We start from the raw sequence: 68,767 nt of genomic DNA on the forward strand, positions 1-68,767 counted from the left end.
GCAAAAGCAAAGGAATGTCTTAATGAGTAGGTTGTTAGACAAAAAGTTAACTAATGCAAAAATTAAGATTGCCTGTGAAAGCTAATTTGGTATCTCATGTATAATACTGGCGGCAGCCAGTCCCCAAAGCCTTTGTGTTCCCTTCTTGCAATTTTATCCCATTCAGTAAACAAAGGAACAAATATGCTTTAATTAAAGTTTAATTCCTGCAGAAACCCATATCCAGAAAGAGAACTTGGGAGCATTACTGGGCAATGGCAACAGAGTCAGTGCATCTATCTCTGATTTAACTACTCTCACTCTAGAATCTCATCTCAAAAATTCCTGGTTTTCACTATCTGTGACCCTATTTCCTAAATTTCTCACCATCACTTAGCTTCTCATCATCTCCTAATTTTCCCTCTCATTCCTGCTGCTTTTCAGAGCAGAATTCAGCTGGTTTCTCAATTTGCTATTTGTTTTTACTCTTTTCAGGAAGCCATTCCTGCAGTATCACTATAATTAAATCTCTCCTTTGATCAAATGTATCTTTACCCCTCTCATAACGCTGGACAGTGCTGACTCCAAACACATCAGCAGCTGCTGTGATTTTCAACATACCTAAAGGAAAGCCAGAGCAATCTCTGTGTGGGGAAGCTGGAGAGCTGTGTGGTGATGTAAGGAAAGGGATGAATCAGGTTTTGTCCAGTGAACAAAAGCATCACAGTTCCTTCCCAAGATCCCTTGCCAGTGGGGCATAATCTAGAATACAAAGAATTGAAGTAAATAAAATAAAAATCATTGGGCTGAATAGTGGCAGAAGAATAACAGTTGCATTCAGGAGGTGGAAAATCATATGGTACAAAGAAACAAGCCTCTGGTATTTATATCATCTCGCAGTGCCAGCATTCACTAAATAATCCTGAAAAACCTCCTGTAAGGAAACTACATAAATAATATTCTAACTTCCCCTTTAATGATAAAGCAGCTGAGACAGAGACTGTATTAGTAATAACCAGAAAATGTGCTTCACTTCAAACTGGAGACATTTCTGAGTCTCCTGGCAGCTCCTGAAGCATCCCTGAACTCTGGCAATGCAGCACTCAGAGTTGTGCCCGGGGTGGCAGTGACTCAAAATCACAGGGAGCCCTCAAATGCTGCATTTCTGGGGCACAGGGATGGCAGTGCCCAGCACAGCCCCCTGCCTGCTCTGCTGCAGGCACTGGTGATCAGCAGGGCAGGAGGCTGCAAACACTTGGATGGTATCAGACTTGCAGAGTTTGACATTCTCAGACATCACTGCCTTTATCACCTGCTCAGAACAAAGTTTAAACCAGAGAAAGGGCACTGAGAAAAAGCAATAAAGTACCATAGGATATCATAAAAGGAGGCATTAGGGGAAAAGCAAAAAGCATAAAACAGACTGAGAATAAAATACACTGGTATCAAAAATGTATTTTAAGGATTATTCTATTCTTAGTGGAGAATATGGACTCTGCTTTAAATTTTTTCCAAACATGGGTACAGTTTAGAAGTGGTATAGAAAGGCTGGTGCATATTCAAGTGAGTTTTCTGAACCAAAAAGAAAATAAAACTTTTAAGATCTTGAAATCTGTGCTGTTGGCCCCTTCACAGTCTGCAGCACATTAACATCTGCACTGACTCGCCCCCATTAAAGTCACTGAATAAACAAATATTTAGCACCTCTCAGCCCTGGAATGTCATCACCCTTTGCTTTCCAACACCTTCTTATCAGAGAGATGTGATCTAATCTCTTAATTCTCAAAGCAACCTTTTGAGGTTTCCACAGTTTTCAGCTTTAAATGACAATTTATTTCAAAGGACTCTTACCCAGCATCTGCCAGAGCTGCTAGTGGGAATTTTGCTCTCTTTTATGCAGCACGAACAGCAATTTAGGAGTGAGCTCCTGGGCTTCAGTACTTATTGCACAAAAGGATCAGAAATGCGTGATGTGAACACGAGGCACGGGAAGGGAGCCAGCAGGCATCAATCTGACACGCAGCCACTTCTTTTATTTCACCCTGGAGCATCCCAGGATGTAGCAGTGCACATCAAGGTGAAAGGGAACGTGCATTTGCTTTCAAATTTTCCCACTGCTCTTCTTTCCTCCTTGCCCTGCTAATTTACCACAGTGCAAACCCAGAGAGCCCCACCATGAAACACTTTCCTCAGTATAGAGATTGTGCTGTTTGGTCTTTGAATTGTAATTACATGGTTTTAGTCAAATTACCACTTTGCATTTAGCAACATTAGGATTGAGCACCACCATGTGTTTCACAGCTAAATAAAATGATGTATTTATCTGCACCACGTGAATCTTGTCAGGATCAGAGCATCTTTTGAGGATACCAAAACACCAGCATCAGACCAGAAATTAAATATGCATTCTTATACTTTTTTCATATCACTCCTCAAACAAAAAACAAAACCAAACCCAAAATCCTACTGCATCATTTTCAAGAGAGCTTCCTAAAGGGCAACCAGAAAAGAACAAAATATGTTTTTAACAAAATTGAAAATACAGAGATGATCACACTGGATGTCATTTTTGCAACCTAAATTTTAAGCAGGCCCGGAGGGTGCATATTTTCATGACAGGGTGTGACTTTAATTACCAGTTGCAGCTTTGGAAGCTTTCCAGCACTATTGTAACATGCTGCCTCTGTGCAGAGGACAACTGTGTGTCATTCAAGCAAAAAGCAAACCCTTGGTGACTGGGTTATGAGCAGAGTGACTGGTTTTATGTGAATTTAGGTGCAGTCAGAAACAAAACTTGACAAGAACAGTCATTACAATGGTTTCCCATTTGTACCACTCTTCTAGAAACCAAAGTGGTGCTCTTACACTAAAACTTGAATATAGAACAAACTGAAAGTACATATGCAAGCAAGAAATACATTAAATTAATGTCCTCTCAGGAAAGAGATCAGGCTTCTACACAGTTTTTGCTTATACTGCCCTTCTCCACTGAGATTCCCTGACAGCAGGAATGGCTCTTGCAAGCTCCAGCAGCCACTCTGAAGAAACTTCTACTCAGTGTATAGTTGTTTACCTCTGCTCTTCTGTTCCTTTCCCTACTTATTAGCAAGTTAAACAGGAAAAAATATCTAACCTCTCAACACTGCAAGACATAAGGTAACTGAAGGCTGAAAGCTTCACTTCCTTCCTCAAATTTAACACCACCTCTACTGACACTAAGCTAAACCAGTCTCTGTCACCTCCACGTGATTTCACATAAGAAACCACACTTTACCACACTTAATGTTCTTCCCTTTAAACTATTTCTGCAAAGCAGAACCGCTGAGTGAAAAAGGTCACTTTGGGGCAAAGCCTCTTTTTTTCTTCTACATCTGTTGCCTAAGCACAGAACCACTGCAGCTGAAGGCAATTCCAAAGAACCCCAACAGGAGTCAAGAAGTGTCAACAGACACCAAATGTGCCTGTAAAGAATCAGCTTTAGTAGCAAAGAGAGCTTTGAGTCACAGAATGGTTTGGCTTGGAAGGGACCTTAAGAGTCATTTCCTTCCAAACCCCCAGATGTGGGAAGACACCTTTGTCTGGACCAGGCTGCTCAGAGCTCCATCCAGCCTGGCCCTGGACACTCCCAGGGATGGGACAGACACAGCTTCTCTGGAAAACCTGTTCCAGGGCCTCACCACCTTCACAGGAAAGAACTTCTTGCTAGTATCCAATCTAAACCCAGTCTCTTTCAGTCTGAAACCAATTCCCCCTTGTCCTATCACTCCAGGACACCATAGAGTCTCTCTCCAGTTCTCCTGTCATCTCCCTTCAGGTACTGGAAGGCTGCAATCAGGTGTCCCTGAAACCTTCCCTTTTCTAGGCTGAACAATCCCAACTCTCCTCCCAGCAGAGCTGCTCTTGAGCCATCCCTGTTATCATCCTGGTGCCTTCTCTGCACTCGCTCCAGCAGCTCAGAACTGGAGGCAGCTCTGCAGGGTCTCACATCCCAGGGCACAGAACAATATGAATAAACAAAAGGAAACAGACAATAAACTCCTTCACAGCTGGCACTCACGCCAGCAGCTGCCCGTGCTAGCCGCCTCTCCAGCCTCCCCGGAGACAGGAGGCGCTGAGGGGGCGAGGGCTCTGCGGTGCCGCGGCGTTCCCCGCCGGTCTGCTGCGTGTCCCGGCCGGAGCAGCCCCGCGGAGCTCCTGTTCCCCTGCCCGGGCCCCGGAGCACGGCCTGCCCTCGCCCGGGGCCCGACCCGCAGCGCCCCCGCCCTCGGCCGGCGCTGCCCGGACCCGCTCGGGGCCGGCGGTTCCCCCGGGCGGGCCCCGCGCACATCCGGGCTCCTCCCGCTTCCGCCGCGCGCCAGTTCCGCTTCCTGCGCGGCGGAGCCGGGACGGAGCCGGGACGGAGCCGGTCCCGCAGCCGGGGTGAGCGCCCGCTCCGCGCTGCCAGGGCGGGGGCGGATCGGCGGCCCCGCACAGCCCGGTGGGTGCGCCGGGGGCCGGGGGGAGGCCGGGCCGGGCCGGGGGGCCGGGGGCGGACGGGTGTCGCGGCCGGGCCGGTGCCCCCGCGGGGCGGGAGCGGCTCCGCAGCCCCGCGGCTGCCGCAGCCCCGAGCGGGCGCTCCCGGCCGGGCCGCGCCGCTGCCGGGGCAGCCTCGGCGGGGCAGGGGAGCCCCGCTGGCACCGAGCGGCTGCCGGCCCCGATCCCCGTCCCGCACCTGTCACGGTGCTGTGGGAAGAGCGGCCCGAGCGCTCGGCGGGCACCCGAGGTGGTTTAGGGAGTTCGGGTTCGTGGTGCTTAGCGGAACTCCGAGATGGGGGTGTCTGTGTTCGGAATAGTCCCAGGAAAGGGCTGTAGTGCTGCAATTTAACAGCAGAACTCCAATGCTTTCTCTGACCCGTGGCTTTCCAGCCCATTGGGTCTTGGTGGCCCAAGGGTCTTGTAAAGGCTTTGAAGATGAAATTAACCACAGGAAGCAAAATTAGCTTCAATTCTAAACATTCAGTTCAACACAGCACCCAGCCCCGATGGTGGAACCCTTGGAAATCCCTGTCTTTTTCTGCTCCCAAGCCATTTTCCCATTTTCCTTGATTCGGATCCCTGAGTGTTTTTGGCAGGGAATAAAAGTGTCTTGTTTCCTATAGCATTTGTGTGACAGAGCTGTAGATCTGTAAGGATTGAGGGTTGGTCAGGTGCTCAGCTTTGCAGGGATGATCTTTTCAATTTAGCGCTGGACAGAGACTGCAGAAGTTTTCTGACAGTTCTTGCCCTGTGCATGTCCTTGCAGAATGATTTGAGCTGCATGGTACAGGTAAGGAAAGACAGAATAAACTCTCCTTTCTGACACAGTGTAAGGTTTATGGACAGGAATAATTCATGATAATAACACTGTGTACCAACACCATACAGCCTTAGCCTCAGTAGAATTTCTTAGTGCTTCCAGGACCCCTTTTTCATGAGTCTTTTTCACTGTGTCATGCCAGGTCCCAGTCTGATTTGACAATTTTGGGGAAAAAAATAAATTCCTTTTCCAATGATACAAGTTTTTCTCTTCAATTTGTTTTCAGGACTCTTAGAGGCAATAGAATGGAGGTGAGGTTTGTAGTGTCCTTAGCAAGGAGGTTATACCTAGACTAATTCTCATCTGCTCTGAGCTTGGTGGCTATGCCTGAGCACTTACAGGTTTGTCCCCTACAGCCTTTCCTGTGTAAAAGAGAAAGATTTTTTTCTGAATTTGGGTAATCTCTGAGAATACAAAGCCAGAGAGGAAGAAGGATCAGAGTTTTGGCTTGTGAGATTTTTTAGAATTGCCAGACCTGCATTTCTTGAAGGTTGACAACCCAAGATTTTTTACAGATCTGCTCTCTTTTTAAATATCAGTCATTTGAGGACAGTTTCACCATCAGTGGTGCAGAGGCCTTCTCTGCATCTCCTGACTGTCTGTAGCAGCCTCTTCATACCTTTCTAGCTCCTTGATTCTATTTCTAAGCCCTAACAGAGAAAAACATGTTTTTCCTTTTGCATTAAGCTAAAAAATCTTGTTTTTCTGCTGTGTTTAATGTAGGGATAAACTGTTAAATACAATTTGTATAAACGATGCTGTGTAAATTAAAGATAGTATAATTATGGTTATTTTGTCAGCACTGCAATGAAAGTGCAGTTCTCTGGTTGTAATTGCATTGTGTGGGTGTGTGTTTTGGCTTTGTTTTCAAATTCCTGCTTTGATATTGCTACAGTGAGATGTAACCTGGGGTGTGCATTACTGCAGGTATTGCACAGTGGAAGGGATTAGAGAAATCCAGTGCCAAAAATGGACTGTTGGGCTCAGAACTATTTTTATGGGCTTATATATGCTAGGGATTTCATATTTGCTGTGGTGTTATTACATCTGGAAAGGCACCCATGGCTGGTTTGGTTGCATAAGTGTTGCAGAGGACATTTCTGAGCTTTGCAATGGCTTTTGTGGTGCTGCAGTGCTGTGCTCGAGTGTGCAGTGCACAGGCTGTACCTGCACAGAGCACCCAGCAGATGTGAATGTGACATTGCTAAAAACATCAAAGTGGAACTCAGAGCCCCAGTTTTAACACTGTTCTTTCTCCCTTTGTTTCAGCACTTTCTCAACACATTTATCATCAAACAGCTCTTTGATGTCCAATATAATAAAGAATCAAGAATGCTTTGAGTAGATGTTGTGGTTTGTCTTGTGGAAAGAGTGGTTCTCCTCTTTCTTCCTTACATGATCTTTGTGTTTCCCTCCTGCAGCAGATTTTTCAGGCAGTAACACTGAACATATGCTTCAAGGATGTCTCTCTCTCTCATAATAAAATGGGGTGGACAGGAGTACACAATAACCTCTCTGTCAGAAGAAGACACAGTGTTGGACCTGAAACAGTCCCTGAAGGGCCTCACTGGAGTGTTACCAGAGCGTCAGAAACTGCTGGGGCTTAAAATGAAGGGTAACTCTCCTTATTTTCTGCTCTTGGGGATGTGCCTGAGGTGTTTAAGGACAAACATCCCCTAATGCTAGGCAGGATCTGTGCACTAACAGAGCATCCACTTCCCAGTTGTAGCTCTGGAATGAACATGAATACAGACACTTCCTACATCACTGGATGTTGTTTATTATTAATACATCTATCTGGTCATTTTTTAGTGGTTCACACTGCCCTGTCTTAGGGGGGAGGAGAATTGGGGGGAAAAAAGTAAACCTCATGGGTTGAGATAAGAAGAGTTCAGTGATTGAAAGATAATAAAATATTATATAATACTAATTATTATAATAATAGTAATGAAAAGAGGAGAAAGAGGCATAAAACCCAAGAGAAACCAGTGCCACAATGCAGCTGCTCACCACCCACTGACCAATGCCTATCCAGTCCCTCATTATTCTCAAATCAAACCCAAAACACAGCACTGCAGCAGTTACCAAGAAGAAAATCCACTCAATCCCAGCCAAAACCAAGACACTGCAAGTGGAAGATTATGATAACACAGCTTGGCATAGCTGGTATTTCACAGGGAGCTTATTTCAATTACACGTGGAATATATTGACATTTTTCTGAAATCTTTCCCTCAATTAAAAAAAAATCTGCATTACAGGCAAACCTGCAGATGATGATGTTAAGCTTGGAGCCCTCAAGTTGAAACCAAATACTAAGATAATGATGATGGGCACTCGTGAAGAGAGTTTGGTAAATAATTTGCTTGTTTATTAGCTTAAACAGGAAAAAATGCTTCGTGTCTCCTAATTGTGATTTTAAATTTTGACTATTCTAGTCATCATTTTAAAAAAGATAGTACAATAGATTTCTGTTGGCATTTTTTTATGTAAAGTAAACTTTGCTGCAGAACTCTCAGAGCAGTGTACTCATGAAACTCCTGTGGTGTTCTGCACTTGAAGTACAAACCTATAGTTGTGATACTCACTGACTTTTTAAATCTACCATCAATATACTTTAGTAATTTTTTCCACTAGTAAAATGAAACCACTTTGGTTAAATGGTATTCCTGCCCTGCAATGTGCAGTAACAGAAACTTGATACCCATTGTTATTTTCCCTCTCTGATCCTTGTTATCTTTTATTATTTTTATTCCTCTAGGAAGATGTTCTTGGGCCGCCTCCAGATAACGATGATGTGGTCAATGACTTTGATATTGAAGAGGAAGTTGTGGAAGTAGAAAATAGGTTAGGAGTTCAAGCTGTTAAAACAGTTTGTTATTGACTGTAGAGTGTACATTTTAATTAACTGTAACTCTTTGCACTGTTACATCAGGGAAGAAAATCTACTAAAAATCTCCCGTAGAGTTAAAGAATACAAAGTGGAAATTCTGAATCCTCCTAGAGAAGGAAAAAAGCTGCTGGTGCTAGATGTTGATTATACACTGTTTGGTGAGTTTTTATGCAATTTGTGTGTTTTGTTTGTTTAAGAGCTTGATTTATTTGCCAGATCAGGTTTCTTGATTTTTGCTTTGCTGTGTTATACAATGTAACTTCTGCTTTGTATGATTTTGTGGTCTTTTGTTCACATTTTTAAAAGTATTTTAAAACGTTGCATGTTGTTGATTTTAGTGCAGCAGCTATTTAATTGCTGCAAAAAGACATAAAAAAGCAGCAATTTAGTTTTCTGTCCTGATAGTCTTTCCCTTGATAACTTGTATCTTGACCATCACAGTAACTTGGCAAGATACTGTAAAATAATGATCTCATTCTGTACGTGATTGATTCTACTTCTAGGGGGTGTGGGAGAACAGCTTCAAATTTTATTTACATATCATTACTAAACATTCACAAAAACACGCTTTTCTTGAAAATTCTGCCAAGCTGGTTCTTTTTTTTTTGAAAGCCAGAATTTTCCTTCTGGCTTAACTTTCTGGTTTCTAGGTGTGCCATGGCAGCATGACTGTGAGCAATAAATAATACCTTCCCTTTTCCTTAGCTTTCCTTTTTGATGACATTTGTTTCCAATCTGACATCAAAATTCAGCCTATTTCTAAGTTTAAAATTTTTATTGAGCGGTCTTCTGCTGGCAGATTTTGCAGCAGTTTTGGAACTGAAGCAGGAACGTTTGCATCTCTGAAATGAGCTTGATATATGTTCACACAATCAACTGGACTAGGTTTGAAGGAATCTGTTTCATATCTGGCCAGTTACTAATTTGTTAAGAGCACAGATGATTTACCCTGACTCTTCAAAGAGATTCATACTCAGAGATCTCTTGATTTAATTATTGCTAAGCCCTCAAGTCGCTGTGAGACCAACAGATAAATATTCCCTCTGCTTTGTCCTTCCACCTTTAAAATGGGAATGGGAGTTTGATACCAAATCATTCATGACCTTAAAATGCTTCAATGCTCCCCTCATGAAACTCTTGGAGTCTCTGGATAGAAAGGAAAATCAGACTGGACTTTAATAACTAATACTTTAATAACTAATACTTTAATATTGAATTGCTTATCTCTTATATTCTGTTTAGACCACAGGTCATGTGCTGAAACTGGGGTAGAGCTGATGAGGCCGTACCTTCATGAATTCCTGACTTCTGCATATGAGGACTATGATATTGTAATTTGGTGTAAGTATTATACTCTATGCCTAAGAATTTATTGTAAATTGTCATCCAGAGCAGAGACTCCAGGTGGGAGGTTTTTATATTGCTTTTTAGTGTGAGTCACAAGATCTGAAATGATACAGAAACATTTGGCTGTAATTTGCACAACTTTTAGAGATACTTTAGAAAAATACCAATTCTTATGTGAAAAAGCCCCACATACTGCTCACAAGAATGGGTTTAGTCACAGAGTAAAGCTCAGCATCACTTTACTGACTGTTACTTTGTACAAAGAAACAGAACTGTAGAATCAACATTAGAATACTGATAGTGATTTTACAAATAATCTCAACTCTCCTGTCTGCAGGGATGGTTGATTGATCCTTTGCCTTTGCATTCTAGTTCAATTCCTGTCCAACAGCTGGAGAGCAGACTTTAGCCAGTGCAGGGTTCAAACCATATTAAAATTGTGTTACAAAATTCCATTTTCATAGTCTTGAACAATGTTTCTCCATATTCTTAGATCAGCAGGCAGTTTGATACTTTGTTCTTTCCAGATTTTATGTATTCCTGACATTGCTTCCAGGAGGAAATCCTGCACAGGCAGTGAGGTTCCTCAAACCAGGTCTATCCCTGGTCTTACAGGCTGTGGTTCAGTCACAGCTGATCTAGAAAATGGTTTAAATATTTGCAGTGCTTCATGTAGTTGTTCATTTGAAAAGTAAGCTTTTCCAAACAAAAATAGACTTCCCTGATAAAAGACTTTCTTTAAGACTTTAAAAGCTGCAACAAAAGTGGATCTTTCTAAAATTAAATTTTGTGTAAAACTTTGACAAGTGAACAAGTTCTTAGCTTATTTCTTTTTTTGGCCTGCCAATGACTTATTTTGATAAAACATTATTTCTGTTTTCTCCCTTTTATTTCAGCTGCTACTAATATGAAGTGGATTGAAGCCAAAATGAAAGTAAGTTGCTCTGAAAACATCTGATTTGTTTCTGGTCTGGGTAACCCTTCACCCTTGAGTTGTGCTCATTCTCAGCATTGTAGAGCAGGTTAGAAACAGAGAAGGTTGTATGAATCATAACCTAAGTTGTTTCAATTTCCATAGTCACTTGAAATTATCTTTATCACAAAACTAGATTGAATCTAATTTTAGAATTCCACACAAACTATCAGCAGTAGGTGTTAAATTTAGCAGAACTAAACAGAAGTCAGTACCAGCTGAAACTTGGATTTGTCACGCAGCCCTGCACAGTTGCTTTCATCTTACCTCTAATTATAGAGCTCCAGTCTTTAAATGTGATTTTTTTTAAAGGAACAGACAGATGTGACATGCTGGAGTAGGTTATCAAGAGGAAACTCTTCTCATATTTATCTTTACCTCTTACAGCTGAGGGTTCTGTTGCTTCCTCTGCCTTATTAAACATCCCATAAGAGCTCCTTCACTTTCTGGTTTCTTCCCTTCTGGAATCAGGCAGGAAGCCAGTTTTGAACAGCTGACCTCATGGTAAACATATTTACAGTCAGGCTTAGCTGTAAATCTAATGAGCTTACTAAGAATTGCTGTGTGTTTGGTTGGTGGGTTAGGGGTTTTTTATGTTTATAAATCAAAAGTTATTTCCATTCCAGGAAAAACCTTTCCAAATTTAAGCTTTTACTACAAACTATTTTTTCAGGTTTTCACAGAGCAAAACACATTTTTCCAGCGTTCTCTTCCTCAAAATAATTAATTGCCACTATCTTTTCTAATAAAAAATGCCTCTTAGAAATGAGACTCTTTAGTCAGAACTGTGGAGTTGGTGCAAGTAAAATCAGTGCTCAGCCTTGCAAGCATTGCATTCTTGTGTCACATATTTGTACTGTGTTGTCACAGTAGTGCTAGGACTCAATCTTGTGGAAAACCATTGTTCAAAACTGGGTTCTTTCCCCAGCACTGGTCACCTTTCTGCATTTCCAGGTTGCTTTTCCAACCTCCTCCTGGACCCTGATCCATTGAGATTCCTGCCACTAGATGCCACTTTCTGTTTCTCCTTAACTGATGGCACCAGGGGTGCTCCCCTCCCAGAGTTTCACTCTTGGTCAGGGAGCTGTGATTTCAGCAATAGAAAGTTAAAGTTTCTGGTTTAAAGTACAAAGCAGGAACGGCATTTAAAAGAAGGGAGCATCAGACAAGCAAATTTAATCTCTGTTACCACCCTTTTATGCCTGAAATTCAAACATTCTAGAACAGCTGGTTCTGTCAGTGTAACAGGATACTGACCCAGGGAGGTAGAGCATTTCATTTGCAAGATTGCATTTTTAAATAAAAGCAAATCAGGTAAGTGTGGCTGGATAGTTGCAGAAGAGCTGCTGCAGTGGGTATTTTCTCCCTGTTACACAGGTTTGCATATTGCTGCTGTTTCACACATCAGACATTGTCAGCAGTATCTGTGTTGTACCTTGTCAGCAGATTTTACTGGTACTTTTCAGCTTTGGAAAGGATTTGAAATGGAAATGATGCTCCCTCATCTAGTCTTAAGTTTTTTATTTCTAAAAAGGTTGTTTTACTTACAGTATTTCAGGAGTTACCAAATCTTAAAAGTGCAAATTGACGCTAACACTGGCTATCTTGGACATATGCAGGAGGGAACAGTGACACTGAGATGTTCCTGGGTATTCCATCTTGGATTAGGCTGTAATTTGTGCAAATCACTGAGAGGAACAAAGAGCAGCCAGAACATAATTCCTGTAAAGTTAAGTTGAGGTGTGGAGAACTTGTGAGAGGTTGTGCATGAAGGTTTGAGCAAACCCTCTCTGTATTTTGCCTTCTCTGCAAAGTTGCTTTGATTTTCTGCCAGCATCAGCTGTTAAGTTCCTGATATTAAACACTAAAAATAAATCCCTGTGTGCACTTTTATGATCCTCATTATGTAACAAATGCAAATTTCCCAGGTATCTATTTTTAGTGTGTCTCTGATAAACCTCCTCAGCTCACCCCGTGACAAACAATGTACTATAATCGTGGTTCCAGTTGTTGAGCAGTAAAACTGTCATAATTAGAAGCTTTAATCATAAATCTTTGTGATGCAGGAGCTTGGGGTGAGTACCAATGCAAACTACAAGATCACTTTCATGCTGGACAGTGCTGCCATGATAACAGTGCACACTCCTCGGAGAGGACTAATAGATGTAAGTAACAATTTTTATCCTAATCTTTTTCTGGCATTTTATCACACCCCTTTAAAATACTCAACAAAAAAAGTTGTTCAGGAGTTTTCATGCAATAAAACTGCAAGAATCTTGGAACCACAGATTTTTTTCTACTGGAAGTCTCTATTAATGTTTTGAATGGTATCTTTAGATGTCACAGCTTTCAAATCAAACAGCAGCTAACTGTTGCAAGAAAACTTAGTGCCAAAAGAAAGGTTTTCCTTAGTGGAGGGTATTTATGTTATATTATTTCACATCTTCCTTTGTTAAAGCCAACTACCTGCTAATGGTAAAGCAAAAGAGTACAAGTGTTCATTCAAGTTAGGACTCAGGTTCCTATAGATGGCATTTTCATCTCCTGCACGTGATCTGATTTACCTCAGATACCTTGTGTTGTGTTGTGTTTGCAGGTGAAGCCTCTTGGTGTTATCTGGGGAAAGTTTTCAGAATATTACAGCAAAAAAAATACTATTATGTTTGATGATATTGGCCGAAACTTCCTGATGAACCCACAGAATGGACTCAAGGTAATGGAAACTGGAATTTTCATTTACTGCTACTTTTTCTTGATACTTCAAGTGTTACTTTCTCCTGCTTCTTTGCTGCAGCATAAAGAAAGACTATTTTTAACTAGCAAAGATGCATGTTTTGTTAAACCTGTTAATTCACAGTGCCATTTGTCTGGCTTATTATTTCCCTAATAACAGTATTAAATAAACCTTGTGTCACTACTAAGTGATTAATAGATAACCAAAATCAATGAAATTCTTATTTCTGCCTATGTTATACCTGCAAGCTGTAATCAAGCTGGGCATTACTGACAGGCACCATTGAAAAGGTGATGTTAATCTCCAGAGTGGTCAGATTCAAAAATAAGTCAAATAACAAATGGCTTCACTTCATGACAATATGACAGGGTAATCACAAGTATTCTATATGAGAAATAATTAGTACCTTGAGCCATTTTGACTATAGAACAGCAAATATTTCATTTTATACAACTGTCAGCCAGTGTGTGCTCTTTTATTACTGCTGGTTCTGAATAAGAGTGGAGCTTAAATTTCTACATACATCTGATAGTAGAGCAGTGTTAGCAGTAAAACAACTTGCATAAATCTCTCTAAAAAAGAAAAAGATATTTTCAAATGCAGAAGTTCAAGATGGTATCTTTTTGAAAGTATCCACAATGTGGAGGAGAGCAGTTGATGAGATCTAACAAGATTGTCTTAACTGGAAGGAGAATCAGGAATAGCAAAGATCTTGCTGGAAGGGGATTATCCAGAGGTCCCTCTAGCTCAGATTGGAAAAATACTTGTCAAAGTTTTGTTAACAGTTGCAGACAAGAGCACTGAATCACTAAAACAAGGCCCAGGTATAATGTATTCCAAGCTTTGATTTTGATATCTCATTTCACAACAGCTCTGGTTCTAGTCAAAGGCTTTTGCTGAAAAAAAGCATCTGGTTCCAATGATACCACACAACTCACAATGCTGAGCTGAAAACCCTCCTGCAAAAATCTGTGAAATCAATTAGAAAATGTGGCATTCCAGATCATTTCAGTCTATCTTGTGGGGGGGAGGCTTGAAGAAGTGCAAGAGGAAAGAATTTTTTTCTGATTGGTGCAAGGTAAAAACCCCTCAGTCCAGTTTGCATGAACAGGACAAATTGGATCTGCCCACTGCTTGAAAAGGTTTTTTCCTCTTACCTGTGAAAAGTTATAACTTGTCATAGTACTGAAGATATATTTCAGTCAGATGGTAAATGATAGAGAATCTAAAGCATTTTTTCTTTCTGTGAGCAAATGGTTATACCCAGTTTCTCTCTTTTCTATAGATAAGGCCTTTTATGAAAGCACATTTAAATCGGGATAAAGACAAGGAGCTTCTAAAGCTCACCCAATACCTCAAAGAAATAGCAAAACTAGATGACTTTTTGGAGCTGAATCACAAACATTGGGAAAGGTAAGAAAAAAGGCAAAATTCTTGTTTCCTTTTGTCCCTGACCCCAGTGTTTTGCTTGAGGTTATCTCTACAAAGACCAGAAACAATGGAACTGATGAACTTTATAACCTACAGTTATAAAGGTCCTTTAGTTTGAGGAGAATTTTAATAGGGCTGTAGTGTTGGGATAGCTTCCCTAAAATGATAAGATTTTGACAGAATGCATCTGTGTTTTCCTACTTCTCCAGTATTCAGTACTGCCAATTATGCATCCTGAAAGGAAAAGAATTTTTGAAGGAACATGGTCCCTGGAAACCTCTTTCTTTCCACCCCAGCAAAGTTAGACTGTGGGTTCAGATCCCAAATCGTTTGTTTTAGGGCAGCTTTTCTAGAAGTTCCTTGAAAGCTTTGTGGTGTTAGTGTAGTTCTTAGGCACATCCAGGTTGAGTGGTATTGCAGGATTCATCAGCTCCAAGTAACTGTCTTACAAACAAAAACAAACTTGGAGTTTTCCAAGTGCTCAGGGCACCAGTTAACATCCTAATTCTTGCTAGAAAGTGATTAACTGAAGGGCTTCAGCAAAATTATTCTTTGTTTTATGCAACAGCCAGAGGCTTCAATGCATGTGAAGAAAAACTGTTGGAAAATCACTCCTTTGGTGTTTAAAAAATGGAGCCTTACAGGCTTGATACAATTTTTTCTTTTCTGAGTAGAACAGAAAGTGAAACGTTAAACCTTAAAAGCAGTGAAATTCACTGGATATTTCACACTGTCAGTGAAATTGGTTGGATTCTTTCTCTTAGAGTATTTGCAAAGCCTTTCTCACACCACAGAGGCAGATTGCTCCAGCTCTGGTGCCAAGAGAGCTGTGAGATCAGAATACAGAAAGCAGTTCAGAGTCACTCAGCTTCTCCAGAGAAGCTGCTGGAGGGCTGTTCCTTTCAGGTTATGCTGCATCAGTTCATTAAAGTCCTGAATTTATTTGAAGGAGTGCCATTACTAATGGATGTAAAAGCCACTTCTCCAACTGATGTAATTTTCCATCCTCTTAGAATGAAACAGGTTTCCATTTCCTTCCTCCCTTTTGTTTAAAAAGCCTGATAGTGTCTAACTAGAACATGACTTTGAATTACCGCAAGATAACCTATCATGGAATTGAAATTAAATAAAAATCATAAGTGCTATTGATTGATTGCATTTCTCATTTTTGGTTATCGGTAGGAGGATTGCTGGTGAGAAAAGAAAGCAAAGTCATACTTTGATCTTAAGATCTCAGCTATATTTGTGACCACCTCTCACTTGGTGAAAAACTCTACTTTTGTTTCTTTCAGGTATCTTTCAAAGAAGCAAGGACAGTAACACTAATAAAACTGTGTGGCACTGAATTGAAGGGAACATCACTAAGATCATTGGACTTTTCCTTGCTTTTGTGCTAGAGTATAATAGTGCTGGACACTGGACCCAATGCCAGAACGACTGCTAAACTTGGTCTTCCAGCTGGTTGGTTGTGGGTTTTTTAAAAGATCACAGCAATAAGCTCAAAGTGGGAGAAACAAGTCAGTTGCTTTTTCTTGCATTCAGTTCTGGTGTTACTTCTCAAAATACTTTCCTCTCCTTTGCTGCTGAAGTATAACCATAACCATCAAAGACCAAAACCATTCTGAGACTAGAAAAAAAAAATATTTAGACCAAAAATGTTGATTAAAAAGCCAACCTTGGCAGTGTATGAATTGTATAAGTCCTCTATTCCCTCCATCTTTAGAAACAGTCTCCCTCTCCCATTCCAGTATTTAAGTCTATAAATTACAAGTTGTCTAAGTTTGGTATGTATTAGTATGTCAGTGTTTCTCTGTGCAAGACAGTAAGATGGGAAAGTACCACCTGTGTGGCCAGTTTACCCCAGTATGTGAACTTGTACTATAAAGCAGTGTTTACTGGAAAACAAAAGATTGAAGTTTGGGGGAGAGAAACCCACTGTTATTTGATCAGTGAAAAGCAGTCTGCCTGAAAAATCCCCATATCTCAGATAAAGGGTTTAAACCTCAGATGGGAAAGTCACATTCCTAACAAAGCATGAACAAAACCCTTGTTCTCTTCTAGCTAAATCTTGTCAAAGTGCAAACACTGTGTTTAAATACAATATTCAGCCATACTGTTCTTAAAATATCATTTACTTGCGCTGCTTATGCCTGCACTATAGAAGTGTGATGTGACTGCTGTTTGGCATTTCCAACACTTGTGCATTATGCAGTTCATGGATTTGAAAGAAGACTGACCCTTTCAAATAAAAAATGGTATATATTGTTCTTAAGGAACTATAGCAGTTGTGTAAATAATAAATACCTTTTTCATACTTTGTGTCCTGTGCTGCCTTCAGGATTTAGCTTGCATAACAGAGGAACCATCAATATTATTAATTTGGGGGGGATTGGAGGATTTGTTTGGATTTCAGAGACTCTGGGTTTGCATCAGGAGTTGAATAAGAGCCTGGTTTGTACCTCTGTGGATTAGGGACGTGGTGCAGCACCAGGCTGGCCAGGAAAGGAGCCCTGACAGCTCATGTCAGGCTGTCAGGACAGCAGGCACAGATGAGCTGCTGGGCTGAGCACGCAAGGCTCCAGCTCAGTGACCTGTCAGAAAACATCCAGGTCCTTGTTCAGAGCTCTGTGTGCTTTAGTGCCAGCCCCAGGTGCCTTTGACAGAGCAAACCAGAAACCTGGTGCATAAAAGTGGTGCTTTAGGTAAGGATGGAGGGTGAAGAGCTGCAGATTTGTCTCCTAGAGCTGATTTCTGATCAAGGAGCTGCCTGAGCCCTGTACAGACAGCACAGGGAGAATCCCTGAGCTTACACCAGTGGTCCTTGCCTGGAAAAGCTGCAGCAGCAGAGATCTTGGGATGTGGGACTGGGGTATGGTGCACTGGAATTCCTTTGACTTTCAACAGTGGAAAGAAGTCAAGGCATTGCAATTAAATCATCTGTGGAGTCTGTGCTGGGCAGAGAGAGAAAACCAAACCAAGGGAATGTATTTAAACATGTGCCTGCATTTTTTTCCTCAAAGTTGGCCTGCAAACAGAAGGTTACAGTGCAAGAGCAATACTCATTTCTTTTGCTTTATACAAGCAAAGTTTAAAAAAATCAATCTTGATTTTATTTCAGTAACATGGGGGTTTTGTCCCAGAATTTTAGAGCATTCACTGATCTGAAGGTGATGTGCACTCATCTTTCAAATATTTTATAAGCTGAGCTGGAACATGCAAGTGTGATCTCAAAGTGACTGTAACACAGAGCTCTTGCTGACAAGTTATGTCTTTTATGACTAATATATTTCCCCTTACTATATTTTCTGTTTGGGGACTAGTCTTGCAGTTTGATTTGGTTATCTTCTAAAAATGCTGCTGGGATTTGCTTGGCTGAGATTTTTAAAATCGTGAAGCTGTGGATAAGGCAAGCACAAACCTGATGTTCAAATGACTACAAGAGTCAGGGGGCACCGATGGGAGAGTGGCTTAAAATGGTAAAAGCAGCAGGAATAAATCTGGATTTTGTTGCTATGGTTGGTTGTGGAGGCAGGTGGCATCAGCAGGTTCAAAAAAGAGTTCAGCACCTTCATAGAAAAGTCCACAGGCAGAAGCTAAAGGGAACAGCACTAAAGGGAATAGGAAGGGCTATTATAGCCTGCAATAAAAGAATTGGAGGTGCTCAGGAAGATGGGAGTGGGTCACACAGAGCAGCTCCTGCCTGCTCTGGGCTGTACCTGCAATGTGGCTGTGCCAAACTCCACAGTACCTGCAGGGATAAATGGGTAGTTTAGCCCCACAACAATGTATTTATTGCTCATAAATGCAAAGGAAAACACCTGTGCTGATTTTTTGTTTCTCCAATAGGGAAGGCAGTTTTTACCTACTTGTATTTCCAAAATTTAGTTAAGCCGGGAGAATAACTATGGACAGCAAAGTTTAAAGGTTTATTCCCTGCTAACATTTACTTTCCTTTTAGATGCTATTGAGGTGCCTGATAAGTATTTGATTAATGGCTTTCACTATCTCTATTAAAAGAAACAGTATTAAAGTATAATTAAGGAGAGAGAGCGTACAACTTAATTACAGAGCTCATAATTTACCATTCTGCAAAACTCTGGAGAAGCATTAAACGGAGTCTGAACTATTCCAAATATTTTCATGTGTCTCAGACTCCCAGTACACGTCAAACATTTTGTATGTTGTTCGGTCTGATTATTCAGACCAGAAGAGACAGTCCATTTCAAAATGAAGTTATTTCAGTAAGCCCTGGATATCTGACAACTCCAATGCCTCTCTGTGGCATGAATGCTCATCACAGGAGGTGCATGGAATGACAGCTGAAGCCAGGAACTTAACTGCAAATTCAGCCCCACAAATCCTGCTGCATGACTGTGAAATCTACAGCTACTTGCCAATTTTTATTCCTGACTTGACATTCAACTGACAGCAAGTAGATGCCAAAGGGTTTAAGACAATTTTCCACTCTGTCTGTTCAGATGTATTTAAGGCTGATGTGAGAAGTGCTGAATACTGGCTCACAATTAGACAAAGGCCAGGTAAAAACTGTATTTCAGAGGGTAAAGAAAAGCACACAGTTTCCCCCATTCATTAAAGCTGCTTAAAACAAGAAATGCTGGATGAAGAGGCAGAACCCTTGGACATTTCACTGTTGTCACCTCAGCAGTTGTGGCAGGTACTGGTGGATTTTAGCAACAGCTGCACACAGCCAAGGGTGCTGATGGATGCTTTGGCTGAGGGGGATTCACAGAGAAAAAATTCAGTGAAAAGAAAATGCTGAGGAAGAGAATAACAGCAGTAGATGATAAAATTCTGCTCTATCCTGGAGAAGACAAGGGACATCTTGCAGGCATTACAACTTTCCTGTGTGAGCAATATTGGCAATATCTTGTTAGCAGGGACTGGTGCTGATATCTGTGCTTTGAGTGGCCTCTGCAGCAGCCAGGACATGCTTCAGATACAGCAGCCCCAAAGACTCAACAAGAACTGCCTGGTGATGGCAGGTGAACAGCTCTGGTTAGGTTTTCCTAAAAATGCTGAAAAACAGCTCTGAGGGCTCACAATGCCAAGCTTTTACTCTCCTGCCTTTATCTGCTGCACCACACCACTTTAGACATGTATTTCCCAGCCCATCTCTATCATCCCCCATTGTCCTTTGGATCACTGATAATCACACAAGGCCTCAATCTCATTCATGCATCAGCCCTTTTCTGATGGTGTTTTATAATAGAGAACTTCAAAATGAACTATTTATATACTGATGAGCTTCCTCATACAGCCCTGAGCTTCATTATTTATGCTTATTTAGGAAGTTTGCTCATCTCTGGAGCTCCTTTGATGCTGCTCTGAGCACTTGGATGCTCATTTAGCTCTCAGGAGTCCGTGCCCAGCTTGGCCTGTGTCCTTGCCACACACAATGCCATGCCATTAATTTCTGTGTCTCTCCTGGCAAATGGTTTTCCCACCAATTCATTTTCTGTTCAGAATGGGTACAAGTCAAAGGGAGATTGTTCTCAAATTGCATAATGCTCAGAGCACTATGGCTGGGGTGCTGGGCACAGTAGAAAGTGCATCATTAACACCCCCTGAAAGTTTTTGTTGTGTTGGTTTTTATTCCTTTAAACTGCCTGGCTGGAATTCCACACCCACTCTGCTCACACCCCACCATTTGTAAAGGTGTTTATATATTAGAAAAGAGCAGCTTTTATCATTTATCACAGCAGGGGCCAGGTTTGGCTGCAGCTCCTGCATGGAAGGGGACTGGGTGACCTGGAGCAGGTCACTGCTGCTGGGTGATGTCCCCTCCTCCCCCTGCAGCACCCCAGAAGTCTTTGACCTTGCTGTTTTGAAACACTAAGATTGCATCAGATTTTTAGTGCTAAATATCTGTGGCGTTCAAGCATTTGGTATTCAACAGTGGCAGCCTTGTTCTTCTCAAGAGCACACAATTAGTGCTGCTCTTGAGAGGAAAGCAAGTCAAACTCAGGAGCAGAGCATTAAAAAGAAGTCAGAGTTTACTATAAACTCCTGAGTTAATTCTCTCAGCCTTCAGATCTGATTGGGCTTTTCCTCTCCAGCCTGTTCTGCTTGCTGCAAGATCAGCCCCTGGATTTTGAGTTGGATCTGTCACACAGAGCACAGAGAGCAAGACCAGACAGCTGGGCATGAATGACGGTTCACAGCCTGGTCAATAAACTTGTTTAAATTGTTTCACATTGCAGGAAAATGGTCACAGATGGATAAAAAATGGGTGTCAGTGCTGAGCTCGTTCAAGAGCTCTGCTTCTGAGCATGTTCTTACAGTAAAACTGTGGGCAAAATGATCCTTTCCAGCTTTTTTTCCAATGCTCTATGATTTTTTTTTTCCCTCATTAAAAGTTTCTTGGAGTGGGTGTGTTGAATCTTTGAGTCTCTGTTTGCCCAATGGGCTCCTCTCCATGGCAGGCACTGTGCTGTGGCATGGGAGTGACCCAGGGGCTGCAGGAGCTTTGGCCATGGTGGATCAGCTTCAAGCCAAGAGCTCCGCTGGGGAACACCCAAATTCACCCCTCAGGTGTTTCCCACCCCCACTTTGGGTCACACTCAAAAAACAAATGGTGGCACACTAAGGATATTGTAAATTTAACAAATTCTAGTAAAACTTTCTAAGACATCCTGGTGCCTAGGGCAAGATGAGGTAGCTGTAGAATTCTATTTTGCAAAACTTACGATTGTTTATCCAATTTTCTATATTCAGTTCACATTTCATGACATACAGGGGTGTATGTGACATTTGTGAGCAGTGAAAGCTGCAGCATTTTAGTGGAGGAGCATGAGCAGAATTTCAAGCAGACACTTAAACTGCAACTGATGCACTTTTGGGTCCCTCTGCTGTCCTAATGATGGATATTTCTTGAATCAGGACCAAAATGAGCACATTTTTGGAAAAGTTAAGTGTATTAAACTGCCTCAGAGATGAAAATGATAAAGTGATGTGGGATTTTTTTAAATCTGATTAATCCCTTACAGATGTGACTAGACAGAACAGGTATGTAGCAAAGTCTTTTTCTATAACAAATGGTACTAAATTAAAACCAAAATTATTTGTGTCTAACCCTTGAGGGAAATTCTGAGCTTCAGTTACAGAGGGTTTGTAATTACACCTAGGCAATACCTCCACTCCCACAAATAGTAAATTAGCTGTGATAAACACATTCAGAAGCTGTTAAGCTATTTTGGTTTGATTAAGTGAGTAGCTGCTGCTGGAAGACAGCAGGTAAACAATTGAAATTTCTGACTTCTTTAAACAGAATCAAAATATAGTGGTTTGTATGTGAGTTTCCTCTTTCAAAAAATTTAGGTAGATATAGTTCAGCAAGTAGTAAATCACATAACATTCGGTTTTATGGAGCTGAGAAGACACTGTTGTCACTGATAAATGAGTTTATCATAGCTTGTCCTTCACCCAGCCCAGCAATCCCTGACCAAGTTTAGGACAGTTTGCGTGGTTTTAAACAGAGATGCTACAAAATAGATGTCTGTTTAAACTGAGATCACTGATGCAGAGATATTCATTGCTCTCTGATGCTTGGGAAGGTGCATTGAGAGCTCCACAGCTCCCTGCTGGCCCGGAGCCTCAGCTGGGTGCTGGGATCAGGGATAAGGGTGATTCAGGGAGAAATGCCTGCCTGCATCTCTGCTGGCCCTGCAGTTAACCCAGCACTTCACACTGAGAGGCTCTGGGCAGCCAGCAAGATGAAAACCCCAAAATGAACACTAAATCTTGTGAGATCAACATATAAAATCCCTTAATGGGAATGTAGGCACCACAGGTAATTACAGATCCACTGACTCAGTCAAGAGCAGGGCACAATTCCAGAAACTGGGGAAGGAAAGGAAGTCGCCCCCTACCAGTCCCCAAACTGCAAATTCTCCCATTCTAAACACGAATCCCCACAGGGAAAGGGTGGCTCTCACATCTCCATCACCTTGCCAGCATCCACAAAGCAGCAAAGCCCTGGCACAGCCAGGAAGCTCAAGAGCTTTTCACTTCATTCTCACAAGCAAAGCACCATCAGCCAAGGGCCATCCATCTGCTAAGGGCAGGGGTTGAGGCTCATTCCTAATTACATTTCATCCTCCCTCCTGTCCCAGCACCACCGAGCTGCTTCTGAGGGCAGGTGAGGCTTGGCTGGTCAAAGCTGAGTGTTTGACCAGCACACCTGGAGGAGAAGAGCCCAGTGAAAGCAGAAATAAGGGATTTTACCTGAGCCTGGCAAGGAGGAACACAGAGCTGTCCTAATAGCTGACACCTGCCAGACTCCTGGAGCTACCAGGGCAACATTTGCAGGATGTGTCCCAGGGCTCATCAGGATGGGGTTTAGTCCTCTGGAATTGTTTGCTCCCTCCCTACAACATCATGCCGATTTTTCAAATAAGTTTGCTTTTCTGTCACTGAGTTCTCTGAGCCTACTTCTTGAATTGTGATTTGACGTCAAATTAGAAGGGCTTAAACTATATAAACACTTATACAAATTATATATAAATTTATATTATATAAAAATTATAATATATATAAATTTATATTAAACTATCTAAATACATATAGAAATATAGATCTATTTCAGCTTGAACTCTATAAACACATATACAAATATACATCTGTTTCAGGAGGTAGACGCTTAGGTGCCACCTAATCACCACAGCCCAGGAGCTGGGGCTTTATGAGAAAAAAAAAACAACAAAACAACATTTCAGGGATCACAGCCTGGTGCCAAAACTACACTGAAGAGACTCAATGAAAGCACCCGGTCTGTGGCAGCATCCAGTGTCCACCGGCAGTACTGCACCCTGGACCCTTCCAAGGGATTGGCAGGACCTGGGAACGGCACCGAGGCTGGGCAGGGGCAGCAGCAGCGCAGCCTCAGCTGCAGAAGCTCCTCTGAGACCCCTCGGGGTGCAGGGGATGCAGGGATGCAGCTGCCGTGCTGCCCCACAGCTGGGGGATGCAGGAGCAGGCACTGGCTGGGGCTCCTTTCTCAGGGGGGAAATCCCTCACAGAGGCTGATCCAAGCCTCAGATCAGCTCAGTGGAAAGTGCAGAAGATGTGCCCTGCTCAGATCCCAGCACTGATGCTAAATCTCAATATTTGCACCTGGCACAGTAACCAAAAAGCATTCCCCAAATCACAGAGACACGAAGCCAACTCACCCCAGCTGCGTTTTTCTGTCCTGGAGCTTCATCCTCCAGGGTGTGCAGGAGAGGTGAGCCATGCCCTGTGGGAAGAGAGGGGATGAGTATTCTCAGACCAAGGAATTTATTCCCTTTTACCCCTTGTATGAACGAGACTGCTCCCTGTGCCTGAGCTTCTTGATGGGAGGCGATGGATCCCGCCCCAGCAGAGCGCTAGGACCCCTAAAATTGCATTTTGCTCATTTTTCCCATTCTTTCAGGGCTGACCTTGACCCAAAGGCCGGGTTTCGGGGCTGCTCTCCAAAGGAGCCTCAGCAGCAGGAGCAGAGCCCGTTCCCAGCGGTCACCAGAGGGAGCCCAATGCCCGGGAACGGCGCATCCTGGGCACAGGGCAGGGACAGGGACATCCTGTGCTCCCCTGGCTCCATTCTAACGGGGCAGCACCACAATCGGACAGAACCAGAGCCCCGCTGGCCTGGGCTGACTGGGCATGAGGATTCGGGAAATGTCTGGAAGCAGAGGATGAGTTTATCACCTGCCTTTGTCACAGGTGACTCCCCAAAATCACCCTGCCACAGAAAGACACAGCATTCCTTGGGAAGGACGGAAACACCAGAAACAGGCCCTGCCATGGCAGCAACACTTCTGTTCAGTCACAATTAACTGAGCAATTTTAGCTTCAAAGGGTGGAGGGCATCCCTCTGCCCCTGCAGCTTTGATCTTATCCTTCAGCTCCCGATTGAAGCTGTGCCAAAACCCTGCTCTCTCCAGAATCCTGAAGAAATTACCTTCTTCTTGAAGTCTTTGTCCCTCATTGCCCCATGAGTGACAAAGCCAAAGAGGTTCCTTGAAGCACCACCTCATTTGGGAGTTTGAGACAAGCAGTTCTTCCTGTTATACCTGCATTTCTATGGGGGGTAAAACATTGTTCCTCCCCCATTCTTCCTTTCTGTATTGGGGTAATCCTTGTCTTCCACGTTTTCAAAGCCTTCTCCAGTATTTTTAGAGCTGCCTTATAGGACACCTAGACCACACACAATTACTGCAGCTGCTCCTGTAAGAAGCTCTTAACTTAAACTTAAAAGTATCTCTTAAACTACACTGTTTATTTCAGGGGGAAAAAACCCACAAACAACCCACCCACAAAAGCAGGCAACAAACCCACAAAATGCCCACCAGCTCCCAAAAAACAAACACCAACACTCCCACCCCTAAGCACACTCCTCACCTTCTCTTTGCTCTGTAGCCCATTCAAACAGACAAATCCCTCCCCTGGGCTCCTATTTAAGCCCTCCAACTGTGATGGAGGGAATTGTTGGCTGATTCCCAACATCTGGCAGCCCTTTCACCCCAGGGCAGGCTCAGCTGTTCTCTAATCCATGAGGGCCCAATCCACTCTGGCATCCTCTTGCTGCTGCCAGCAAATGTCACCATCTACATCTTTTCAGTGCCCTGAAACTCTCCTACAGCTCTCCTGCCCTGAACAATCCTTCTCTCTCTCCCCATGGCTCAGGATCCCTTCCAATATTCAGTTTTGGGCTCTGTCCCAAAATAAGGAAAAAAAAACTGAAGTGAAAAACCAACAAGAGAGTTGAGGGCTGGAGCTCAGTGAGAGAGCAGAGGGAGATGAGAAGAAGATTTCAGGGGGAAATAACATCAATGACCAGTAAAAAAAGCAGGTTCATGAGCAGGTGGATTCAGACTCTTCATGGTGGCACACGGCTTTGAGATGGAGTTGAAAGAAGAGGTGTTGAAATTGGGTGCGCAAGGAAAAAAATTCTTTACCACAGTGACAGCCAAACCCTGGCACAGACAGCCCAAGGAGGAGATTGCACATCCACCTCAGAGGGCTCTCAGCTGGGTAAAGCCCTGAGCAGCCTGATAAGATCTCAGCACTAACCCTGCCCTGAGCAGGAGGTTGGACCAAAGTCCTTCCCAAGCTGATCCAGCCTGCTCCTCTTGGGGAAAAGAGGTTGAACCTGAATGATAACCAGGTCCAGAGCTTCCTCCCCAGCCAGGCTGTGGGAACCCTGCAGTCAGCACCACCACCCTTGGATCATCCCATGGCAGCCCTGTCAAACACTGCGAATGTCAAGGGAAAAAAGTAGAGCAAAGGATGCCAGTGAGTTGTGCCAGTGCCACGTGCCTGGGCTGGGGAGGAGGAGGAGGAGGAAGCACAGTTGAGCTCACAAGTTAAATGGGCCAAGAGCTGGACACAGTGAAGGATCAGCTGCAGCACCAGCAGAGTGAGGCTGTGAGAGGGAAATAGCATCCTTCCCTTTGCCATTGCCACAGGAGGGTGCTCAGCTGTGAGCAGTGGCTGCCTTGCACTGAGACCATGCACAGAATTCATTCTGGTTGTATTGTAGCTGGTGGGGGGACTGAGTGAGGTGTGGGGAGAGCCTGGCCCTCATTCCACTGCCAGCCTCTGCCCCTTCCTCCCAGGAGAGGAAGAGCTGTGAAGATGCTAATCTCAGATGTTATCTAAGAGAGATCTCAAATCTATCATGACTCACTCACCTTCCAAAGCTGTCAAAAAACAAAACAAAACAAAAAACACAAAAAACCCCACATAAACAACCCAAACCCAACACAAATTCAAAGGTGTAAGTAGAAAACCAAGGAAAAACAGTGGAAGGAAAATCAAGCTGAAGGCTTGATTTCTGTTCTGGTGTGTGTTTCTGGGGAGGCAGCCAGACGCAGATGGGGGCTCAGGCTGGGCATCCTGTGGCCACTGCTGCCCCATCCGAGGGATCCATCAGCCCCACTGGGAGGGTGAATCCAGCTTTCAAAACCCAGGAGTGGGCACACCTGGCACCAGCAAAGCATCCCTTCCATCCCAGGTAACTGGAACCATGGGCCTGCTCAGCTGGAAGGATGGATCACAACTGAAGTGGCTTTTGAGGCAGCTCTGCCTCTCTTGGCCTCTCCTGGGGACATTTTGGGAAGTGTCCCCAGGTAAGGGAAGTCATTTCCTCAAAGCAGATTACTCCCACTCTCCACTTCCCGGGCACAGGTGGAGGAGATGGGTCTGTGGGGTATGGAGGTGTTTTATTTGCTGTTTTCTCTGAAAAAAACCAAGGTAAATGATGGTTATTTAACACTGAACTTCTGCAATGATCTGTCCTTGTTATCTCAGCCTCCAGATTTAAAAGGATTAGATATGGCAATATGCTGTGAGAATTTTGGAGTCACTGATTGCCATCTCAGGCTTAAAGATGCCCCATGGCCCTTCTCTTATTAAAATGTCATTTTCCATGCTAAAAATGGGGTCTTTTTGCTCCTGTCCTCTGAACATGGTGCTGGTCCACTGCCACACAATGTAACAGGATCATCACAGGATAACTACAGTAGGAGAAGTGGTGGAGGGCATCCTGCTCCAAGCTGGAAGGTTGGTCAGGAGAGGCCTTTTCCCAATGGGTCCTTCAGGACCACTTGTGCCTCTTGCTCCCCTTAATCCTGCCCATTCTCTGCATGTCCTGTCGAGTTTGGAAGCATAACATCTGAATTTAAAACCAAACCAGGGCCCAGGCTGTACAACTGGGCCAAAGCAAGGGTTGGTCTGCTTCAAAGCAGAGGTGGCAGATCTTGCAACAATCCAGTAGGCTGGGATGGGGAAAACATCAGGATCAAAGGCTGCTGGGTCTGAGAGAAGCTCCAAAACAGCTCCAAAACAAAGCTTTGCCCGTGCAGCTCAGCCACTGGCTGGCTGCCTGGGAAGTTACCAAATGACAAAGCATTTCCCAGAATTGGGTTATGTGGATTACCAGAGAAGAAGCTGGTATTAGGTGTGCTGAGCACCTTGCTGAAGCCTCTTTTTTCAGGCATTGTGCCCCAGCTGAGTTCAAAGCTGGGATGGTGGCATGAGAGGCAGATGCTCCAGCTCTGTCCAAACAAGGTCCAGAGGTTTAGGTGCTCAGCATTTAGGTGCTTGCAAAAGATGTTGACCCCTGAGGCTCACAGTAAATCTAAAGCTCCCTTTGAAAGTTAAGTGTTTAACATGAAGGTGCTGCTGTCCCATTGATCTGCTGCCAATGTTTTAACAAGAGGATGCCACAAGTATTTCCCTGTGAGAGTTTTGCATGGTGAAAGGGGAGAGACCGTAAAATTACTTTTCTTGTGTTTGCACAAAGAGGGATTTGTCAGCCAGAGTGAAGAAGAGAGAGGGCCGCAGTGTGAAAAGTGAAGAAAGGAATGAAGTCTGTGTGTATTAAAAATTGTAAATAAATGCAAACATGTGTGCCTAGAAAATCAAGGTCTGTGTATAATTCAGAGAGAATTTATCCTAGAGAAGGGGCGAGTAAACCCACAGCTCTTCTGCTCCAGGGAATATTTTTTTTAAATTATTGACAATTTATACAATCTGGCTCCCTTCTAAACATAATTTTATTAGCATGAGAAGCCACTTGGCAGCAGGAAAGTAAGGCTGGTGAGTTCACAGTTTCCAAGACAAAGCGTTCTCTAAGAGGAAAGAAGGGAGAAGACAGATTTGGGAAGAAGATCCTTGCAGCTTCTGCCTAAAACCAGCCTCCACCTGCCATCTTCTGGGTGCAGGCTTAAATGGAGCAATATTTCCCTATGCTCAGCTGGCTTGTCTCTGCTTTCCAAAGGAGATGAGGCACAGGCAGTCACGCTGCTCATCAGCTCTCCCATCACCCTCCCACAATAACCCCTGAGAGAGGGAGCAGGGCTATGGAGGCTGGCAAGGGAACCTGCTGTCACCCACCCCCTGGCATGGGCAGAGTCGGGCAGGAGCAGTCTTTGGCTGCCCAGAATGTGCCAATTTGCCAGGCAGGACGGGACAGAGGGGCTGTGGCTGGTAAGGGCAGGAGGGCACAGCCCACAGAGCCGTGGGAATCGCCTTCCTTCCCAGGAGGAGGTGATGCAACAGCACAGGAGAGCAAAGCCAGCATCAAGCTCCGGCATGGCTGGATCAAAGCGTTCTTCTGGGTCTTATGGAAGAAAGAATCCAGCCAAGAATGGTGCTGAGTGTTATTTTATTGAGCAGAGACAGCAGAGGGAGGACGGGCTGCTCCTGTCTGCGGCCTAGGGCGGCTCAGCTCCTGCTGCTCGGGCCAGGGAGGACTCAGCATTTCCCCAGGTGCTTCAATCTTATTTTCCCTCCACTTCTCCTGGAAAAGGAGGGAGAGAGACTTAGACCAAGCAGCAAATGACAGACACAGCAGTTTGGGACAGAGCTCACCCACCCCAACAGGCCTGACTGGTGCCAGTGCATCTCCCTGGTGCCTCACAAGGAGCACCCACCCATTTTCTCCTCTCCTCTTTCTTCTCTGATTTGCCCCAAGATAAGGCAGCCTTAGCTGCACACTAAATGTAAGGATTGCTAAGGCAAAAACATTTTTCAAGCACATTCCATCCATCAGGGATGGTTCCTGTTGCATCTCCTTTAAAAGGTGACAAGGCTCAGGAAAAGGAGAGACATCCTGTTCTTTCTCTGAGATCTTGTGTCTTGTTCCACAAAGTTCATTCAGACTTTTCAGGAATAACTTGGCATGGCTCAGCTCCCACATTCCTCCAGCACTTCTCAGTACCCAGGAGTGTGGGCAGTGAGAGCTGCAGCCTGTGGCACATAGTGGGAATTGTGCATCAATTTAGTGCCTGTGGAAGGTACAGGCAGGATGCATTTGCTTCTCAGGCCCTGTGCTGCCTCTCAGCATGGCAACCAGCCTCCTGCAATGCCCAGAAATGAATTAAAATTAACTCATAGCACACAGCTCTGCTCCAAGGAGGAAACATTCTGCATGGCACGGTTCAGAGGCCGGTCCATACAAGAGGAGAAGCCTGGATACAGGGCTTCCCCTCCATGAAGAACACCCCTAGATCCATGGCAATGAAGGCAGAGCCTGCTGTTCCAATGCCCCCAGTGTCACTTACAGCACTGCCTTGCAGAAGGCACACTTGTTCCCATAGGTGACACCATCCGTGCCGCAGTGAGGGTTGGACTCCCTCGTGCAGTACACGCTTCTGTTCAGGAACTCTCTACAGATCTGCACAAGGAACAATAATTTAAAAAGAACCCTTTCAGGACCCCCATGCTCTTTGTTTCACTTTCCAAATTGGACCCAAGATTATTAATGTAAGGCTTTTTCTGACACTGCCTGTTTTCTGACAGAAAAAGCCCTCTCAGAAATGAACAGAAGCAGCGCTTCAGGGGAAATTTGGCCCCATGTTTGAGGAAGGAAATTGGAGTCACTTGGGAGAAGTCTTGACCTCCCAACAACAGGAGTGGATTAGCCTAGACATGCACGAGAAGAGTCAGCAGTGATGCTCTGTCAGGCACCTGGAGCTGAGCTACCTCCCTGCTGCATGACTTCAGTGTCTTGTGAAAACCTGCACTCAGTTTGGTGCTTGCTAAGCTCCTGCTTTCCCAGAGGAAGGAGGGAGAAACCATGAGGAAATTACCTAGGGAATTAAAAGTTATGCCCAGGAAGTGTACAGGTATTTTGTCTCTCTACAAATCCTAAGGATTAACTAAATTTGAGGGAATAAGACACTCAATAATCCATTTGCTTCATGAGAACATTGGATAGTGAAGCCAAGTCAAAAGTGGTGCAGTACATAAGCATTTGCCAAACCAACCATTTATTTCCCTGCTCTACCTGCTAACGTGGCCACACAACATTCCCCAGGCAGCAGTGAACTCCCCAGCTCTGGGAATACTTGGAAGGACCCACCTGCTCCCAGCAGACATTAAAAACTGTTTACCCAGCACCAAGATTTTGGTTATAAAAACATTCCTCCAAAGTGAAACGCCATGAATGGATGTGGCACTCAGTGCTATGGTTTAGTTGACAGAGTGGTGATCAGTCAAAGGTTGGATTCGATGATCTTGGAGGTCTTTTCCACCAGTAATGGTTCCATGGTTCTATTAAATGCAGATTCAGCAAGCAGAAACAGCAGCACTAACCTCTTCAATCTCCTGACCTGCTACATCTGGAACTAAAAGGGAAAAAAAAAAAAAAAAACAAAACAAAAAAGCAAATAAAAACCAGACAGGTTTTACACGTCAGCATTACTTTCTGATAAAGCCTGAGCTAAATTCACAAACCTTTTATGCAAACCACAGTGAAACACACTCCAGGTTTTTCCTACTCCGTCATCCCTCACGGGGGAAGAGGGGGCAGGAAATACATTATCTGAATTGCCTTTTAGTATTTTCCTATTTTGAAAAATGCTACTAAAATACCATGCAATCACTCATTCAGCTGCTAGCTACACCTCAGACACATAACCCAATCTCCTGGAAGGCAGCCACTCCTGGGGAAGCAAGCTGCCATATCAGATGTGGAACTGCACTCCCAGAGATTTCAAAACCACGGTGGCTTTTAAGGCTTTCAGGCTCCTGCTCCTCTGAGCAATGCAAGTGGCTGGTGCTGCTGACAGGAGGGGACTGTGGAGCAGGAGATCCTGTGGTTGGGTTCCAGCCATGCTCAGCACAGCCCAGGACAGGCTCAGCCCCGGTGAGATACCAAGAGATGTCATGGGGTGACAGGGAGCAGAACAGGCAGCAGTGGTCAGAACCAGCACCAAAATCCCCTCTGTAACCTCAGGCTCTGGGCTCTGAGCTCATCAGTGCACGCTCTTCATGTTTCTTCCCAGCAAAGCCAGCAGGCAAGAGTGTAGGTTGAGTCAGAGCTGTGAAATGGGGCGACCCTGTCACGTCTCTAAGGGGGAGCCTGACACTCCAGGGTGGGCTGAATGCAGATCTGCAGAATCTGGGTCACAGCAGAGTGGGATGAACACCCAGTTACACGGATTCTCACAGCCCAGCATTTGGTGAGGCTGTGCCTGCTGGTCAGAGGGGTCACTGCCAGCTCTGGGGCTGCTCAGGCGGCTCTGGGCAGGAGGTGGAAGGACCTTGTCCTACACTCATCTCTCCCCAGTGGAAATCCCACCCAACCCTCAGTCAGCTCTACCCTCATCCATCAAGCCTTCCTACTTCTCTTGCTATTTCTGTTGTCCTTTGGTGGTTTTTCCTGGTGCTGGCACCTTTACCCTGTCCTCAGGTTTGGCTAGGCTGCCATAATGTTGCAGGCACTGTTTTGGCTATCTGCATATTATTTACAAAACAGCTCATTAAATAGTTTTTATAAATATTGCATGCAGCTACAGAAGAATTTGTGATGATGCCTCTTGACATCTGTTTATTTTACAGGAGATTACAGGGTTTGCTGCTATTCTGCCTGGCCTTGGAAGGAAGAATCAGCCTTCTGACGGAACCCAGGCCCAATTAAGACTCAATTAGAGACAGATGAATATTTCATAACAAATAATGTGTACAAAGCAATTCACCCCTTCTCCATGCACAGCTTGCCATTTTCTCAAGTGACTTCTTTATTCAAATTATTCTCAGAAAAACAAGTATAAATAATTCTTGTTCCACATTTTCTTCAATAACTGTTGCCACACACCTTGCAGAGCTGGGTCAGCTGGACTCAAGCAAGTGATAAACACTGACATGATCTACAGGTTCAAAAATCATCACTCAGCTTCCCCACATCATCACAGAGATGGGTAAATCTCCAGATAAATAGCTGCTGGATCCTTTTAATTTGCCCTCTTTGTTCTGACTCCTTGAGGACATTTGAATTTAATTTTCAGGCTTTTCTCTGCAACATCAACGAAAGCTGAAACTTTCATCTAATTACGTCTCCACATCTCCAAGGAAAACACCAAATACCAAGATGCTCAGGATCAAAACAAGAGCAGACGACCTGGAGGTGAGCGAGCTTCTTCTTTAACTGGTTCAGCAAAACTCTCCAGTGAACGCTTGTACCAAAAATTCGTAATTACACTCTGCTTTGGTGTATGTGCTCGCTCTGTCTCCCAGTGACACGTCCACTACATTATCCACTGCAGAGGCCCACGAGGAGTGGAAATATGTCATAGGAGTGAGCAAGTCCTGCAGATATTTTCTACTTGCTCAGCTTTATCTTCAAGCCTGTCAGCCAGTGATCAAGACTCTCCAAAATTTGTTGTCAGGAGAGGTTTTGGTGTTTTTCTTTTCTAGGCTAGGGAAAAGATTACTTACCCGAGAGGAAAGAGAGCAGCAGCAGGCTGAGAAGCACTAAGGCACCTGTGGCCCTCATGCTGCAGGAAGTTCTTTAGTCCAAGGATGGAGCAGGAGGTGTTGTGTCAGTCCCAGAGCCCACAGTGTGCACACAGAGCTGCCTTTCTGTGTATTTATGTGCCTGTCCGTAGCTGTCCTCATTCCCCACCTTAATTGTGAGAACTTCTCCACTTGGTTTCTAAAGCCATTATTGGTCCTGGCCGGTTTATTGTGCTTTAAGGAATGCTGCCCTGTCCACATCAAACCTAGAAAGGGATAATTACATGAGTGATAGACGTGCTTGTAACATAATTATATTTTATTTTTTTTTCCAAATAGTCACAGGATTCTCACAAGGGTGAATTTTCAAAGCAGTGATTCATCAGGGAAGCTGGTAATTTTCATTCTCTGGGCCCTCTCCGAATGCCAGCACTGAGTGATGACACTCACTAGACGTTACGAAATAAATCACAGCATGAGAATGTGTTGTCTGTGAAACCAATTATACGTTGTTCCCTGGCTATTTTTGAGGATGGTTCTAAATTTGTGGAGTTGGGGTGGAGAAGAGCTGGGCTGTGACATGCTCTGCTCGCTGTGTGCACAGTCCCAGATAGGACTGCTGACTCTCCTCCCTGAACTATTTAAACTCTAGCTGTCAATGTTTTTCCAGTTCTTCACATTCACAAACATATGTTAGGGCTCTGCTCCCACCATAAGTGGCAGTGGTGGGAATTTGATGGGGAATTGGCAGATCCAAGCTCTATTTCCAGCTGAGGCTGTGCAAGGATTTGTGTTCAGGCACACCATTCGCCAAACACCTCTCCAGATAAGAATAAGCCTAAATTTTAGTATGCTTTCCCAAGGAGGCGAGGCTTAGGAGAGGAATGTGTGTAGATATATCTGGGTTTCAGTTCCCCCACTGAATTTTGAATACACAGCTAGTTGCAGCCAAATTTTACACAGGAGTGAGAAAAAAAATTAAAAATAAAGATCACATTTCTATACATTTTTTCTAGCAACAGAGGAAAGATGCTACCAGCATCCCCAGCCAGTTTCTGCAGGAAAGCAATGCTATGGGTGCCCTACATCTGGGGAAGCAAACTGAAATCAGTTTGCAGCTTGCCAGTCATCTTAAAATCCACACAGTGGCAGGGAAACCATGACTGACAGGCGAGTCCTGGGCTGTCTATTAAGGGTGATCTCACGACTCAGCCTCTCATGTAATTTAGTTATCAAACCCGTCAGCCGCAGCACCATTCCCAGCCACGCTCAGTTCTGCCACTCACAGCACTCCTTGTTTGCCTTTTCTGCTCTCAGACGTCACCACAGCCTCGATGCCTCAGCCCCTTATCTGCCCAAACAACGTTTTGGTTGCTGCAGCACAGCTGGGCTGGCTCCAGCCTCAGCAAACACAGGCAGGGAACAAACCCCGCAGAGGAAAAGGCTGAATTGCCAGCCGGGTGGTTATTGTTATTGCCCCTTTCCACTTCTTTGTGACACCTGAACAGGGACTTGGTGGCAAAGGGGGGGAATTCTGTCCCTCTCAGGGGTAGGAAGGGCACCTGGACCTTGCTGTGCAGAGTCTTGCTGGTGTCAAGCTGAGTCCCAACCTTTGCTGGCCACTTTTTAGATTTAAATGCTACAAACCTTTAATCTCCTAATCATCTAGAGGCTTATGAGACTGCCACATACTCACCACTTGTCCCCATTTTGCTGCAGGTGGGCAGCTCTTCTTTGGGCCTTTCCAAAGCCTTCTGAGCAGCTATCTGATTCCTCAGGCACAAGCTACCTCAGAAGGCTGACAATAAGACCTTGCCACTGAAGCCGATTTCCTGCTATGGCCAGAACTCCACCGCTCTGTGGCCGCTATGTGAACCTCTTGTCCAACAAGGAATTATAAAACAATTCAACAAACACATCCAAACTGGCTGCTTTTACTGTTCCTTAACTGTTTTATCAGACACTCAGGTAATTAGTGAGGATTCTTGTGACTCTCCAATTTCTCGCTGTTTTCTTAGGAGCAGGCAAAAGGTATGATGTGTAATTTATCTTACCTGTAGTAACACCAAAAGAACCCACGAAAATAAGAATTTCCATTCTTCTTCCTGCTCTCTGTGCTGGTTCTAGGGAAGACTAAGCCTCTTACATTCTGGTGGGGAGCACCTAAAAAATTCTTGGTCAAGAAATTATCTACTTCAGGAAACAAGACCAAAAAAAGTGTCTTGAAAGTCACAGATTTTGTCCTAAATATCAGCCTTAGCAGCAGGTGTTCTTTTACATAACAAGAGAATGGGAGGTGGAGAAAGGATGAGGAAGGGAGTGTGTTAGCCATGGCACTTGGGACTTTTTTTGCTTGTGCTGTTTGCATATTAACTCCTTGACTCACCCAAAGAGATGGCACATCATCACCAACAGTCACAGATGTCATTTATCCTGCAGTGCACGCTTCAGGATCCCACAAAGATGTTATCTTCACACCTTTTTTCCCCAGATAGAAAACACATTTGAGCCGCTAGCACATCTTCTTGCCCTTCTTTCCTGGAGTTAGAAAAGCCAAGACCTTTTCCTGAGGGGTCCTCTGCCTCAAATACCACCAGTACAGCTTTTTAGATCTCTTCTGCAAGAAGCTGAAAGCCTGAGCCCAGTCTAATTTCTCCTCAGGTTCTCATTAGGCTCATTACAGCCTTGCCTAGCTTGCTGCAATTTTCTGCTGATGGGCACAATCTCAATGGACACACCCTTCAAGGAAGCAGCAGTTCCTCATTTTCCTCCCTACGAGATACCTCCTCCCTTTGCCATGAGCCTCCTTTTTATAAGGCTGACCACCAGACCTGCCCCTTGCCCAGGTGTGACCAGGTCAAGCTGATCACACCCCCTCCCACACTCCCCCAGGACCATCCCACCAGGCCAAGGCCCCTGAAAGGAACAGTTCCTCCAAGTTCCAGTGCTGTGACAAAGACAAATCCATTTACACTCTGCAAGGCTTCAAAATTAGATTCAAAGTTGTGCTATTTTATAGCATTTTCTGATGGTTTGCTACAGAATGACATTCTGTCTTGAGGGCTTGGGCTGGTGTTTGGCTCTTTACTGTGGTTTATTTCACCACTTCTTCTGCCTGTCAGAAAAGTACCCAAAAGCCTGAAGACCATTACCCTGCCTGGAAAACAAAACCAAAATGGAAAACCACTCCATGGCCAAGATTGTGGCTGCATTTAATTTATTGATCAATCAAAGCAGAGACTGATGCATAACAGTTATGGGAGCAAGGAAGAGCATGTTTGATTGAAGAATTTGTGAGGGAAGTGTCATGTTGAAGGGTCCAGCTCCAGAGCTTAGCATTCTCCCTGGTGCCTGAAGAACAGACCTCCAAGGCTGCGTCTGAAGGGAGAGAGGGAGACCAAAATTAGAGACATGGATCTCACTTTTATAGCCTAACTTTGCCCAAATAACCCAAAAGCCATTGTGCTCTCCAAGTCATAGAGTACTTCACTTAATGTTCTGCTTCTTTTCAGATTCCTCCAGTTACACGCTTTCATAGGCTGAGGAGATTTGGGACAAACCCCATAATTTTGGACACCTCCTACGGTCCACCCTGACAGGGAGGCAGCCAGCAATGCTATGAGCCTGCAAGCAGAGATCTGCTTTTAATTGCAAGGGGAGGAGGAGAAGACTCACTAAGGCTTAGGATCTGGGTGCCTGGAGGGGGCTGGCAGAGGAGCGAGCGCTGGGAGAGGAGCACGTGGTAGGGATGGGAGCTAACGGGAGCTCTGGGGCTCCCACCAGCTGCACGGGAGCTGCTCAGGTTCCCTGGGCACGTGGTGAGCTCTGCACTTACGAGACAGCGGAGCAGAAGTGGCACTTGTTGGAGTAGGTCCTGCCGTCGGAGCCGCAGATGGGGTTGTACTCGGAGGTGCAGACCATGTTGCCGCCCTTCTGCTGGAAGTTGCTGCAGTCGATGTTGACATTTTGCTAATGGAACAAAAAACAGGGCTTAAAACTTCTGGTGCCTGTATTTTCCTACATAAGTGCTCTATGTTTGTTTAGTATTTGTGATGTGGCAAAGCGTGAAAGCACTTTTCAGGAGCAGGGCTCTGTTGTTCCAGTAATTCTGCAGACTCGGAGAATGTGCTTGCCTGGAACAGTCTGGAGTAGGGAGATGGTGGAGGCAAAAAAAAATCTAATAAATATTGTTATAAGTAGTGGAATGACCATGCTGGTATTTCCAGGATGGCCCTCCCACTGGCTGCTCTGGTCCAGCAGGCAAGCAGAGGCAAGTGGACAGAAAGGGGGTGGTCACAAGTCCCAGTGCACCGAGTTCTCCCACCCAGGGAATCACTGCTACTAATAGTGCTGCTGCATCAATGATGCACCATCTCTTGCTCATCCAGTGTCACAGCAAATGAAGGTCTCAGCACCTTCTTCCTGCTGTTCCCAGAGCAGAGAGGGGACCAAAATCTCAGCCATGGATTAGGTTCCATACCTGTTGACCCTGGCATAACTATTTTCCTAAAGTCCTATTTCCAGGCCAAGTGCACCAGGAGAGTGGAGGCATTTCTATCATTCAGCCATGAATTAGTGTTGTAAAATGTAAGAGCAGTTAAGAGTGCAGATTTCTGGCTTTACCTGGAAGCACTCTCCGTAGGTCCTCAGGTTCACGTCCAGGCCGCTCCTTTGGGGGGAAAGCAAGTGGAGAATGAATGAGCACAGTGCAGCTGCTTCATGAGCCAAACCGCCCCTTTGTGCTCCAAATACCAAAAAGAGAAATACTGATCCAAAAACCCTGCCCTGCCCTGGGCCCTTCACTTACGCCACAGCAGTACAGAAGTGGCACTTGTTCCTGTAGGTGATGCCATTGGTGCCGCAGATGGGGGAGTACTCCAGGGTGCAGGGGATGTTGTAACCACTGCCAGGCTTCAGGAAACCAGTACAGTCGATCTGAAACAGTCCCAGAGCAGCATTTGAATCTCTGCTCCCCTTTGCAGCAGCCCTGTGTAATGGAGTGTGGTGCAAGAGACACTCCCCCCTCTGCCCAGAGCTGCAAGATGAAAAGGGCTATGAAATCCTGCCTGTGGGTACAGCATCACTATCTGTTCTGAGGAGGGCTTCATCCCTGTCATCTTGGGGATTTTCCCCCCTGAATGCCACCATGAAGGATCCTTGCCTAAAATACCTCACACCTTTCAAAAATGGAATTTACACTCAGCTCTCTGCTCCTGCAATTACTCTGAGTGTATTGAAATGGGAGTCATTGTATTATGTGAAATTGCACAGACAGAATGTTTCTTTACTCTCTCTCTCTAAACTAAAAATAGACATTCTTTGTCACTTCATGGTAGCTCCCTATATTGATACTAACTTTTACTTAACTTTGTGATAAACATTCTGATAGAATCAGGTTTTTTCTGTTACAAAATTACAGTTTAGTTGAAATTCAAACTTCTTCTGGGAATTTCTTAGCCACAACAAGGCACTGAGTCTAAATGTAAAGGGAAGTGTTTTCATAACACAGAATGAAACACTCTTGAAATCGATAAGCTTCCTTTCTAAACTCTGTTTCACAGAAGGTCTTTTGCCTTTTAAAACTCACTGATTTTGTCAGTCCAAGCAAAATGCAAATTAAATTTCCTGCCAATCTGAAATTCTTCATTTTCACCCCATTTCTGAGAGCTAGCAATTGTGTGGGTTCAGTACAGAAGGAATCCTGGGCTAGGTTTGGGCCTGGCTGTCACCCAGCAGGGGAAGGAACCAATCTCAGGCCATACCCTAACACATCTTCCATCGTGTTTCTTGTCAAGGGCACGGTTGCGGCTGGAGGGAGAGAGGGAGAAGAAAAGCAGGGATTAATCTTTTCATGCCATGTTATCATCTCAATCATCAAGTCCCTCCACCCGTAAAGCCCCAGTAATTAATCAGATTCTGGGGCTTTGACACAGAAGATCCCGCGCATTAAGGAAGACAGAAACTTAAGAAAATTCCAGCCCACCCCACGATTAGTCACAACCCCAAGGGCTTCTTCCTGCTGCTTGAGCTGGCGCTGTGGGTGATCAGGGGACTTTCTACTCACAAGAAGTCCTTGCAGAGGGAGCACTCGTTGGGGTAGGTGCGGCCATTGGTGCCGCACACGGGGTCGTAGTTGCGGGGACAGACGACGTTCATGGTTTTTCCAGTGGCCATGTAGGCGGCGCAGTTGGCCTGGGAAAGGGGATTCATCATGTCTCCAAACTGACAGAGGGGGGTCCTTGCCCTAATCCTGGTTTTGCTGCACTGGGAGGCTACTGTGAGGAATCTCAATGGCTCCTCCATGGTGGAAGAAAATTTATATCGAGTTTCTTACAGCATAATGAAAGCACCTCTCTGCTGTTAAGACTTAAAGTAATTTTGGCAAGAATTATGGGCAAAAATGATCATTCCTTGGGGAATCAAGACAGGGAAGATATTAGGCAGATATTCAATAGTCATATAGATTTTCTACTGGCACTCTGTGCTGTGCTGACTCGCATTCTACATTATTAATCGCTGTCTTTTTAATCATCAAAGTGCTAAATTATCTCTCTCTGACAAAGGTGTTTTCTTACGTTGGGAAAAGAGGTGCACTTAGGGGCACTTCTTTTTTATTCATTCTCTCTTTTTTTTTCCCTCAAGCATTCCCTGACATATAGCGTGAGTATGAATTATTCATCTAGACTTAGAAATCAAGACTAAATGACAAAGATCTAATACTCACCCGTCTTTGAGCAACAGCAAGATCTACGATAAAAATAGAAATTACAAAATGTAAAAATTTTATTATGTGCTTCACTAAAATTCCTTTGGAATCATCAATTTCCCTACAGATCAGCCAAATACACCTTCTCATTACCAAGAAGTGATTATCCTCCCAAATGTTTCATCTACTCCAAGTAAATGCAAAGTGATACACCGAGATTAAAAAAAAAATCTTATTTGTGAAAACAGAAATTTTGACTCACTAAACTATAAATAGGACCTAAAATTTCATCCTTCTTTAGCTCCATAATCCCCACTAAGGCTCAAAAGCCTAAAGCACAGATCCATGTGTTTGTCTGCACAAGGGCGAAGCTCATTGAAAAGAGAGGCCGCGTATTCCCAAACCATCCCATCCCCAAGAGGCTGCACCGTCCTTCAGGATGCACAGAGACAGGGAAAGGATCAGGAGGTCTAGACCAGCATGGAGTGTAGCAAAAATGACAGAAATGACTTACCAGAAAAGCAGGCAAGAAGGACCAGCCCCAGAAGGGCAGCACAGTTGGCCATCTTCATGCTGGCGGCGGTGGTGGCGGCTGATCCGTGTGGGTCGGTTGCCGGAGAGTCCGTGGATGGTTCTCAGCCCTCTCCCTCCCCAGTATTTATATGCATCTCCCCGACCTTGTGAAGTCATCACCAGAAAGTAATTATTTGCTCTGTAAACTAAGAAAATTGTATCGATTACCGAGTTGAGCTCCAAAGAATACTTGTTTGTTAGAGAGATGCCCAGAAGAATTAAACAAAAATGTGAGCTACACCCAGCTTGTTAACAAAGGCGTCTTGCTGTACAATGAGTGATTTGTACTTTCCAAACAGGAGCACTGTCTCAATAGCGGATGTTATGAAATGGAATATGGAAGTTGGGGAAGGGAAAAAAGAGCCCATTTGTTGGAAGTGTTTGACTTGTGCTCACCATATCACATATGCTAGACAGGCACTGGGCTCTGGGAGACTTTCATGGTACAGCAGAGTGGGGTGACAGGAGCATGGGACATTTTACTGACATCATATCTGGGGTCTGGCAAGCATCAGTGCACTGTAAAGATGCTGAAGTCTCAGCATCTTTAAATCCCTCCACACTCTGTCCTGTAATTTCCTGGTACACTGGATTTCTCACCCACAGAAAGTCATCACGAGATAAAAGCATTACAAAAACCCCCAGAAGTTTATTAGACATTTCTGTGTAGGAGCAATAGTTATTCATCTGTTGGCAATGAGCACGAGTCTGATTAAGAAATTATGAGAATAAGTAGCCTTAAATCTGTACTAGGATAATGTTTCTTATTAATGGCAAGCAACTGGTATTCTGTGCAGGTGAAATGGGCTTGTTAATACCAAAGGCATTCCAGAAAAAATTCCAGTAACTGCAAACAGAAGGAGAGCCGTTAGGCTTCCCCCTTCTCCCTCAATTATATGGCATTAAATTTAGAGTGTCAGCTGAGAGTCGTGTTTTAGGGAAGATAAGTGATAAATAATGTGCTAGGCTCTGCTAAGTGGCTCGACTCTATCGCAAGTGTATGGAAAAACAAATAGGGGATATTGCATAAAATAATAAATTTTTGATTTAAGGTAGTCACGGAAGGAAGTGACGGATGGAACTTGTTTGTGCTTCAGAAGAAGCCTAATTCATACATGTGGCTTAAAGGCAGCCTGAGTTTTAAATAGAAAATCAGAATTGGTTTTCTTATTATCCTGGGAGATGTTCAACACTTGGCATGAGCAGATAAATCATAAAAATGTAGCTGAAAGTGTAAGGGAACCATAGTCAGAGAATGGAGCTTGTGGGATTTGGCCTGTTTATATCAATGAAATCATTTTCCTGAAAAATAAATGAATAATGCTATTTGGATCTCTTTCACAAATATCACAAGTGGAAGGGTTCCTTTGAAAGTTGTTTCTGTCGCATTCTTAGCATCCTGAGCGTGTTGACTTTCAGATTCCTTGAACTGATTGTGAGCACATTTGGAAAGGAAGCCGTAGTCACGGAAGCATTAATATTGATTAATCTCCAGGGGCAGGAATGCCAAAGTCTGAAAACAAAGCTTCCTCAGAGCCTGTACCAGCCACCAGTGGAGGTGCTGCTTGCCAGCCCCGTGGCTGGGGGGGCTCCAGGAGCAGAATCTCTCTCTACTTCAGCCCTGCCACCCAAACTCCCCCAAACCCACCTCCAGATCCGAGATCCCCATTAGCAGAACTGTGCTGCTTCTCCTGCTGCGTTTCCTGCCAGGCTGGAGCCAGCAGGAGCTGTTGTGCCTGGCAGGTGTCGGCCGGGGAGCGGCACCGCTCTCATGTTGAGCCAGCACCTGCCCTTTCATTAGCCAGATCCCCTGGGAGATCCGCTCTGCCTCACGTGCTGCCCCGAGGGTCTTGGTGCCCATCCAAAAAGCTCTTCTCCTCCAGCAGCCCCTGCCACTTCCCAGGGCAGCAGGGAGGAAAAGAGAAACGAGGAGAGAGCCTTGCTACAGGGTCTGGGAGAAGGGATGGGAGACAAAGGGCTGGCTCTGCAGGGCAGGGCAGGGCAGGAGAGCTGCTGGGACAGGTGTGACAGGGGATTGCACAAGGAGCAGCAGGAAACAGAGGGAATGGGGCAGCACTAATCACAGGAGAGCAGATAGACTGAAAGCAGGCATTAGGAGCAGTGAAAAACAGCAGTGCTCACAACGGTGAGCCTTGGGAAACGTCCTACACCTGTTGCAAATGGGAAGGGCAAAGTGAGCCCACCTGCCCAAAGCCCTGGGATGTGAGTGATGGTGCCAGACTGTTCTCAGTGGTGCCCAGTGACAGGACAAGGAGCAGTGCCCATGAACTAAAACACAACAAGTTCCACCTTGACAGGAGGAGAGAACTCTTTCCATTGAGAGTTGCAGAGCACTGGAACAGCTGCCCAGGGAGGTGGTGGAGTCTCCCTGGAGTCATCCCAAACCCACTTGGCCATGCTCCTGTCACCTGCTCCAGGTGCCCCTGCTTTGGCAGGGGGGTTGGACTGGAGGATCTCCAGAGGTCACTTCCAACCCAAACTATCCTGTGATTCTGAGGCTCAGAAATACCATGATGGAGGGCTCAGTAAAGTGACTTTGGGATTATTTTAATGTTACTACAGACACGAGATCCATATAGAAGGTTAAATAAAACTCTTAAATAAAATGCTTCCTTCTATTCCAGACTCCTAGAGGACAAACATTCAGGAAGGTTATGGCCACATGGATGGGATCAATGTTGGCCATCATGTCAGGAGTCCTCTTGTATTAAGGTATATTTCCAGTAACTCTGGGTTTCTAATCCAGCAGCATTTCTTCCCATAGCAGTGATAATCTCCTGGGAAGCTTTTCCTCTGATCTTGAGACTTCCTACCTCAAGTCCATAACCAACCACAACCTAAAAAATTTTTCACTGATGATGCTCCCTGCTTTGGTTTAAAACTTGCCATAGTCTTCATCTGGCTACAAAGAGCAACAACGGGGTTTTTTTTCATTATTATTATTATTATTATCAAACACGAGGGTGGGTGTGTGCGCGCAGGATTTGCTGCCGTGCCAGCAGCAGCATCCCTGTGCTCTGCAGCAGTCACGGACAGCGAGAACAAAGCGGCTGCAGCCCGGGCAGGAGCTCCCTGCGGCTCCGGGCGTGGGGAACAACCGCAGGAGATCCCGGCCGAGCTGCTGTTCCCACACCTCTGCACACGGGGGCAGAGCTGCATCTTCTATGAGAGCAGAAATTCAATTTACAGCCCGCAAAGCCCCTGCTCTAAGCCGCACTCACCTATTATTCCTCCTTGTAGTTCAGCCATCTGATTGCTGCCTGAATATCCCCAGTCTTTTAAGCATAGATGATATCACAGGCAAGGGTGTCTGGAATTATTTGACTGTCTGGAAGCTGCATGCTAACAGCTTAAGGCTGAGGATCCCAGTCCCTCAGTGAATCTCAGCTCTGCCTCGCTGCAATAGCTCTGACACAGCCAGCCCCCCAAAACACCCACAATTAATTCACTTTTCAAACATAATTTTGTTTTTCTCCACATCAAGTAAGAATGCAGTAATAAACCATTTCTCCTGACAGAAGCCACAGAGAGAAACTGCATTAACAGAAAGGTCTAGACTGGCCTGAGGTATATTTTGGCCAGCAACAAGTCGAACAATGCACAAAAATAGAAGAAATTTTATATAAAATAAAGCAAAACAAAATAAGTACATGCAATGTGTTAATCAGGTTATGGGGTAATTGAATGGCATTTACTGAATCCAAAACATCAGATAATAACATAAAGTGCTGAGGTACTGCTCAAAGAATTGTACCATAAAATACCTTGGCAGGCAGACAATGTTTCCTGCCTTGAATTTCCTGGAGGGAGAGTTAGATTAGTAATGGTGAGAGGATTTGTGCTGTTGTGGCAGGATTTTACTGAGAAGCAATAAAAAAAATTATTTCCAACGAGGTGCTCATAAAGGAGAATGCTCTTCCTCTCCATCTTAAGGAGCATCCAGGATGAGCTGCTGGGGCAGGAGGCCGGGGCTGCACTGGGGTCCTGCCCTGCCCTTGGTCACTCCTGAGCAGCCCCAGAGGATTTATCATTTCTACTCACAGAAACTGCCCTTAATTGCCTGCTGGATTTTCCTGTTTGGCAGACGTGCCCCTGCAAGAGGCCCTCTGAGCATCGCAGGGATCTCCAGCACGACTGGGAGCTCTGCTGTCTCCAAGGCATCGCGGCTCCTCAGGGCCATCCTCATCCTCCCTGCTGCTGCCTGAGGAAAAAATAACTGCTGCAGCTGCTGCTCTCCTACCCTGACTCCCACGCTCTGCAGAGGGGGAGAAGAAGGAGCCTGAATGTGCCCCACACCCCCAGCACCACCTCCCAGAGCCTCAATTTATCCTGGTCCCCAGAAATCACATCTGAAAAGCCTTCCTGCACACAGACAGGAGGGACATTCCAGCCCCAGGAAGGGAGTTGGCACTAAATGGTTGCAGAGAATCATGTCTTTTGGAAATAAATTGTCTCCTTTTAGAGAGCTGCTCTCTGCAGTCTCTGGGAAGTGACACATTGTCACTTAAGATCATTAACTATTTGACTGTGAGGCTGCTGCCTCTGCAGCACGCGGCACTGGCAGCGCCTGGCTGTTAATGAATAATAAATTAACACCACGACTCTGAGCCCTTCCTTTCATCAGCCGAGGCTTCCAGAGGCCGGAGAATCTCAAAGGATCCTCTACAAGCGACAGTCAAGGTAATTACCTTCAACCAGCACTAAGTGATGGGTGAGGTGCCCAGATGGGCTCGGTGGTTGCCAGCATCCCCTGGACAGCAGCTCTGTTAGCTCTGGCTGCCCACGGGTGTTCTGCAGTGCCCCTCAGCAATGAACCAGCGTGGGCAGCCCAGAGAAAACTCCCTGTGACATTGCTCTGGGGAGCAGAGCAGATTGCAAAAGGCTTTCTCTCAGCTACAGGTGAGTTTTCAGTCCTGCTCGCGAGGTGGAGGCAGCTTGGAATGTGACCTTCCTCGCATGTTCTCCTGCAGGTGTAAGAAATTGGGGATAACCCTGGGAACTGAAACAGGGGTGAGCAGCTCATTGTGCCAGCAGGACCCCTTCTGTGTGGCAGAGCAGTGTCAGAGCACCCCAATTACAAGTCTTGGGATTGTCTCTAATCGTGTTAATGTTTAGGTTTGCCTGGGGCCTCTTGGTGCTGCCAGGCTACAGAGAGTGAGGCTGGGGGAGGCTGCAGGTGTTTGACAGCAGCAGCTGGGAGGGGAGGGAGGCAGCTCCTCTCAGCCAGGCTCCTCTCAGGCTCTGTCACATCCCCTCAGAGCAGGAAAAGGACAGGAGCACCAGGATGCATCCCCAGCCTGGCTTTTCTTCTGGAAAGCTGGATAAAGGCAGATGCCCGCCAAAGCTGCCCATTGCCTTTGCAGTTGGTGTTTTTGTGGATCAGAACACCCTTCTCCCTCTCCCCTGTAATTTGCCCATTAATTCCCACACCCCAGGGTTGTTGCAGTGGTATAATCATGCAACCTGCTAGGTAAAGCCAGAATGAGACTGAAGGAGAACATAAATGCTGGGTCTTTTTTTTATTGTCAGAGGTTTCAGGGTTGATAAGAGGTATTCAAGGGTCAGGGGTTTAGGAAGTCATCTGCCATGGGGAACATTATCAGGGAGGGATGCTCTTTCTCAGCTGAATCCTGTCAAGAACTTAACAGGCTTCAAGAGACCGCAAGGCAAGAACTCCACGGCTTCTCCTGCAGAGAAAGAAATCAGTAAGAAATCAGTACCTCAGAGACAGAACATCTGGGCTTTTACTGCTGGTCTGTCCCTCTGCACCACAGAGGGACTTCTGAACTCCATTCCACATATTTCCTTTTATTATTGACATATAAAGACAAGCAAAGTTCTTAATTTAAAAGACCAAATAGTCTTTAAGAAACAGACTTTGCTGAGAGAAAACTCTTTTGCAAATCATGTAAGAGGAAAACATGGAACACAATGTTGTGTCTTTATATCTGAAACAAAGGAGTTCCTAGCAAACTCTCAAAAAAAAAATTAAAAATTACCCTTAATGGTGAGAGAAAAACAAATGAAATAAAAGCACTTTACTTCTCCAGCCAGTGTCCAAGACTGATTAGCCAGTTTAAGCTAAGTTAATTCACCACTGAGTAGGTGAAGAGATTTATTCCATACGTACAGGTAGGCATTGCAGAACGTGCATTTGTTGGGGTAGGTGACACCATCAGACCCACAGTGGGGGACATACTCCATGGAGCACATGTTCCTGATGGTCCTCTGGTTCCTGCAGTAGACAGGTGCAGCCTGTATTCACAAAAAAAAAAAAAAAAAAAAAAAAAAAAAAAATCAAAAAAAGAGCTCTTAACCAAAGCTGGGTGAGAAAGTTGGCATCAGGAGGCCCCACACACCCCTTGAGCTGCCCCCTTGCTGCCCAGATGCTGAGGAAAAGCCCAGGGATGGGGCAGGATGCAGAGGAGTGCTGCCTCCAGCCATGCAGAGCCTGGGAAACCACTGCAAACGATGCTGCAGTAACTTTGACAACAACCTGGACATGAGCTGACTGCTGCCCTACTTGTTGAAGCTATCAGCAGATGAAAATGGCAATTTCACCCGATAATATCTGTGGCAAATATTGCTCAGGCAGCTGGGTGTCTCAGGATTTTGAAAGGCTCCATCATGATGTGATTAGTAAAGATTTATACAGAAACTGCTTTAAGGAAAGAAGGGATGGAGAATAGAAAAATCTGTCCTTTACCTGCAGCGCATCAGTAGCTGGAACTAAAAAAAAAAAAAAAAAGAAGAACAAATGAAATATGTTACAAATGTAATTCATAGATTCTGTTAAAATCTGAGAATGCATGCCCTGAATACATATCTTCCAACTCCCCATGTGCTAGCAAATTATTCTTAGACAAAAGGAAGTTCAGGCACAATGTTGTGCCATACTGTATGTTGATTCTGTAGTGTTTTTATTTAATGAGGGTTACAGTCAAAATGGAAAAAGCTGTGTAAAATAAAAGAAGAGAAAGGCATTTTCTATGGTTCAAAGGATGGAACAGGACATGAACTCAAAGCAAAGCAAATTATTGAGGTAAAGAGGGACATAAAGCTGACAAGTACACAGAGGCATCTTATATGCATTGCCAATATTATTTTTAAATAAGAATAGTATTTAGTGAGAAGTGAATTTATAAAGCTCCTACAGCAATTCAGGCTCTCAAACTACACCTCGGTTCAGGATGACTGCAAGAAATGTTCACTTTCATTCAGTAGAATAATTTGTGTTTCTGCAAGATTTCAGAGGTTAAGCACTGGTTGTCTGAGTCTCTGGGTTGCACCACGTTCGTGTCACTTCTTTCATTATGCATAAACTAGCACTGAGAGCAGAGCTGTTCCCACAGTTGTTCTTACCCACTCAGTTCTGTTGCTAAAATATTACCCCATAAGTGATAGTCTCTGATGTCAAGTCTTTTCAACACTATCTTTCTAGGAGTAAATAAGTCCTTGCAGAACGGAGCTCTTTCCAGTCTGAGGATGTTTTTTTTTTGTGGTTTTGAAGACAGCCAGCGCTTACTCCAAGGCACAGCCACTCACCTGAGATGCAGAAAAGGGCCAGAGAGAGCAGAAGCAGCACTCCCGTGATCTTCATGGTGGCTGGATGAGCTGTGAGCAGCAGAGCTCGGCTTTTGCTCAGGAAACACAGCCTGGGTTCTGTCCTCAGGTGCCAACCACGCTTATATGTATGCCTGCACCTCTGGGGGGCGTGTGTGTTTGTGCACGTTCATATTTGCCTTATCCACCCTTATCCTGGGGCAACACTTCCAGCCTTTTGTCTCAGAGGTAATATCAGTGGAGGTAAGCTGTGCTGGAAGCCAAGAGTGGTGTTTCTTCATCAACGGGAGTCACGGGGAGTTCAGATGTGTGAGATACACCCTCTGAGTCCTTATTTTAAGTGAAATATGTGACAGTTTCCCCCTGAAGGACCGCAGAAAATTCCTGCAGGCAAAAGAGCCACTGTGCAAAGTGCTGTCAGGTTTTCTGTGTGTTCACCTATCACTGCTTATTTTTGTGCAGTGCTTTTTCACGAGAAAAACATTGAACGAAAAGCTTCCATAGCAGAAAGGCTCTCCTTTTATTTTTGTGCTTCCCAAGTAAAACATCACTAAGTTATAGTGAAAGCAGGAAAACAATGGACCGGGAAGGCAAGCAAGAGGGCATCCCAGACACTGAAATGAATCCTGGAAAATGACAAGGGATGGAGAAACTTTTATAGGACTATGCAAAAAAAAAAAATTTACAATTGCTATTTCCCCTAAAAGCCATTAGCTTTGCAGTAATAGACTTTTAGTATGATGATGACAGAATGATTTGGGACCCTAGCATGGATCCTAGAAAAGCTGAACCCAATCTGGAAATCACTGCTTCATCCATCTGCCCATTTCTACATAAATCCTTTGTTTTACCACCGAAGCATTGCTTTTTGGGACAACCTCCATCAAGGAGAACAAGCACCCCTCTCTCTTTGACTCCCAGAAGAAATGCATGTGGGAGATATTACATTTTAGAAGGGATAAGCCCAACTTATTTATGACTCTCTTGTGTGGATTTAAAAAAAAAAAAAAAACAAAACCCAATTCAATACTCAAACAGAAGACAAAAGCAAAATAAATTTCAAGAACAATACGCCAATGACAGGTCACACTCTCAAGAAACAGAAGGATGCTTTGTCCTTGGATTTTGAAACACTGCTGAAATACTCCTTGGGCTGGCAGAGAACACTGTGTAATTGAAGACTGAGAGAAGACAAGTAGGCAGGAGTAGGCACCACACCTAGGAAGGCATTAATCTCAAAACTTGAAAGGTTTTAAAGGACGACTCCAGGATGAGAAAAATCTGGTAATAAGTCAGCTGGAGGACTTGGATAAATAGACAGGGACGTTGCAGGTGTCTGAACAATATGGGCTTTGCCAGCAGGGTGCCCTTGAGAGAGCAGCACTTGAGGGGAGCACAGAGCCAGGGATCAGCTCTGGGCAGTGACACCGAGGTGGGACTGGGCTTTGCTGACAGGGAAAATGCACCAGGAGCACCTGAGGAGGGACCCTCCTGTGCCACCCCTTCAGCCCTGTCCAACGTCAAACATTAAAGGGTCTGAGCACTAATGCAGGGACATTATTGTCATTATGTGCAAAGACACACAGCTCTGGGGTTGGAGCATCTGTATTTAATTTTTTGTCTTTTATGAGAGGGAGGGGAGGAAGATTATGTTCTTGTTCTATCCCAGAGCTTTGAGCACGTAACCTATTCTGCCCAATATCATCATCCAACAAATCAAGGCAATGTTTCATGAGACAACACATGAAAGAAGACAGGGAAATGTTGCTGATTTAGTTTATTGAGAAAGAAAATCAGGAGTGAGCTGAGTTCCCCAGAAGGTGAGATGGACTGAGGTCAGATCTTTATCTGGGATTTTCCAGTGGGGATCCTGTGGTGAATTCTCTTGGCACTATACTCAGCATTTTCCAAAATGGCTCAAAGAGATAGTCCCATTGCTGTCCCTGAAGTAAGGAGAGGAAAGAATGAATTAAACAGAGTCCTGCCTGCTATAATCTGTCTTTTTGATGGCTCCTAGAGATGGTGTCAGATGGGATCCTGCTCCAGAGCCAAGGAACTTGCAGACTCCCATTTGCTATTTGATTATTAAGACATGAGTAAAACAATTTAACCCATTCTTAAGACTGAAAATATCTGTGGGGAAACTACAGTGGAATTTCAAAAGGAAAGGAATTTCATTTCCTTTGCAGCATGCAAGAAAAATTCCATTTAGGTTAAATGCTCTTCAAACCATTCACACTGACAAAGCAGCCGTAGCATTTTTTATGCTCTAATGAAAAAAATAAATGAACGCTTGACACGGTGGCTGGCATTCCCTCCTGCCCCAAATCCCTAATCACCAGTATCCAGCAAACAAAAAAAGCAGTAACTGTGCAAACTTGTGCCCACAGGAGGCAACTGATAAAACAGACATCACTGATATTTGTACATACACGACTGCATTGCAGAAGATACACTTATTGTTGTATGTTGTGTTGTCAGAGCCACAGAGAGGCATGTAGTCCAGTGAGCAGACAGGTTTGGGGTAGTCACTGCAGTCAACCTGTAAAAAATAAATAAAAATAAAAGAGTCTGATATGGAGGAGTCAGTAGCACAAGGGCTTGAACCCTGAGCTAGAGCTGCAGTGCTAGTGATACCAATCTCACCAAACATAATTAACTTCCTTGCACATCTGATATAAACTGAGGTGTCAGTTTCTCCCATGCCAGGAGAATTTAATAATATAAAAATAGATCATAATTTCCTGTTTGAAGAGATGTATATCATAACCTGGTCATGGCATTTCCAAGCAGCAGCAGTTCACTCGGTGAAGGTGCCGTGCTCTGTGTTCCCAAGCTGGCCAGGAAATTAAATGGAAAAACACTGGTGTCTGGAGAAATGGAGTGCTGATCCTCTATAAAGGTCCACTATCCCTCCTGGAGTCTTAAAACTGGAAGATCAGCAGGTGGCTGGATACTGCAAGAGTGGGATTCTGTTTCCTGGAGCAATGGTGTTGCACTTGCTGAGGAGAATTGTAGAGCTAAAAATGTGTCTGGGTGCAGGAAGAGGCTGAGGAATTTCATAGAGGAGAAATCTCTCAAGGCTTAGTGACTGTACTAGGCTTAGGCTCTGCACCAAGTTGCCAGGGTCTAGATGGAGCATTGGTCGGACCCCAAAAGCCATTCTCTGTTCCTTTTCACAGTTCCACCCTGATGAATTATTTCTACTACTCTTTTACTCATCCCTTCCTGAGCAGTCACCTGCTCCTTTCCTGGCATTCACACAAATAACATTTATTGCATGTAGAGAAGGCAAAACCTCTCCCCTTCTGCAGCACAGCAGCTGTTTCACTTCTGCTGGTCTGGGGGCTGCTGCAGACACTGGCAGTTCTTCCCCTGACAGCAGCAGCACCAAAACCCAGCCCCTGATCACCCAAATCACTTACTGCGACAATTTCCTTCTTACATTCACCGTCAGCCTTCTTGCCAATGCTGGTTCCAGCCTCCCTGGGAAGGGAAGAGACATGCATTAGGGAGCCCTGCAAGCAGCCTGTCCTGCTGAGCCCCATCACCAGCAACGCTGAGCAGCCCCAGGCACAAGGATGGGATACAGGAGGCACCAGCTGATGTTGTGCCCATGTGGCTCCAGGGACCAGCTCGGGTGGTGTCACTGCCTGCCAGGGAGCTGGTTTGCAGCAAGATGTGAGGGACAGGGGTCATGGTGGATGAGGAGACAGGCTGTGTGACAATGTCAATGCCCCCTGGGTGAGTTGTTATCCTCTGCAAGGCAGCATCTGCCACACGGACCCTTTTGACTTAGTTAAGAGCAGCATCCTGTCCTGTGTGAGATCCCCACCCAGCCCTCCCCTTCTCTGCCTACACCAAAGGCATGGCTCTCCTTCTAATGACAGAGGACAGCAAGGTTTAGTCAGGAGGAAAAGAGGTCTTGTTGGAAGTCCTGCTGTCCAAAAGAGCAGTTGCAGGAGCAGCAGCCCCAGGCCCTGTGCTCAGCACTCACAGGCTCCGGGCGCAGAGCAGGCACTCGTTGTCGTAGGTGACCCAGTCGGTCCCGCAGACGGGGCTGATGTCTTTGCTGCAGATCAGCCCCACTTTGCCCTCCTCGCTGGTTGAGTTGGGGTACCTGCTGCAATCCACCTGGCGAGGGAACAAACAAAGCCCTGGTGAAGGCCTTGCTGAAAGCACACAAGGGGATCGGGTGTGTCTGCCTGGCCACACAGGACAGCACCACAGCAGGAGAAAAGCTTTTCTGTCAGTCTCAGTGATGACACTTCACTTGGAGGTGACCACTGCAAGATTGTGGCAGCTCATCTGTGTTCTTGTTTAGGGTCTGAATTATTTCAATAAGCACCCTTGGACACTCAGAAGCAGGACACACCCCTTGTTTTGCCCTTGGTTTAACTTACGGGGGCAACTTCCTTGCACTCTCCATCGTGGTCTTTGCTGACATTGGTTCCATATTCTCTGCAGGGGAGAAAGACAAATGTTAGGAAGTTCAGCAAAGATGTTTTGCAACATTCTAGGTGCTAAAATTAATACAAGGGAAAACTGACTTTCTCAGTCAGGCTTTTTTTATATCTGTATTTGAGAAGGTAGAGCCACCCTCCCTCATCAGCTGAGTAGCTGGCAGGGATGTAAAACCCTGGGAAGCTTTGGGGCCATTTTGGGCAGCCCTGAGCAGAGCATCTCTATCCTCTTGCTGCGATGAGATGTGCTCTCAGAGCCATCACCTGGCCACTCCTTGAGACAGAGAAAAAAAACCTGAATAAATTACAGAAGCAAAAGAAAGACACGGTGGCTAAAGCCTGAGCGCTGTGCCGTGATAGCCAAGCTCATTTTGGAGGAATTGACACGGGTGATGTGTGACAGATTGGTGAGCTGTGGTGGTGCCAGGAGCCCTGAGCTGTGCTGCCTGGGGTCCCCACGCTGTCCCCAAGCTGTCCCCATGTGTCCCCAAGCAGAACATACGCGTTGTAGGCGCAGAGCAGGCACTCGTTGCCGTAGGTGACACCGTCGGAGCCGCAGATGGGGCTGACGGCCTCGCTGCACACCAGCACCTCTTTGCCCTCCTCGTTTGTGGTGTTGGGATAGGTACTGCAGTCCACCTGCCACAGCAATCACAGCAACAGGGTGAGAAAACCTGAGACGTTCACAGCTCTCATTGTGGGTGGGACACTGGGCTGGTACAACCAGTCCTCACTGCCACAGCACAAACTTCTGCTGTGGGTCCCTCAGGAGAATCCTTCCTGCAGAGATGTCCCCAAAGAGCAGGAGAAGAGGAGGAGGAGGGAAGAGCTATAACCATACAGCCCCTTGGATGGGATAAACCAGTGCTGGTCTCTCATGCTCACTTGACATGATTTTATAAAGGCTCTCCATTGGTCCCTAGATCTTCTATTCTTGTGGCCTCTCCACTGCACCTCTGGTTTTACTTTTTCATTCTTAATACACTGATCATGGTTTTTTTTCAGAGGACCAAGACCTGTGAGGAAGCTGGATCAGCTCAGAGTATTTTAGTATTTCAGTAGGTTGCTCTCAGGTAGGTTCTGATGCTAGCCTATTGCTTTAATTTAGAACCAGCTATATATTTTCAGTTTAAAGCTTAGACCAGTGTAAAGTTGCTGAAAAATTAATTAATCCAAAAACATTATAACATTACTACTAAAACATTATTAACATACAGCATAGATGTACAGCCCAGGGCAGTATAATTTCATTTTTTACCCTGTAGGATCTGATTACAGTGACCCGAGTGTGACACTTGGGTGAAAAACAGCTGAGCATTTACAGGCTGGAGGTTTTTCCCATTACTTTGGTTTTACCTTTATCAGGCCACATACTTGAGAAAGGTGACAGAAAGAAATCTTCCACTTACCTCAATCCCAAAGACAGTATCTGGAAAAGAAAAGAGAGGCAGAAAGTATGAACAAAAGCCAATGTGATAAGACCTCAATTAAAGCTGGAAATATGGATATAAAATTCCTGTGTGCAGGACCAAGCCAAATGATTTCTAGTGATTGTTTTTTGAACTAAATAAACTATGTATGATTTTTTTCCTCTATGTTGATAAGCATAATAGCATTGCTTATTGCTGGCTATGATGAAACACCTTTCTGAATAGCTTTGTTCTTTTTTTGTTCTGAGACATGTAGATTTATTAATTGAAAACAGAACAGCTTTTCCTTCCTTATCTTTTTACATATCCGCTTTGACCCTAAAGCGCTGCTGTTATGTATCTGGAAATACACCTGAATCAACAGAGACAAATGCAAATAGTCACCTACAGGATAAGCAAATACATACAGCATCTGTTGACAGAAATATGCATTTGAAAGAAGGTGAGTGTGAAAAAAATGTCTTTGGCTTTGTAATTTCATAAGTTGTGAATATGCAGTGAGAACATCAGAGTCTGGCTTGTTTTCATCTCTTGCTGTTCCATTAGCAGAAAGAGCATTGCAGGAAATTTGCCAGGGTCTTGCAGAAAACTTGCCTGTGCCATTACAATATTTTCCTTACTAGTTACCAGAGGTCTGACCCCCTTCTCATGGCCTTATTTCAAGTGTTCATCCATTTGCTGTAATTGTACAAGGCTAAGCAGTGTAATGGTGTGAGAACATCAGTGTACAAAGTGTAACAGCACGAGCTGCCAGCACAGAACTCCATTGCTGTTATTTATATTTATGACAAACCACCAGCTACAGCAGCGAGCCACTGAGGACTACCCTGAAAAACACTCCTGCAACCTGCACGATGCCAACCGAGGCAGCAGAGCCCTCTGAAGGAGATTTCCTCTCTTTGGATCCTCTGCCTCATCCCTTTGAAGGCAGCCAGGACTCAGAGACACCTGGAGAATCACTCACCTGGGGCGCAGCAAAGCGCGAAGGAGAGGAGCACCAGAATTCCTGCCCTGGTCATGCTGGAGGTGCTGGAGTCTGCAGGCTGCTGCTCCCACTCTGCTCAGAGATGGTCCCTGCAGGGCTGCCTGCAAATATATACAAATGCAATGTCTAAACTGTTCAACTGTAACATAAAACAACCTGCAGAATCTGTCAGCAGCACAATGAGGCCGGGAATATTTATGGAGGTCTTGACTTTTCGGGTAATGGTCTGAGCCTGCCAGGCAATTGATTTTGGCTGGACACCTGGTTAATAGATCAAGACAAGTATCACAAGTTCTGAGTGGTCAAAAGAAAACAAACAGCCTTTTGGACAAAAGAAACCTCTTTGGGATTCTGGTGGAAATGTAAGGAGCACAAGATACTGAGGGGAATGAAGAGCAGGCCACTGATTTGTCTCTTGTAGAGCAACACCTCCCATCAGGGACAGCTTAAGCAGTACCACCCTGCCTGCAGGCCAGGCTGAGTCTCTGCTTTCCTTTCTGGTTTTCAGTGGGTTTTTCTCCCCAAATTCCCAAATAATCACCTCTAGGTACAAACACAGCTCAGGTGTGGCTTTGCCATCAGCAGCACCAGTTAAGCTTCATCAGGCAGGTCTGGCAGGACCGTGTCCAGCCTGTGGATCCAAAGGTTTTTGGCACCAGTTTGAGTAAAGCCAAGGCTTCATGACAGTTTCACTGCCTGGGTATAGAAGAGCTCAGTAGAAGACTTGAAAGCAGATTAAAAATCTGTCAAATGCCACTAAAAATGTCACTTGAACCTTAGCAACAGGGAGCACTTATTTACAGACCCAGTCCCAGTTAAACACAAGGATTCAGAGTGTTCTGCCAAGCCAGCTGAAGAACAAAAGACACTGAGGATTTGGAACCTATTTACATTGCACCAGCTACACCTGAAAGTACAGTAGGTCCTTTCCTCTGGCAGATATTTTAGAAAATGATACTTAAAATATAGAATCTGTCCCCATTTCCCTGTCTGTCTCACACCACCAGCCTTTGTGTCATCTCCAAATTGCTCCTGCCTAGGAGCAGGTCTGCACCTCTGCTGGTTTAGTAGCTGTAATTTTGCAGGAGTGGGTTCTGCCTGTAACCTGTTGCCCATCCCTTTCACAGGTTCAAAGTGGCAAGGACACTTGGGGTTTTTTGGGGGGTCATTGGAGCTAAGCATTGTGCTTAGGGTAACTTCAGAATTTTGGGAGGTGCAGAGCAAAAGGTGCTTTACAGGTGCTGCCTTTAATGAACCAGGCACCACCCATAAGACAAATTAAATTCATCTGAAATCATTGAAATTCACCCCAAGCAAATGTGTTGTTGTCTGATCCACCACAGTAGTCTAAAGGGTATATTTTGATCCTTACCTGGATATATTGGATATTGCATGGAATCACCTCTCCTGGCACACCCAGAAGGCCACAGCATGGCTGTGTGGATATGCAGGTCACATTTTCACATCCAAGAGATGAGATTCTTCACAGGCAGAAGCATCGAAATAATTATGCTGCTGTGATTGTTTCTATAAATTACAGGGAGCATGCATGAATATTTCAGACAGATTCGGCACATTTCCAGGATATATTGCCCTGATGTGCCTTGTGAGCAGCATCTCTGGAAGCCAAACTCTTTTCCCTGAGCATGTGCAGGAGTTACTGAAGCTGCTCCCTGCATGTCACAGTTGCTGATTTTTCCTGTGCAGAGTTGGAGGGAGCTACATCCCTCTGGGTTAAATATGGAATTTGCCGCTCCCTCATCCAACCAAGACCTCTCCAAACGATCCTCACCAGCCTTCACAGCCCCAGCCCTGGACAGTGCTGTCCTTTGGGCAAGACCAACCTCTCCTGATGAGTGGAGAGCATTTTCCTGCCAAAGTCTGGCACGTGTTACACCACTGAAAAATTTTCCACTTCACCTCCTGGGTTCAGCTCTAGGTCTGGCACTGGCCTCAAGCAACTCAGATTTTCTCTGACCACCACAATGCCTGTTGGATGTCCAGCAGGTGCCTTATTTCACTCTCTCACCTACAGACACTTCAAGGAGACTGAAATCTGCAGCAATTAAATGGTGACTGGGCAACACCTGAGCCCCACAGGTATCCCCCTAGGCAAGCCACAAAAGTGGGGGATTTCACCCAGAAATCCCCAGGTTCAGGCACTTGCACAGCCATTCAGCATCCACAGCCTCCCCACCCAGGGTTACAGCTCCAGATTATCCCACCCCTGGTAACAGCATGGAAAAACGCCACAGCTGGCTGAGCTCCTGCTGCAGGACAGGTCTCTCAGGCCTTGGCTGCTCCTGAAAGAACAGTTAGAAAGAGGATTTGGTCTGCAATCCTGCCACTGATCTGCTGTAATCCACTTCATTATGGCCCTCTAATCCTCAAAGTCAGATGCAGCATATGGCTAATGACCATTTGGCTGAAGGAAAATCCTCTGTGAGCAGCAGCCAGCACGAGGGCAGAGATCCTACAAGAGAGCTGGAGATGGACTCTGGACAAGAGCATGGAGTGAGAGGACAAGGGGGAATGGAAAGGCTTTAAGCAGAAAGAGGGAAGGTTTAGATTGAGTATTAGGGAGAAATTCTTTAGTGGGAAGTCCTGGCACAGGTGCCCAGAGCAGCTGTGGCTGCCCCATCCCTGGAAGTGTCCAAGGCCAGGCTGGACAGGGATTGGAGCACCCTGGGACAGTGGAAAATGCCCCTACCTATGGCAGAGGGGTTGGATCAAAATTATCTTTAAGCTCTCTTCCAACCCAAAAATTTCTATGATTCTGTATTCTGCAGGTAAGCAAAGGCAGTGCCACACCTCAGGGTGCTGCCTGTTATGGTCCTGAGCACATAAGGTCTGTGTGCTGAGACCAGGGCAGGATTTGGCCATTATACAATATCCTCTCTGACTTACTCATGTAAATCCTTGTTTTACGTTTCCCATTACAGTTTTTTTTCCAGTATCGATTTCCTATTCTCTGAAAAAATCAAAACTGAGGTTGAAGAATTTTCTTAGCAGATATGCAACTCCCCAGCATAAATAACACATTGATAAATTAATGGCAAATCATTTAATACACTTTTCTAAACACTCCCGGGGTTTGACACATTATTTAATTAACAAATAACTGCTGTAAAGGTGGGAAATACCAATTGGTTGCAGCTCTTCCATGAAAATGCCTCTAATCACTCCAAAATGCCCGCTAAACACAATTCAGGCTACAGTTTTCATCTCTGGCTTTCTTTTGGCCACAGTGTGGCCAATAACTGTTTGCATTGAGCCTCATGCCTGGAGAAACCAATGCAGCACAAATGGAAGCTCTGCCTCTCACCCAGTGCTTGAAGGCCTCATCCGAACTGAGCAATAAAGCAAACAAAGTCACTGATATGATTAAAAACATCTCACCATCAAAACATATCCATGTGTTTATGAACTTATTAAATAGAGCTTGATCCAGGTAATGCCAGTGGATGTTTTCCTGAGCTAATAAGACCATGGGCAGAACTTTGTACCCTGCAGGTGAAGGCTAACGTGGTTTCACGTTACTTATGCAATGAATTGAATGAATTTGGCCCCACTGCAAGGGCAGATGTTGACACATGGGAACAAGTCCAGCAGAGGCAGGCGGGCTGGCAGGGACAGGAGCACAGGGCATTCCAGGAAAGCTGAAGGAGATGGGCTTGTTCATCATGGGGAATAGATGGCTACTGGGATCACTCTGCTGTCTGCAGCTCCCTGATGGGGTCAGAGATAAGTCTTCTCTAAGCTGTATGGCAAAAGGATTAAATTCTGAATGAATGTGAGGAATTATTCCTTGTCACGAGTATGATCAAGCACAGAGAGCAGAGAGGCCATGCATGTCCTTCCTCAGTGCTTTTGAGAACCCAACTGAACAAGAAAGGCCTTGGGCACCCTGACCTGCCTCTGACTTTGGCCTTGCTTTGATCAGGATTTGAGCCAGAGATCTCTGGAGAGCTCTTACAACTTGAATTATTTTATTTATGTTGTACTTATATAATTCTCTCTCCTATAAATAGCTGTTATTAATAAAAAAATCATAATATTTCTCTATGACCCAGGAGAGTCTTCTCAGAATTTTCCTCCAGCCTTTACTAAAGAGTCACAGCTCTACAAAGAACTCCCAGAATGTTTTTACAGGGGTGACCAGTAACATGTACAACAGAAGGAGTGGATTGTAATAATTGTTAAAATAAACCATCTAAACCACTATTAGCATCATAACACACTAAACCATCCACACTTCAAGACATTATTAGCTCACAATGATTTCAAAGTCTCCTCAGTTCTGCAGGAGCCCAGCACTTTGCCACCACGACCCTTCTCAGAAGAGCATCAGCATTTGAATCTCAAGAAAAGTCACCTGCACCAGGGAAAATCAGGTGCCCAAATATCATCCACTTCCCTGCTGTGTGCAGCCTGGACCAGATGAGGGTCTCAGCAGCAGCAGCAGCTCTGAGGACACATCTCCATCCCTCACCTGCCCAGCTCAGGCTGTGCTCCAGCTCAGAGAAGTTTCTGGACAAGGATGTCAGGCCAGGGCTCCACTGCAGAAGACAGGAGTAACTCATGAGAAGCAGGAAAATGCTGCAATGAACACCAGAAAAAGGAGGCAGCAACCCACACAGTTTGGCTGGACACTGACCCAGGTTATTGCTCTTTGAAGTGAATGCACTGCAGGGGAGGTGGGCTGGAGGTAACACTGAGGTATTAACCTGCAGCTGATCAGAGGAACAGGAAATCATTGGTTCAATCAGCTTCCCTAACACTTCAGTGATCTCAGCTCTGCATCACTGAGCACTCGTCTCATCTTTGCCACAGCCCAAGCAGGAGCAATGAGGAGGTGGCTGCAGGGAAGTGGCAGCTGACCTGGGACTGACACCATTCGTGGCTGACAGAGGACAGAGTCAGTCAGGCAGCTTCACTGCTAGGGCTGGCAAAGTCTCCTTCAGGAGAAAATCTTCCCGAGGTACAAAAACAAATAATAAAATTCAATAGATTCTTATCTGCAATGAGACATTATTTATAGCTCAATGCACAGTTAAAATAGAATGAATAAGCATGTTCAGCTATGAAAGCAAATTGCTTTGAGGTTATATAAACCAGGGAATAGTTGAACCCATTTTCAAGCTACCAGTCATGCAGCAGCACTCCCATCACCAGAACAGCACACAGCAGGGGGACTGTGGCCGTGTCCCTCGGATTGCAGGCAGCTCTGTGACCCACCAAGGCGTGTCACTGCTGAGAGAGGCACAAGTAAGATATTTTAACTGACTGGCAGGGTTGGGAAAAGCACTGGGGCGTCTGGGATGAGCACTTGCTGCACACTGAGCAGCAGAGTGAAGGCCTCGAGGAAGATGGCTTGATCCCTGGACAGCTGCATTGCAGAGTTTGTTTACAGAGGGATAACCACCCCGGATGTGACTGCAGCACAAAATCTGTGCCCAGGCTGGCTGGGGAGCCAGGTTATCGTCTCACAAAGCACAGGGATCATCTCTTCACAGCGAGCTGCCAAGTCTCATTAATTTATCATGGGGACATGCCTGCAGTGCTCACTCCCCTCAGTTCTCTTTTGTAAGATTGACAGATATGTCTATAGATCACAAAGTGTTCTTGACAAAAGGGTAATTAACCTTCAATGTTTACATCTCCTTCCTTTTGGTAAGTAACACACAATTTGGGGATTTGGGCAGGCCTGGCTGTAAATGAGTTACAGTTTTCTTTCATGCTCTTGATCAGAGCCCAAAAGGAGTGACTTTCCTGAGCTCTACATGGAGCAGTATGTAACCAAGGGAGCATTTCCCTGGGTAAATGGCCAAAGCCTTGGACTCAGGGCTTTTGGACCAGCACCAGGTCTGCAATCATCCATAAATCTGAAACTGAGCCCTTTGGGTCTGGGATTTGCTTTATGTGAGCTCAGATCAGGGTGAGCTGAGGCTCTGCCCAACTTAGGAGAACCAGGGGGAAGAAGTTTGTGCACAGACAGTGACATGTAGCCAAGGAATTGCTGTAAAGGGGGGGTTAGGTTAGATAAACATTTCAAGGGTATGTCCCCCTGCACAAATCCCATGTGGGAGGAAGCAACCAGGAGTGCCACTGTCACCTGCAGGCATCACTCTGCCCCAGGAAAAACCAGGGGATCACATCCCCATGCAAACCCTTTTTCCATGTGAAACCACAGGATGGGGTGAGCCAGAACAGAAGCAAGCAGAGCACCAAGCAAAAACATGCCCCCAGGTCTCACCTTATCAGCCAACAAACCAGCAAAAAGGCAAATGAGGAACAATGTTTGGAAAAGACAAGTGAAGGTGCTTGCTCTCCTGTGTGGGAATAAAACCAGGAGCCCCTGGATATGGGATAAAGGAGGGTTTGGTTTTTAAGAATGATCTTGCAAATAAAGGAGCAACAAGAGAGAGGTGCAACAGGCTTAGAATGGAAATTCACTGCTCTTCCTGGTGGGAACAGCAGGGAAGAGAGGCTGAGAGGCAGGATATATCATGGTGCTATAGCTTCCACACTTGGCTGGGAGAGGCTGAACTGGATGGAAAGAACTTCTATAGCTGAAGAACTATTAGCATCATAACCACTGAACACATCCTCATTATTAACATCAAAAGAAAGAGCAACAATTTCATTTATTCCGCAGAGCTGAGCTTTAATGAGACCACTGGCTGATTCTTTGCATCTGGACATGGGTGAAGCACAGTTGGTGCTGACAGAAAGGCACAGGATGCCAAATTACAGGATTTTACCATTTTACAGTAAAACTGAGGTAGACAGCAGGAATTCTACCCTCTCTGAACTATTGCAGCAGCAAAGCAACCCAAAATAACCAGGTATTTACTTAGTAAGTTATACATGCTTGACAACTGCTATATTATACGTGATCATAGGGTCCCTACATCCCCTGGTTTGGGCACTGCCCCATTTGCAATCTGACAAAACATTCTTATCTCAGGAGAACTGAATGCACTGATCTCTGCAGAGGCTTTGTGTGCCTCCTTTTCTGGTCCTGCACTTTCCTGCTGCTGTCAGTGGAGGCTGCTTGCGAATGCTTCTATAGCAAAGAAATATTTCTCCTACTTGTCTCATATTTTGCATCATTTTGCACTCCTTCCCTTCCTACTTTGGAATGCAGCCTGTGGAGAACAGCAATATTAGAAAGCTCATGTTAAATCACTGCCAAATAAAATGTCAACAGAAGGTATCTGCATCACTGACGTCCAATCCTGCGCTGCCTGCTCAGCGCCCGGCTGACACCGTTGGGATGCTGCCACCAAGAGCAATGGGAGTTCAGGCTGCTGCTTCCTTTGCCTTCACTGCTGCTCCTGAGTGCCCCATGTTCTCTGAAAGTCTGCCATTAGAGGCTCAGTATGACCATTTTCCCAAAGGGACACGAGCGCTGAATGTACATAAAACTCCCAAATTATGCAAGTGGTGGGGAGTTCACCCGAGTTAACCACCAACAATGAAGGGGTTTTACTGTCTCTGACTATTATAAACCTATCAGTCAACAAACCTCTGCCATCTGAATGTGCTGCATCATTTGAATTTCCACCCCAGATACTTTCTTCAGCTGTTTTTTTTTTCCTCAGCTAAATCTTCGTGATTTACCCCCAAGCACAAACAGCAAGTGGAGATGGAGAAAAGGAGGATAAATTGGAAAAGCACAGGGAGAGGCCACAGGGCTAGGGAACTGTCACTCAGAAAGCATGTTCTTTCCTTCAGAATGACACTTTATAGGCACAGATCCCACATTCACTGGTGTAAGTGGAACCATCTGTGCCACGGATCTGGTCCAGCACTTGGTCAGGGGGCCCTGACTGGCCATCCCCAGCAATGCCCTGGGGCACAGGCAGCAGCCCAGCTTTAAAGGGAATGCAAGAAAGAGCTCACAGCAATTCATCCAAACATGCCTCGTCCTTCAGGGGGCTTGAACAAAATTAATGTTTTACTTCTACGCATGAAAAATAGGCAGGAAGCAGCACGCTGTATGAACACTCATTCTTTGCAGTTTCATGTCAAGTTTAAAATCATGGGGCCTCACCTCAGCTGGTGAAAATGTGGGAAGCCCTCCTGGGCTGTGTGGACGTCTGCCAGCTGGAGACAGGCTCCTTCCACTGCTGCTTTTTGCCTCTCTACTCGCTGATCTGCAGAGAGCACAAAACCAGAGCCCAGGGCATGGCACAGAATCAAATAAAACTGTATCAAACATTAAATTACAGCAAGAGAATGAACACGCCAGAGTGTGAACATATTGATGGATGAAATGGGTGCATAACAGGGCTATATATTTCTTTAAACACAGAGGTCCAAGGAAATTTTTCAAGTTCCCAAACTATTTTCTTTGCCAGTTGTCAGTTAAATAGGATGGTGCAATTGATACAATGAGTTTGAATAATTATTTCTGGATTTCTTTTTTTTTTTTTTTTGAGGAACATATGTTATAAAAATGCTTTAAAAATAATTTAAATATTCTTCTGAAATGAATATTTAAAAATCAGTGGGATGAGCCTTGTCACTCTCCAGCATCCCTCAAGAGAGTGACAGAGTGTCTGAGCCCATCCACACGCCTCACTAACAAATGCAGCACATGAAAAAATAGCTAAACCAAGGCAAATTATCAGCAGACATAATTTTGAAAGGCACAGATTTTTAGATAACGGGTTTGAAGGAAGTTTAGGTACAGCCACACTCAAGGAAAAGTTGTGGGCTTTTTTTTTTTACAACTTGCAGATGTATGAGTGCTGATAAAAGGTGAAAAAAAATTCCCAGCTCAATATGAAAGGTCTAAGTACTGTTTTCTACATTCCACTTACCAATCAAAATTTAAATGATTCACCTCATTCTTCCCCCTCTTTGTGTTGCAAGAAAAATGACTGTAGACTCAGAAAACATTGATAACGCTATAAAGATAAGTCAGACAAACACGGAAAGAGGGAGGACATTTATATTTTTAAAACATGGCCTCTGTGATATGCCCTGGTACACTTACAGGTCACAGATCCTGAGGCTGGATGGTCAGCAGTGTGAGACACGTCAGAGCTGGTCCAGCCTTGGCAGCTCCATCCCCATCCCCAGGGCTGTGGCTGCCAGGCAGCCTCTGGAGTGGCACCAGCTGCATTTCAGATGCCTCGTGCTGCAGCCACAGCAGGCTCTGCAAATTCAGAGCCTTTTTTTCCTTCACTTCATCCTTGAATGAGGATATAAGGCTGCTTCTGGTCATGGCAAGAGAGCAAAAATAAAAGTCCACCAAAGCAGGACTAAGTCCGTGCTTGCAGCTGATCCTTTCAGTGTCTCTTTCCAGGATAAAAACCAAGCTTTCCCAGCATGACTGTGGAATGGTTTTTGAGAAAACCTGACTATTTTGAAGCTGCTCAGGCAGCTCAAGGTGAGTAAGAAAGCCCCAGTGCTCTGCAGCATCCTGCACCTGAGCAGGGATGGAGCAGCAGGCTGAGCAGCACTAAAGCATCTGTCACCCACACAGCCATGGCTGCTGTTGGCAGTTTGGCAAGCACTGAGCTCATAAGGAGATTGGAGACTTCTTGACAGGGGAGGATGGACCAGATGCCCTCCAGGGCTCACTTCCAGCTTTAACTATTCTGTCACTTCTTTCTGTTTCCCACCACAGTAACATCCACCCATCCAGCCACTCCTGTCTGTGCACAAGCAGGAACCCAGCTCAGTCCACTGTGCCTTGACACCACCTTTCAAGTCTCTTAGTGGCACTTGAACCCTGGTATTGTTCCACCTCTCTCCAAAGCCACAAAAATTTAATGTTCTCTCTGGAATGTGCTTGTCTTTGCCTCATCATAGAATTGTTCAGGTTGGAAAAGACCTTTAAGATCATCAAGTCCAACCATTACCATTGCCAAGGCCACCACTAAACCACGTCCTGAAGCACCACATCTATACATCTTTTAAATCTCCCTAGGGTAAGTGACTCAATCACTTCCCTGAGCAGCCTCTTCCAGTGCTTGACAGCCCTTCCCATGAATAAATTTTTCCTAACATCTGATCTAAAGCTCCCCTGGTGCAACTTGAGGCCATTTCCAATACAAAGCAGAAAGAAATCATCTAAGTAACACACACTCAGTCAGTAACCATGGAACAGCTGAAAAACAACTCCAAGGCACAGAAAACCACGCTGTCCCTGAGAAGGCTGCCCTATTTTTATAGTTATATTGCCTCATAAAACACCCCCTGAGCCTGGGGGATATTTAAACTCCAATGTCAGGCTTTTCCCATTTCCTTGCCCAGTTTTAGTGATTTATTCCATTATGTACTTCGACATAAAACCTACTGGTGAGTTCTGTGTGGAAATCTCTGTCCTCTAACCCCTTTGGCTGCTTCCTTGGATGGCTCTGACCTAATCTCAACTTCGTGCCTCCTTGAATTCTTGTTTGCCTTTGGTGTCACCAGACAATGAGCCCCACAGAGGAGGCTTTGGCTGTGCCAAGATAATGCCATTGAGCTGGCTCTTGACAGCTTTACTGCAAAGGCTTGCAAAAGCCAGCAGTCAGAGCACAGTCCAAGTGAAAGGCTGCCAAAGTCCACAAGAAAAAAAACTTATCCAGGTCTTATCCCTGAGGATAACCAAGTAACACTTAAACAAGAGTAAAACAGCATGTTCTGCAAAAACACCTGAGCAGAAAATGGCAAAAAGGTTATATAAACCAGAAGAACGTTTGCTTTAGGACACGGACCCAAGAGAAGCACAATAGGCCATTGTTAGTTACAAATCATCCTGAAAATGGACACTAATGGCACAGAGGTACTGTGGCCTCATTCCCTGGTACAATACCCCCAATACCTCCAAATCAGGAACATTTGCCTTCAGCCTATTCTTCTAGCCTGACAATTCAAAGAGTGACTTTCCAAACCAATTCAAATAATTGTGTTATTCTCTGGTGAACTACAATGGGACATTGAATCAGGGAGGCACAAACTGCAGTCCAGAAGAATCCCTGAAATATTAGACTTGCAATAGCTTTGGTGACCTCATGTGGAGGCAATGGCACAGCCAACAGATGAAGGGCAGCCCCAAGGTCCCCCTGCCACCCATACAGACCACCACAACGACAATAATTATATCACCAGGTCCTGAGCAACTTGGCCTCAAAAAAGTAGGAAAAATGACAAACAGGTAGAATTTTTTTCCTATGACTTGTTATACATTTGGTTAAAACTGGTCACAAGTGAACATCTGCATCTTTTTCCTTCCCAAATGACTTTAAAAAGCAGCTCAGTGATGCACCAGGGCTATCCCCCACCTCAGGGGTGATCACTGCCCAGCTGTCCAGGAGATATTCTGTTGCATCAATAAATGAAGGTATTTCATGAGCGGACACTTCTGCTATGACCCTGAATGGAGCTCAAGATTCCCCTCCTGTAGATTACATCCTTAAACTGCACTCGACCATGTGAACAAATTCAGTGCAGAGAGGCTGGGATCCTCTTTCCTGGCAGCAGCTGCTGTCTCTGCCATGGGACAGGCTCCACAGGAAGTGGGAACAAGGACAGGCACCTCTTGCACAGACAGCCAATTTCCCTTTCTAGCCCAAGCAAAAAGTGCTCTCCTCAGAGCAAATCACCACCTACATCCTTGGCGTGTCCTCGTGGAGGAGGTGGACCTTGCTCTGGAGGTAAAGGCCTCCTTGTACTGACTGTAGAGAGGGACTCTGTGCTCAGGTCACACAGAGATATCATAACATTAACACTGACAAGAAGACTCTGAGGAGTAAGGAAAGGACTGAGAGCTCCAAGGGGACCTCAAATCCTCACCAGAGCAGGGCTGGCACTGACACATGGCCAGAAAATTATATCCACATTGGTTGGCAGTGGAGAACATCAATAGAAAAATAGACATCCATCAACTGAACAACCATGACAGGGAAGAGATGAGGCAGAAGGGAAGAGATGTGGCATTGAGACAGAGGAATGTTGCCAAGTCAGTTTATTGAACAAGTGGTTCAGGAGCTAAGGAAACAAAGCAGGCTGAAGGGATGTTACTTCATGGGGAAGGTCAGCCCATGGGAAGACATGTGGAAGGGAGTTTGTCTTCCTGGGCTGAAGTCCAGCACAGACTTAGCATTCAGTCAAGCTCATGATGTTGAGAGTTCTCCTGCTTTCCCTGGTGAGAAAAGGAGAGAGGAGAATTAGACATGGCTGATGCCCCTTTCCTCATTTCACTGTCCCAAGCATTGGCTTAGGGTTGACTGGAGATAAAGAACAGTCTTAAAAGCCCAAATATTCCCTTTCATTATCCTCATTTAAGGAAAGATTATTGGTTTCATTCATTTGGTACAATCCAGTTGGTTTGGTGAAGTGATTTCCACACACCCTTGTGAGCTTGTGGAACAGATTGAGGGCTGCTGAAAATCAATAAAATACTTTTAAAGCTAACAAACAGGAGGCCACGTACAGATCACAGAAATGGGCCCTTCTCATTTCCCTTACAATGCAAAAAACCTGTAAATGTCCAGTATATGCCCCAAGCAGTTAGACAGAAGGCATGATTAGACAGCCCTGCATTCACACAGGTGCAGGAATCAATCAGGAAAGGAAAGGTTTCACTCCTATACGTACAGGTAGGCGTTGCAGAAAGCACATCTGTTGCTGTATGTTTTGCCATCAGAGCCACAGTGGGGCATGAATTCCATGGTGCACATAACAGAGACTTCTTTGAAGTCCTTGCAAAGGGCCTGCACACAGAAGGTAGGGATTGAGTCCTTGTGCCTGAGATCAAACTGTGACCCCGCCCCAGCATAAGGAATGACACCCCAGTGAGAAATGAAACCGGCTGTAACATCATCATAACCAACTCCAAGAGTCCTCCTGATGGCAGACGTGATCTTGTACTGTTTCTGCTCACTGCCACATCTCTTGCTGTTTTATTGCAGAGCAGTGCGATGGATGTTGGCTGTTTTATGAGTAGTGTGAAATTCCCAGGGGTTCTCCTCAGGTGTGCACAGCACCATCACCTGATTTGTAGCCCAGAGCAGAAGACAGTCCCCCAGGAGTGTAACAGACACTGAATTTCATTCTTCATTCCCATCCTTTCCCACTCACCCTTGTAGTATCCTCTTCACAGGGCCCGTTCTTTCTCTTGCCAAGGTTGGTCCGATGCTCCCTGGAGGAAGGAGAGATTGTTATTAACCACAGCCTTCCCTGTTACAGCCAGACAGCAAGAACAAACCTCACTCCCATGGAGTCACAGACATTTCCAGATTCCCCAGCCCAGCACTAACAAAAACCTGCCCTCACAGACCAGACGCTGTCCCCCCTTGTGCACCCCTCTGTGGGGCTGAACACCCCTATCAAACACTGAGGAAGGCAAGCAGGAAAACGGGGGCAGACAGACAGAATCCTTTCAGCAAAGGTTTCAGAGAGAGCCCTTGCAGATCACCCAGCTCGCACAGAGCCAAACAGGGAGGAAGAGGAGCACTCACAGGTTGTGGGCACACAGGGAGGAAGAGGAGCACTCACAGGTTGTGGGCACACAGGGAGGAAGAGGAGCACTCACAGGCTGTGGGAACACAGGGAGGAAGAGGAGCACTCACATGTGCTGGGCACACAGGGAGGAAGAGGAGCACTCACAGGTTGTGGGCACACAGGGAGGAAGAGGAGCACTCACAGGTTGTGGGCACACAGGGAGGAAGAGGAGCACTCACAGGTTGTGGGCACACAGGGAGGAAGAGGAGCACTCACAGGTTGTGGGCACACAGGGAGGAAGAGGAGCACTCACATGTGCTGGGCACACAGGGAGGAAGAGGAGCACTCACAGGTTGTGGGCACACAGGGAGGAAGAGGAGCACTCACATGTGCTGGGCACACAGGGAGGAAGAGGAGCACTCACATGTGCTGGGCACACAGGGAGGAAGAGGAGCACTCACAGGTTGTGGGCACACAGGGAGGAAGAGGAGCACTCACATGTGCTGGGCACACAGGGAGGAAGAGGAGCACTCACAGGCTGTGGGCACACAGGGAGGAAGAGGAGCATTCACAGGCTGTGGGCACACAGGGAGGAAGAGGAGCATTCACAGGTTGTGGGAACACAGGGAGGAAGAGGAGCATTCACAGGC

General features: G+C 45.2%; 6 protein-coding genes across 8 annotated transcripts in view; 1 reads left to right on the plus strand and 5 right to left on the minus strand.

Annotated features, from left to right (window-relative positions):
• Positions 1-4,365: 4,365 nt before the first annotated feature.
• UBLCP1 (ubiquitin like domain containing CTD phosphatase 1) lies at positions 4,366-17,004 on the plus strand. Of its 3 annotated transcripts, none has more exons than XM_059483780.1 (11): positions 4,366-4,456; positions 6,736-6,929; positions 7,574-7,665; positions 8,074-8,159; positions 8,248-8,363; positions 9,448-9,546; positions 10,449-10,486; positions 12,592-12,690; positions 13,122-13,238; positions 14,545-14,672; positions 15,983-17,004. In XM_059483780.1, the coding sequence occupies exons 2-11, from the start codon at positions 6,776-6,778 to the stop codon at positions 16,008-16,010; spliced, it is 957 nt and encodes a 318-aa protein (XP_059339763.1). In that variant the 5' UTR covers positions 4,366-4,456; positions 6,736-6,775; the 3' UTR covers positions 16,011-17,004. The 3 variants fall into 3 exon arrangements, with proteins under 3 accessions (XP_059339763.1, XP_059339764.1, XP_059339765.1); XM_059483781.1 differs by having other exon boundaries at positions 6,739-6,929; XM_059483782.1 differs by having other exon boundaries at positions 4,372-4,398.
• An 11,836-nt stretch (positions 17,005-28,840) lies between these two features.
• Positions 28,841-35,637, minus strand: LOC132080555 (serine protease inhibitor Kazal-type 6-like). Its single transcript, XM_059483776.1, has 5 exons — positions 35,317-35,637; positions 32,913-33,196; positions 30,789-30,820; positions 29,756-29,868; positions 28,841-28,992 (listed from the first exon to the last, which is right to left on the minus strand). Exons 2-5 carry the CDS (start codon positions 32,968-32,970, stop codon positions 28,947-28,949), a joined length of 249 nt encoding a protein of 82 aa, XP_059339759.1. The 5' UTR covers positions 32,971-33,196; positions 35,317-35,637; the 3' UTR covers positions 28,841-28,946.
• A 493-nt stretch (positions 35,638-36,130) lies between these two features.
• Positions 36,131-40,370, minus strand: LOC132080543 (ovomucoid-like). Its single transcript, XM_059483757.1, has 8 exons — positions 40,151-40,370; positions 39,655-39,677; positions 38,995-39,122; positions 38,693-38,738; positions 37,738-37,865; positions 37,554-37,599; positions 36,766-36,899; positions 36,131-36,308 (listed from the first exon to the last, which is right to left on the minus strand). The coding sequence occupies exons 1-8, from the start codon at positions 40,206-40,208 to the stop codon at positions 36,263-36,265; spliced, it is 609 nt and encodes a 202-aa protein (XP_059339740.1). The 5' UTR covers positions 40,209-40,370; the 3' UTR covers positions 36,131-36,262.
• Positions 40,371-45,734: 5,364 nt separating this feature from the next.
• On the minus strand, positions 45,735-47,952 carry LOC132080701 (ovomucoid-like). Its single transcript, XM_059483949.1, has 4 exons — positions 47,776-47,952; positions 46,937-46,959; positions 46,361-46,485; positions 45,735-45,917 (listed from the first exon to the last, which is right to left on the minus strand). The coding sequence occupies exons 1-4, from the start codon at positions 47,828-47,830 to the stop codon at positions 45,872-45,874; spliced, it is 249 nt and encodes an 82-aa protein (XP_059339932.1). The 5' UTR covers positions 47,831-47,952; the 3' UTR covers positions 45,735-45,871.
• Positions 47,953-49,606: 1,654 nt separating this feature from the next.
• On the minus strand, positions 49,607-54,779 carry LOC132080427 (ovomucoid-like). The gene is made up of 8 exons (XM_059483595.1): positions 54,651-54,779; positions 53,666-53,685; positions 52,759-52,895; positions 52,197-52,254; positions 51,791-51,927; positions 51,219-51,279; positions 50,226-50,335; positions 49,607-49,736 (listed from the first exon to the last, which is right to left on the minus strand). Exons 1-8 carry the CDS (start codon positions 54,703-54,705, stop codon positions 49,691-49,693), a joined length of 624 nt encoding a protein of 207 aa, XP_059339578.1. The 5' UTR covers positions 54,706-54,779; the 3' UTR covers positions 49,607-49,690.
• Positions 54,780-66,624: 11,845 nt separating this feature from the next.
• Positions 66,625-68,767, minus strand: part of LOC132080635 (ovoinhibitor-like) — an 11,715-nt gene continuing 9,572 nt past the window's right edge. The window contains exons 14-16 of the mRNA XM_059483878.1: positions 67,755-67,815; positions 67,272-67,387; positions 66,625-66,816 (exon numbers count right to left, since the gene is read on the minus strand). Of these exons, the coding sequence (XP_059339861.1) occupies positions 66,771-66,816; positions 67,272-67,387; positions 67,755-67,815 (223 nt within the window). The 3' untranslated portion in view covers positions 66,625-66,770. The remainder of the gene's footprint in view (positions 66,817-67,271; positions 67,388-67,754; positions 67,816-68,767) is intronic.

This window comes from Ammospiza nelsoni, chromosome 16 (genome assembly GCF_027579445.1).
Source record: "Ammospiza nelsoni isolate bAmmNel1 chromosome 16, bAmmNel1.pri, whole genome shotgun sequence".
In the NCBI taxonomy this organism is placed as follows: domain Eukaryota; kingdom Metazoa; phylum Chordata; class Aves; order Passeriformes; family Passerellidae; genus Ammospiza; species Ammospiza nelsoni.

Coding starts and splice junctions, on each gene's coding strand:
- UBLCP1 (XM_059483780.1), top strand. CDS start 6,776: ATGTCTCTCTCTCTCATAATAAAATGGGGTGGACAGGAGTACACAATA. Junction 9,547..10,448: donor CTATGATATTGTAATTTGGT/GTAAGTATTATA, acceptor CTTTTATTTCAG/CTGCTACTAATATGAAGTGG. Junction 13,239..14,544: donor ACCCACAGAATGGACTCAAG/GTAATGGAAACT, acceptor TCTTTTCTATAG/ATAAGGCCTTTTATGAAAGC.
- LOC132080701 (XM_059483949.1), bottom strand. CDS start 47,830: ATGAAGATCACGGGAGTGCTGCTTCTGCTCTCTCTGGCCCTTTTCTGC. Junction 46,960..47,775: donor GGCCCTTTTCTGCATCTCAG/GTGAGTGGCTGT, acceptor TTTTTTTTTTAG/TTCCAGCTACTGATGCGCTG. Junction 45,918..46,360: donor ACGTTCTGCAATGCCTACCT/GTACGTATGGAA, acceptor CTTTCTCTGCAG/GAGAAGCCGTGGAGTTCTTG.
- LOC132080427 (XM_059483595.1), bottom strand. CDS start 54,705: ATGACCAGGGCAGGAATTCTGGTGCTCCTCTCCTTCGCGCTTTGCTGC. Junction 51,928..52,196: donor AGTGCAAGGAAGTTGCCCCC/GTAAGTTAAACC, acceptor TTCCCTCGCCAG/GTGGATTGCAGCAGGTACCC. Junction 51,280..51,790: donor CTGCTCTGCGCCCGGAGCCT/GTGAGTGCTGAG, acceptor TTCCCTTCCCAG/GGAGGCTGGAACCAGCATTG.
- LOC132080555 (XM_059483776.1), bottom strand. CDS start 32,970: ATGAGGGCCACAGGTGCCTTAGTGCTTCTCAGCCTGCTGCTGCTCTCT. Junction 30,821..32,912: donor GCTGCTCTCTTTCCTCTCGG/GTAAGTAATCTT, acceptor TTTCCCTTTTAG/TTCCAGATGTAGCAGGTCAG. Junction 29,869..30,788: donor CAGGTCAGGAGATTGAAGAG/GTTAGTGCTGCT, acceptor TTCCTTGTGCAG/ATCTGTAGAGAGTTCCTGAA.
- LOC132080543 (XM_059483757.1), bottom strand. CDS start 40,208: ATGAAGATGGCCAACTGTGCTGCCCTTCTGGGGCTGGTCCTTCTTGCC. Junction 39,678..40,150: donor CCTTCTTGCCTGCTTTTCTG/GTAAGTCATTTC, acceptor TTTTTATCGTAG/ATCTTGCTGTTGCTCAAAGA. Junction 36,900..37,553: donor CCTACGGAGAGTGCTTCCAG/GTAAAGCCAGAA, acceptor TTGTTCCATTAG/CAAAATGTCAACATCGACTG.